Source organism: Lactuca sativa, chromosome 7, assembly GCF_002870075.4.
Source record: "Lactuca sativa cultivar Salinas chromosome 7, Lsat_Salinas_v11, whole genome shotgun sequence".
Taxonomy (NCBI): Eukaryota; Viridiplantae; Streptophyta; class Magnoliopsida; order Asterales; family Asteraceae; genus Lactuca; species Lactuca sativa.
In genome coordinates, this window is record NC_056629.2 from 206025470 (window position 1) to 206097558 (window position 72089).

The window sequence follows — 72089 nt, forward strand, 5'->3', positions numbered from 1 at the left end:
GTAACTTCTATGTTTCTTCGAATGAGTATCTAACTCTTGGACTTCTTGACCGCAGGCGATGCTTAGTCTTGCATCTGCTCTTCGTACTATGTTGGACTTTCAATCACAACCTAAGAGTTACAAAATAAATCCTTATTGAGGACTCCTTCTTCTTCTTAGGATAAGTACTTCCCCTTATCTATTGTAACAGATCGATGGGTCATGCTCTAATGATCTCTCATCGTATGATGCAACGCTTAGACTCAAGTCTCTTAGAGTCAAATTCCAGAATGGAATATACCTTCCTTCATATTCTAATGCGAAATAATCACATTTTTGCATGTAGCATTTCTAGCTACAAGCTTCCTTAACGACGAGCGTGATGCTATCGATCACATTGATTTCAATCTTCTGACTTAGGTCAGATGTTACATCGAACTTGGTTCCATGAACCACGTAACAAACTCCTCATAGCCGGACTCAATTATCCCATTAGTCATTACCAAAACAATGGTAACAACATACTTGAATAAAATGAGACCAATCACTAGCTTCTTGGTAACCTTGCGACTTTTCCTGATCCAAGCGTGAGTCCTATGCTTCCAGTAGTATAGATCTCTACTACTATTCACACCTACTCATACTCGTCCCAAGTATTGTATCGCAGTCCCCAAGTCTTAATATCACAAAACAATTTAACACATACAAATGTGTCCAATTAATCATAAAATTTTCCTAGACTCTACTAGGACTTCTTCCATGCGTATCTTCAATCATCAATTCTACTTCAACTCGGTTGGTGATGGAAATTCCATACGATGGGACAACTTCAAGAATTACACCAATCGTTCCATTATCCTGCCAATCGAAGGTGTACTTCAGACATACCGTACTCCTCTAAACCTTCCGTTATTTTATCATACATATTCTAAAGGCAAGATACCACTCTTACGATATCTTCCGATAGGTGTCATTCACTATCATAAGCCTTTCATTTCATCCATTTACTCAATTCTCTACGAGTCTTCACCATAATGTTCTATACACCAAAGCAGACGTTCGGTGTATCGAGACGAGAATATAGATAGAGGAAGGTTTAGACGTGTAATCCTCTTTATTACTCCAAAAAATTACATGCTAGTAACGAACTCAGACACCTGCCTCCTCTATCTTAGTGGCCCCGGGATGGATCGAGAACCTCGATCTATGCGCCTTCTCCATCAATATGGTACGTGTCCCTCCTGCAAACGGCACCCAAATCCAATCCTGAAAGGTCATAAGCCCTCGGTTGTCGGTAACGAAATCAGACACCTGCCCGATCACCCGTTCCCTCTTGCGGTTCTCTGGTGCCACGACCTGTGCTTGGGCCTCCCGAATGGTGTCCAACACCGGAGTCATCACCGTCAACTGCATACAAGTGTCTCGAATTGGGGCACTCTCTGCCCTACGACTCAGAGCATCAGCTACAACATTAGTTTTGCCCGGGTGGTACAGGATCTCGCAATCGTAATCCTTTACTACATCCAACCATCTCCTCTGACGCATATTCAGGTTGGGCTGATCCATCAAATACTTCAAACTCTTGTGGTCCATGTATATGAACACCAAACCCCATACAGATAGTGACGCCAGATCTTGAGGGCGAAAACCATTGCCCCCAACTCGATATCGTGGGTGGGATACCTCGTCTCACGAGGCTTCAGCTGCCTCGATGCATACGCTATCACATTCCCTCTCTACATAAGCACTGCCCCAACCCCGATATTGATGCGTTGCAGTACACCACAAAATCCTCCATTCCCTCTAGAAGGGATAACACCGGGGCTTCGCACAATCTCTGGCGAAGAGTCTCAAACGAGGTCTACTGCTCCGGACCCCACGAAAAAGCAACGCCCTTCCGGGTCAACCTGGTGAGTCACGACAATATTGGAGAAATCCTTGATAAATCTTTGATAGTAGCCGGCCAACCCCAGAAAAATCCTGATCTCGGTGGGGGATCTCGGCACCTCCCAACTCATCACAGCCTCAATCTTGGCTGGATCGACCAATATCCCATTCTGGTTAACGAGATGCTGTAAGTCCCAAATCTATAGATCCAAATCAGTAGTCAATGAATTACAAGCAATCAATCAGAGTGTAGAAGGAGTAGAATGAGAATGACATCAAGCATGCACACATCTATTACTCATAAATGTCAGGTACACCTTGAAAAACACACATACACATACGTCACTATACTGACACAACCCTTTTATACTACCCACAACAGCACACCAGTGTGCAGCCACACACACGTGTGTAGCTGCACACACGTGTGTAGCTGCACACACATATAAACTTATCCAACATAGACCACTACACCATACTCTATGAACCTACCAAGATCTATACAAAAGAATGCCTTGCCCAAACCACAAAAGTATAGCCTATCAATCTCCCCTTTGGTTTGAGGCTAGCATAGACTTCGTCTTCATTCTCCGGGTTTTTCAAACAGCCTCAGATCAGATTTTCCCATGGATCCCATCAAAAGTTTCCCATTAATGATTGTGGCGACCATTCCAGTAAATTCTTTGGCAGTAGCCTCCATGACATCTTTTCGGAAAATGATTTGGTGACGAGACATGGTACGGATATCTTTTTCTCTGAATCTGAGAAGATCGTTAGCACTGATCAACCTTAGAACTTGTTCTCTATCTTTGAATTTGATGGCAACAGTGACAGTTTCCCATGGATCCCATCCAAAGTTTCCCATTAATGATTGTGGCGACCATTCCAGTAAATTCTTTGGCAGTAGCCTCCATGACATCTTTTCGGCAAATGATTTGGTGATGAGACATGGTACAGATATCTTTTTCTCTGAATCTGAGAAGATCGTTAGCACTGATCAACCATAGAACATGTTCTCTATCTTTGAATTTGATGGCAACAGTGACAGTTTCATCATTATACGCCCAAAATTCCTTATTGTCAAGGTATCCCTCATGAAAATGTTGAGGGATAGGAATTTCCTTTAGTTGTTTCATTGCTGGCCATAGAATAATCTTCATGGGCTTGCCTGATTCAGGATCAATAACATCCTTATCTCTTCTATACAAGGATTTCGCAGTTTTCATCTTTGTGAAGTTTTCCTTGACCTGCCTTTCAAGAAATCTTTTGAAATTTGTCACGCTGGGATCTTCTGAAGGATTATGAAATGGGGCTCTTGAAAGTTCGGTAAGATCAACTTTTGTCCATGAGTTGAAGTCATGAGTACTTTTGTAATACTCAGGGAATCCAGAGTTCCTTTTTACGACCCACATGTTTGACTCGGGATCAAATGCCCACATTCTGATCCCGGATCTATCTCCAAACTCGTCACCAAACTTTCTCTTCTTGAGATCCGTCATAGTCAACATAGGATCTTTAGCTTTGCGATTTTCATTTGAGTTTTTCATGAAAAGTAATCCTTCGCTTTTGCTGGCAGTGACAGTCCTTTTCCCTTGCTTGATCATGATGCGGGATCTGCTATTTTCAGGTTCTTTATCAAAACAATCAGCAATGGTAGTTGTCCTTGGAGGAGGTGGATCAACTGGAAAGTCGCCTTCTGTGGATTGGGTGGGAGCCACAGGAGGATCTACAATTCCGTGAGGCTGCTGAAACAGAGCTTTGACTTTGTCTCCAAAGGCGTCATACAAGATGTTCTTCAATCCGTAGTAGGAAGCAGTTAAAGAACCAAGATTTGTTTGCAGATCTGTGACCTGTTTAGTCTTCAGTTCATCTCTTTCTCGAAGCTCAGTGATATAGGAATCATGTTGTTCAAGAAGAATGTTCTTCTCAATGACTTCTTGCCTTAGGATTCCAATCTCATCTTGAAGCTTAGACACTAAGGTCTCATCATCCCCTGAATTCTCTTCCTTAAAAGATATGCCTTTTCCCCGGGAAGGAGAATCTGAAATGTTCTGAGCCAAATGCTTAGCAAGCCTGATAGAAGCTTCATCAAGCGAGGGCCTTGTGGGGGTATATTTAGGAATGGAAGACGATCCGCCTACTTCATATACTGTGCTTGAACCTTCTTCAGACGGTAGTAGTGGAGTAGAGACTGTAGTGGTGATAACAGTGGATGAGACTGGTGGTGCTTGACTTACATTGGGCACTTCTTGCCTTGGGTCTAATCGTCTTCTTGTTGTAAACCCGGTAAGCAATACGAGCAACGTATCCAACAAAGTAGCAATCATCAGCTTTGACATTAAACTTTGGCTTGGATTCTAAGTGGAGAAGGGTGCAAGGACAACCAAATACTCGGAAATGGCTGACAGATGGCTTGTGTCCATAGAGAATTTCATACGGTGTTTTCATATGGGCTTTGTTAATCAGGACACGATTTTGAACGTAACAAGCCGTGTTGATCGCCTCCGCCCAAAAGAAAACTAGAAGTTTAGAATCACAAAGCATCGTCCTAGCAACGTCTTGTAATGTCCGATTCCTCTGCTCAGCAACACCGTTCTGTTGTGGTGTCCGGATAGAGTTGAATTGACGCATGATCCCTTTCTCAGCGCAAAAATGATCAAGAACAATGTTCTTGAACTCTGTTCCATTGTCTGTACGAAGTGCTTTCACTTGGTTGTTGGTTTGGTTCTCGATCATCACAATGAACTTCTTGATAAGATCAGCGATCCCAACTTTGTTGGACAGAAAGAAGACCCACGTAAAACGAGAGAAATCGTCTCTCACAACGAGACAATACGAATTTTGGTTGATGCTGAGAACGTTGATCGGACCAAATAAGTCCATATACAACAATTGGAGCACCTGATTGATGGAGTTGACCTGCTTTGGCAGATGTGGTTTCCGATGATGTTTGCCTTGAGCACAGGAAACACATTTCTCAAAAGTAATAAAATCTCTGACAGGCAGACCTCGGACCATTTCGTTCTTAGCAAGACGATTCAGATTCTTTGCATTTGCATGGCCAAGTCGATGATGCCACAACATAGCATTTTGTTCAGAGACCTTAGAAAAGAGACAAGTGACTTCATCGGGAACATTACTATTCATGTCGATAATATATGCATTCCCATACCGCTTTGATTTTACAAGAATCCACTCCTCCGGGATGACAATGCCCGACTTTAAGATCAGACATTCTTTATCAGTGAAGTGTGTCGAATAACCTTTGTCACAGATTTGGAAAACACTCAACATGCTATGCTTTAACTCGGGAGCATAGTTAACATTCTCAAAACTTAACACTCCATTGGAAATAGTTCCTTTCTGATTGATCTTTCCTCCTTCTCCGCCCGCGAATGAAACATATCCCCCATTAAATGTTTGAATTTCGTGCAGTTGGGAGATATCTCCAATCATGTGCTGGGAGCAGTCGATGTCGACATACCAGGGTCTGACGACATTCCTCCGCAACTGTCCTTGCACGATGAGCGGAATTATTTAGATTTGGGAACCCATGTCATTATAGTCCTGGGTTGACCCTTATCTTTCACAGATTCATTTTTCAATTTTTCTTTTAGTTTTTCTTTTTCAGCAGATACAGAGGAGGATGATGACTGATCAGATTTTAATTTTGGCATCCATTGATATTTAGGGTTTGAAACAGTTTTCCTTTTAGTTTGCTTTGAGCAGGTGGTTTTTCTACTCGAAGAATTTGAAGATCCAGACCTGCTTTCTGACGAAATCGACTTTGGCTTGGCTTGGGTCGATTTTGTCAAACTGTTTGTGAATTTATTGAAAACCTGTTTATTCTTTTGAAAATTTTCCATTTTCTTGTTTTGATTTGTTTTCCAATCATCATCTCGAAAGCGAGTTCTTGAGGATTTTCTAATTAAAGATCGTCCTCTAGACTCATTCTCTCCCCTCTTTGACATGTGATGTACAAACATCCGATTTAAACAATTTCTAGCAATATGACCAGCAGTACCACAATTGAAACAGATTTGTTTATTATCATTGGATTGCGTACTGTTCTTGTTAGATTTCTGGTTTTTATTATGTTTTCTAACATTTTCACATTTGCAAGAAGAGGTACTAGATTGTGTAGCAAACGTGGAAGATGTAGAAGCATTCGAATCATATTTATCAATTTTATCAGAAACAACACCATCCTTTTCAAAGTTATTAGTGGGAAACAACACACCACCAGAAAAAAATTTTTAGAGTTTGAATTTAACACAGATTCATCACACAGTTCAACACCAAATTTGGTCATAGAATTATTCGACTGAGACTTTTCAGCTTCTTGCTCCCCCTGAACTACTGACTTATCTACACTTGAGGTAGAAATGTTAGTATCCAAGATTTTACCAATAGACCGTGTTGCTTGTTCAGAAATTGACTTCCCATAAACCATGAAAGGTTCTCTGTCAATTTCTTCTTGAGACAAAGGAATAGCAGTGTAATTATGATTAAAGGGAGGGGGACACACTCACATCCTAATCCTACTTTTATTTGATTACCACGAGTAATATCCTTCCATTGCATCTGTCCTTCTATCATTTTTGAAACAACTTCACTTGACCCATTGAATTTGTTAAAAATAAATTCAGCATTTTCAATACGGTTTTTCAATGAGTCAAGTTCAGTGGTTACAACATCAAACTTTCTTTTGAGATGATCATAGTTCTTGCATTTGTTGCTGTAATCCTCTTGCAGTTTCTTAAAGTCCTTTGTTTTATTTTCTAATTGTTTCTTTAAAGGCTTTTGATTTTTCCTAAGTATGTAACCTCATTCTCTCTCTTGATTAATTCAATTTGGTCTCGTAAAAATTTAACGGTTTTAATACAAGATTGAGAGCAACGAAATTCGCTGACCTCGGGTTTGGTAGGCTCTGGAGTGGTTTGCACCATGAATGCAAACTGAATATTCATCATCGCTTCTTCAGGATCCGTCTCTGTTTCTTTTTCCACACCATTTTTGATCTGGGCAAGATGAGCATTTCCAGGTCCTGAAATATTCAGAGCCTGAACTTGGTCTTCCCAATTAAATGATTGAGCCACCATTGCCAAGTTAGCAGTGTGATTGCTTGAAGAAGATCCCTTATTGACATATGTTACCGACACCATGGTTTGTATAGAGCTCTCTCTTCAATCTGGTTTTGGACATTCCCTTGCAAAATGCCTAGGCTCATGACAATTATAACATCTCAGTTTTCCCTTGTTGAATCCAACTTTCTTATCGGAATTCGCACTCCAATTGTTCTTTCCTGTTTTCTTGGAGAACTGCTTTGCCCTGAAGACCGCCATGGCCATCTGCCATGTAATGTCCATCTCTTCCACATCCTCAGGATGGATCTGGTCTAGGTCAACAAATGAGAGTTGCGGAGAGAGTTCTCTTGCCATGAAAGCGTTGTAGCAGTTTACCAAACTAGTGGCGAGGGCCAAATTTTCTTCCTTTTCTTTTAAAGATGAGACTTGAGGACTGAATTCATGAGATTGAACTGGTGCAGCTGTGGATGAACCAACTTGTTGAGCTGAAGTTTGAGATTGAGAAACTTGAATGTGTTGCATTTGAGGTGTAATGTATGAAATGGGCTGATGAGTCACATAGGGTTGAACATGAGCAACATGAACTTGAGGACTTTGAGGAGTAGAAACGCTTGAGAAAGCAATGTTGTTGGTGGTTTCGATCCCAATATTTGCTGTGGAGTATGAATTGACATGGTTAATCTCCCTTTGCTTATCATCGAGATCACAAGCCTTGATGATCGCCATCATTTTAGCCAAACTCAAAAGGTTTAAATCTTTGGTCTTCTTAATCACTGAGACATTCATATCCCATGATTTTGGCAGAGAATTCAAAAGCTTTTTGTTGATTTCCGATCTTGTAACCATTACACCAGCATAACTCATTTTGTGGTGAGTGTGATAAACCTTTGCAACTGAGTCTCAAGTGTTTCTCCCAAGACATAGTTGAACATATTGAACTTTTGTCGCAGCATGTCTTGGTGACTCTGTTTCTTGTCTTCATTTCCCTCATAGACTTCTATCAGTGCTTCCCATAAGGCCTTTGCTAATGTATACTCACGAAAACCTTGAGCGATTTCCGGAGATAATGCCATGGTTAGTGTAGCAAGAGCCTTTTCCTGCTCCTCGACTCTCTCAAAATCATCATCGGTGTAGTTCTCAACTTGCTTATTAGTAATGGTTCCATCTTCCAAAGTAGTTGTAATACAGATCGGTCCTCTAAGAATACTTTGCCATATTTTCAAATCCTTCATTTTGATGTACTTCTCGATCCGATATTTCCATTCTAGAAATCCTTCCGCAGATAACAGTCCTGGAATTCGAGAAGTACTTCCCACAATTGCATCCAATTCATGGTGAGCTGACATGATTTGAGATTCCATGTTTTAGAAATCAACAAAACTTCGTTAATTAGGATGAGTGCAACCGCACACTTTAGCCGCACATGTCAACTGTACACACTTCAACAGCACACACCAACAGTACACTCCAACTGTACACTCAGCTGCACACTCAACCGCACACACTGGCTGCACACTCAACCGCACACCTTCAAACTTTTAGTTGTACTCCTTCAAACTTCAACCGCACACACAAAAATACCGGATTTTGAATGAGTTCTGATTTCAAACTTGTTAAAACCAGTGATTAGCAGCAGTTTCTTGATCAAAGAGTATGAATGCACTTCAAAAACAACAAAATTTCTCAACCACACACTCTAAAATGCTTCAAATTGATACTTAATTGGCTCTGATACCAATTGTAAGTCCCAAATCTTTAGATCCAAATCAGTAGTCAATGAATTGCGAGCAATCAATCAGAGTGTAGAAGGAGTAGAATGAGAATAACATCAAGCAAGCACACATCTATTACTCATAAATGTCAGGTACACCTTGAAAAACACACATACACATACGTCACTATACTGACACACTGACACAACCCTTTTATACTACCCACACCAGCACACCAGTGTGCAGCCGCACACACGTGTGTAGCTGCACACACACAAACTTATCCAACATAGACCACTACACCATACTCTATCAACCTACCAAGATCTATAAAAAAGAATGCCTAGCCCAAACTACAAAAGTATAGCCTATCAGATTCCCCAAGAACTGGACCTCCCTTAACTAGAACTCGCACTTGGAGAATTTGGCATAGAGCCTCTTCGATCTTAAAACTCCGAGAATCTCTCTCAGATGCTCCTCATGCTGCTCTCTATATTGCGAATACACCAGAATATCGTCGATGAAAATAATCACCGACCGATCCAACATCGGTCTGCACACCCTATTCATGAGATCCATGAACGCTGCTGGTAAGTTGGTGAGCTCAAAAGGCATCACCACGAACTTGTAATGCCCATAACGAGTCCTAAACACCGTCATCTGAATATCCTCATCACTCACCCTCATTTGATGATATCCAGACCTCAAATCAATCTTGGAGAACCAAGACGCTCCCTGCAACTGATCGAACAGATCATCGATCCTCGACAGTGGATAACCGTTCTTGACCGTCAACTTGTTCAACTCCCGGTAATCAATGCACATCCGGTGTGAACCATCCTTTTTCTTGACAAAAAGGATCGGCGCTCCCCAAGGTGAGCTACTTAGCCTGATTAATCCTTTCCCCAACAGCTCCTGAAGCTATGAGGATAACTCCTACATCTCTGGTGGCACTTGGCGATAGGGCGCCTTGGCGATAGGCGCCGCTCCCGGAACCAAATCAATGCGAAACTCCACATGCCTCTCGGGAGGCACACCCGACAACTCCTTGGGGAAAACATCTGGGAACTCACTCACTATCGGTACATCACTAACCGAACCCGGCCCCTCTGCGGCCACCCGTGAATCCATCACATAAGCCACAAACCCGCTACAACCCTGCTGTAGGCTCCGCTTCGCTCTAGCAGCCGAACAAAATGCTGACCCAGAACGGGTACCCTCACCGTACACCATAAGTACTCCCCTACTAGGGTCTCGTATTGTCACCAACTGCTGCTCGTAGTCGATAACAGCCCAAAATCGGCTCAACCAATCCATGCCCACTATGACACACACGTCCCCAATCGCAATCAGGACTAGATCTATCGGGAACTCAATGTAACGCCTGTGTTTCTGGGCTTGTCATTAATGTTGATATAATAGTCTAGGTTAACCTTTGTAACCCGTTTTGAAATAATAGAAGTGTATTATTTGAGTATTATGTGTTTTGTGCTTAATTGCTTAATTATGTGATTTGATTAATTAAGAATAAAATGAGCGTCAAAATTTAAGTGTAAAATAAACTTGATATCATTGGATAATGTTGTAGTAGTTGAAACGAGGTTTCCGAATATATATAGAACGCCCAAATCTGACCTCGTATGAGGAAGTTATGATTTTCTGAAGTTTCGACTTAGCGATGTGCAGCCCGAATACTCGATTTGAGATCGAGCGGTTTTTAGCCGGAACAATCTAAACGAGAATCGAAGATCTCGTTGTTAGTAGCGAAACGATGAAAAGTTAGGCGAGAACGGACGTCAAACGAAGAAGTTATGAATTTATAACAAAGTTTTCTGTCCCGACCTTCTAAAAATAAATAATAAAAATAAATTCAAAATTAGCCGATGGAGTCTAAGCGAAAGTTGTAGAGCGTAATCTCACCTACGCATGGATATAAAGAACGTCGAAAACGGAGTTCGTATGAAGAAGATATGAATTTCCGAAGTTTATTAAATATTTAATATTTAAATTTAATTCCAAATCCCGGTATTATCTGAAGGGGAGTCATCGGACTCATACGAAGTACGCCCAACATACTGCTGTACGCCCAACGTACAGTGAAGCATGACGTCCCTCGCACTCGAGTTCTTCGAATACATAAGCAATGATGATTTTGGACGCGTACGCCCCGCGTACTCCGAGGCTCCAGCCTCCTATAAATAGGATGCGAGGGCAGCCGAATTCTTTTGCCATTTTTCTCTTCTCTCTCTCTCTCTCTCCCGTTTTGCATCGTTTTGCATTCCAGAAGTACCCCGAAGCCCCGGTATCATTCCTGAGCTCCGAAGCAAGTCCCGAGGTCCCGAAGATCCCGAGAAGTAAGATTCCCGAGCCGAAGCTCTGCCCGCGAGGAGTCCGGTTTTTGTGAAGATCTTCCAGATCTGCCGAAGAATACTACTTCTACAAGCTGTAGTGCTGTCCGATCATCTTCTGATCAAGTGAGTGTGTAGTTACTTTCTTCTAACGCATAATTATGAAGTATTTTATACGAAATACGTGTTATGTGTATTATTTTGTTGTTATATGTGTGAATGTATATTCATTCTTTTCTATCTCATAGATCTGATTTATTTTCTATGAAATACGTGTTATGTGGGTGTGCCTCATCTGTTATGTGGAATATGCATTGAATGAAAATGCTATACAGGTTTTAAATTATGTATGAAAATGTATATTTTTATCTACTAATATGTTGGGTAGAACATGGGTAGATAGTTGGTGTGTAATAAACAGATGAGAGGCCTCAATGTTGTTGTTGTTGTTGTTGATCTAGTTATTCAGCGGAGTATGGATAAAGACCACAGACTCTTTCTAGACAGTCGAGTGGAACGCTAGCAGGTTCATAACCTGTAGGTGTTGTGAACGATGTGTTCACCAGTGTACTCTATCCCCTCATGGTTGCCTTTAGGATATCTATTGTTGAGGAAACCCCTTAGCAGTAATGTCCGTCTCGATGAAAATCCTAGATTAGGTCCCTTGAGATAGATGTTGTTTTAGGGACATAAAGTGAGGATAACGGGAATGGGTAATCGGGATATTGTTGGTTGGTGAAATTAAATATAATTATTTATTGTGGGTTGAAAACCCTATATGCTCACCAGGCTCCCAAGCTTGACCCACTCAGTTTTATTTGTATTACAGGAAGTGGCGCAAGGGCGTAAGATGGATGAATCATCGAGTTGTTTTGTTTACAAGTCTGTATATGTATATATTTGTTGAATGACTTGTAATGTTATCGTTTATGCTTTATGGTCTGTATCGGAACATGACATACCGAGTTTTGATTATATAATGAAAATGCATCTCTTGATGAAATGCTTTGATAAATACTATTTTATCATGTTTTGTTTTGGGAACAAATTCCGCAACACTTTTAAATCAAAAGGATTTACTCTGAAATTATATTAAAAAGCATAAATGAAATCGGTCTTTTCTGGCCGTGATTTTGGGGATGTCACAGTTGGTATCAGAGCATTAGTTTAAGCGAACTAGGAATTTGTAGGATTTCTAGACTTAAACTTAGAATGCTAAGTGGAATTTTGAGATGTGTGTCTGTTGGATTTTAGACACAAGCACTAGTTTATTTTTAGGAAAGTTGCCTAAAATGCTTTTATATGCTAAATGTTATATGTTGCCATATATGATATTATTCGTTCGGATCTACGGTTTGTTGTCAACCGGATCTGAAGGTTTATGTGTTTAGGATTATAAGCGTATGTATACGATATTAGAACTAGCATGTAATCGTTTTGGAGTGATAAGGATGATTTGAAATTTATCGTGAATGAAGATCTAAATTTCACCTTATTCGGTGTGTAGATCAAAAATGGTGAGAACAAGGAGTGGCGTTGGAAACACAGATGAAAACAGGAATCAACCGCCGGTGATTGAGCAAATACCTGTTGTAGCAGCAACACCAGAACCAATAACAATGGCTGGGGTGCAAGCCATGATTCGGGCTATGTTAACCGAACAAAGGGATGAGATGCGACAGATGTTGCATGATAATAGGGACGAACCTATCATACCTATTGAGGAACCCGAATTGATTCCCGAGCAATCGGAGGAAGGGAACAATAGTCGCATTATAAGTCAAGTTGGGACTCAAGGAGAATGAAGGAACGATCCGGAAAGGAGAAACAACAAGGATGGGCGAATGTACAAGAACTTCTTGGGCGCCAAGCTGCCAAGTCTTTCTGGGAGCCCAAAGCCTGTTGAGATAATGGATTGGATCTCCGAAATGGTGATGGTATTTGAAAGTTGCGACTGTAGCAGCAAATAGAAGACTGTCTTTGCAGTTAGACAACTGAAGACTGGAGTATTGAGTTGGTGGAAGTTGTTGGCAGATACTATGCCACGAGGGGAAGCCCTGAAAATGTCATGGGAGGAGTTCTTGGAACAACTAAGGGTGCAATATTGATCAGAGATAGATATGATTGATCTGAACAATGAGTTCCAAAACTTGAAGAAGGGGAGGATGAGCATAGATGACTATGCTACTGCATTCACTGAGAAAACGAAGTTATTTCCGTACCTAGTGCCAACGGAACTCTCCAAGATTGAGAGGTTTGCTAATGGACTGCCTGCCGACTTTGGTCCGACAGTCAAGATGGCAACTACTCTGAAAACGGCTGTTCGTGCATCTAAGAATGTGGAGGCCCAGCAGAAGGAAAAGGGTCTGGAAAGGATAGAAGTTCGTGAAAAGAGGAAGTTCGATGGAACTTCAAGGTCTAATAAGAAAAACAATTTCTCGAAGTCTGGTTCGAGGGGAAGTGGAGGCGAAGCGAAATGGTGCAACAAATGTAAGAAGAAGCATCATGGAAAATGTGAGGTAGCGGCCACATGCTACAAATGTGGAAAGCCAGGGCACTATGCAAATGAATGCACCCTCTCTAAGAAGGTTTTCTATGGTTGTGGTGAGGAGGGACACATGTCGAGGGACTGCCCGAAGAAGAAGGAGGCAGCTAGACCCAACATTCCACCAAAGCCAAAGGCGAGAGCATTCCAGATGACACTGGAAGCTACTAAAGATGAAGCTGATGTCGCTTCAGGTACCTTTCTCGTAAACACATTGCCTGCCCAAATTTTATTTGATTCTGGAGGCAACTACTCCTTTATATCGCATGAATTTGGTAGAAAGCTAGTTTTGCCTATTGATAGACTAGATAGTGCTTTATTAGTCGAAATTGCTAGTGGCAAGTTTGTACCTATTAGCCATCGTATGAAAAACATCTTAATTGATCTGAATGGGAATAAGTTCCACGAGGAATTATTGCCTATCGAACTTAATGGTTTCACATCGTGCTTGGAATGGATTGGCTTAGCGCCAATGATGCCAAAATTTTATGCAAGAAGAAAATAGTGAAAGTGAACCCGCCTGGGAAGGAATCGTTTATGGTGTATGGAGATAAACGCAGAGTAAATTCTGGAATCATTTCATTGATGAAATCCAGAAAGTTTTTGGCTAAAGGATGTACGTCGTATCTAGCATTCGTGATCGATGCTAAAAAGGAGAAAAAGGTGATGTAGAGCATTCCTGTCATGTGTGATTATCCGGAAGTATTTCCAGAAGATCTTCCCGGATTACCGCCTGATAGACAAGTGGAGTTTAGAATAGACTTGTTGCCAGGGACGACGCCAATAGCAAAAGCACCTTACCGATTAGCACCAACGGAGATGAAGGAGCTAATGATGAAACTTCAGGAGTTATTGGACAAATGTTTCATTAGACATAGTTCATCAACCTGGGGAGCTCCGGTGTTATTTGTGAAGAAGAAAGATGGAAGTATGAGAATGTGCATTGATTACCGAGAGCTGAATAAGACAACAATAAAGAATAGATATCCGTTTCCAAGGATTGATGACCTGTTTGATCAATTGCAAGGTTCGAGCTATTTCTCGAAGATCGATCTAAGGTCAGCATATCATCAGCTGAAAGTAAGAGAGCAAGATATAGAGAAGACTGCATTCAGAACCCGATATGGACACTACGAGTTTTTGGTTATGTCGTTTGGACTAACCAATGCTCCAACAGCATTCATGGATTTAATGAACAGAGTTTGTAATCCGTTCCTAGATAAATCTGTGATAGTGTTCATAGATGACATTCTGATTTATTCGAAAAGCCAAGAGGAGCACGGCAGACACTTGCGAGAAGTGTTAGAAGTCTTGAAGAAGGAGAAGCTGTATGCGAAGTTCTCCAAATGTGATTTTTGGATTCGAGAAGTCCAATTCTTGGGTCACGTGGTCAACCAAGAAGGGATAATGGTTGATCCAGCGAAGATCGAAGCTGTGATGAAATGGGAACAACCAAAAAGTCCCACGGAGATCCGAAGCTTTTTGGGATTAGCCGAATATTACCGAAGGTTTATCCAAGGCTTTTCTTCGATCGCTACTCTGTTGACAGCTTTGACCCACAAAGGAGCTACTTATGCATGGAATGATAAGCATAAAGAAGCATTCGAGAAGCTAAAGAAGAAACTACGCGAGGCACCGATACTTTCTCTACCCGATGGAGTTGAAGACTTCGCTGTTTATAGCGATGCTTCTGGGGTTGGATTGGGTTGTGTTTTGACCCAAGGAGAAAAGGTGATAGCATATGCATCTCGACAGCTGGAAGTGCATGAAAAGAACTATCCGACTCATGATTTGGAGTTGGCAGCGGTAGTTTTCGCTCTGAAGATATGGAGGCATTACCTCTATGGCACAAAGTGAAAACTTTTCATTGATCATAAGAGTCTCCAATATCTCTTTGGTCAGAAGGAATTGAATATGAGGCAACGACGTTGGCTAGAATTATTTAAAGACTACGACTGCGAGATACTTTACCACCCCGGTAAGGCTAATGTTGTTGCTGATGCTCTCAGTCGGAAAGTCAATCTTGAAAGGAAAAGGCCAAGAGCATTAAGAATTGAAGTTGTCTCGACCATTGTGGAAAGTATAAAGAAATCTCAAGAGGAAGCTTCTGAAAAGAATGACCGAAAAGAGGAACGTTTGGGCAAAACGTTGGTGTTCGGTGTAAACAGTCATGGACTGAAGGTATTCCAAGATCGGATTTGGATACCTAAGACAGGAGGAGTCAGAGATCTTCTGATGGAAGAAGCTCACAAAACCATGTACTCGATTCATCTCGGTAGCACTAAAATGTGTAGGGACCTAAAACCCTACTGCTGGTGGCCGACGATGAAGCTTGATGTTGCAAAGTATGTGGCTGAGTGTGTGACTTGTGCGAGAGTAAAGACACAACATCAGAATCCGTATGGGAGTTTAGAACCATTGCCTGTGCCTATGGGTAAGTGGGAAGACATTGCTATGGATTTTGTCACTAAACTGCCCAGAACAAAGAATGGTCACGACATGATTTGGGTGGTCGTTGATCGATTCACTAAGAGTGCGCATTTCATAGCAGCCAAGGAGAAATGGTCTATGGAGAAGCTTGCAAATTCTTACGTGAAGGAAATTGTGAGGCTTCATGGTGTTCCGTTAACGATTGTGTCAGATCTTGATAGCCGTTTCACCTCGAGGTTTTGGAAAAGTCTACAAGAAGAATTGGGTACCAAGTTGTGTTTAAGTACAACTTACCATCCACAAACTAATGGTCAGAGCGAACGGATGATACTAACACTTGAAGATATGTTGAGAGCATGTACCCTGGAATTCCTAGGTAATTGGGATGAACATTTACCTTTGGTAGAATTTTCCTACAATAATAGTTTCCACTCGAGCATTAAGATGGCACCATACCAAACTTTGTATGGACAGAAGTGTCGTACGCCATCTTGTTGGATTGAGGTTGGGGAAAAGCAGTTTATGGGACTGGAGATAGTCCATCAAATTGATGAAAAGTTGAAAATAATTAGGGAAAGAATGTTAGCAGCTCAGGATCGTCAAAATAGCTATGCTGACAACAAGCGAAGACCGATGACTTTTGAGGTTGGAGATTCGGGTTTGCTTAAAGTCTCGCCGTGGAAGGGACTTATAAGATTTGGTAAAAGGAGAAAATTAAGTCCAAGGTTTATTGGACCGTTTAAAGTTCTTCAGAGGATTGGGAACCACGCTTACAAGCTCGAACTACCAGAAGAACTGAATGGAATTCATAACACTTTTCATGTGTGTTATTTGAGGAAGTTCACGGGAGAAGTTCCCGACATGATTCCACTTTCGGAGTTGAGAATCGATGAGAAAAAAAGGTTGATTGAAGAACCAGAGGCAATTGTTGACCGAAAGACTAAGAAGTTGCGACACAATATGGTCGAGTTAGTGCTTGTCCGATGGAAACACACGAATGGGCCGAATCTCACCTGGGAGACGGAGAGTGACATGATGGGTCGCTATCCGCATTTGTTTGTTGATGTGTGATTCCAGGGACGGAATCATTGTAAGGCGGAGAGAATTGTAACGCCTGTGTTTCTGGGCTTGTCATTAATGTTGATATAATAGTCTAGGTTAACCTTTGTAACCCGTTTTGAAATAATAGAAGTGTATTATTTGAGTATTATGTGTTTTGTGCTTAATTGCTTAATTATGTGATTTGATTAATTAAGAATAAAATGAGCATCAAAATTTAAGTGTAAAATAGACTTGATATCTTTGGATAATGTTGTAGTAGTTGAAACGAGGTTTCCGAATATATATAGAACGCCCAAATCTGACTTCGTATGAGAAAGTTATGATTTTCTGAAGTTTCGATTTAGCGATGTGCAGCCCGAATACTCGATTTGAGATAGAGCGGTTTTTAGCCGGAACAATCTAAATGAGAATCGAAGATCTCGTTGTTAGTAGCGAAACGATGAAAAGTTACGCGAGAACGGACGTCAAACGAAGAAGTTATGAATTTATAACGAAGTTTTCTGTCCCGACCTTCTAAAAATAAATAATAAAAATAAATTCAAAATTCGCCGACGGAGTCTAAACGAAAGTTGTAGAGCGTAGTCTCACCTACGCGTGGATATAAAGAATGTCGAAAACGGAGTTCGTATGAAGAAGATATGAATTTCCGAAGTTTATTAAATATTTAATATTTAAATTTAATTCCAAATCCCGGTATTATCCGAAGGGGAGTCATCGGACTCATACGAAGTACGCCCAACGTACTGCTGTACGCCCAACGTACAACGAAGCTTGACGTCCCTCGCACTCGAGTTCTTCGGATACGTAAGCAATGACGATTTCGGATGTGTACGCCCCGCGTACTACTGTACGCCCAGCGTACTCCGAGGCTCCAGCCTCCTATAAATAGGATGCGAGGGCAGCCGAGTTCTTTTGCCATTTTTCTCTTCTCTCTCTCCCGTTTTGCATCGTTTTGCGTGCCAGAAGTACCTTGAAGCCCCGGTATCATTCCCGAGGCCCGAAGCAAGTCCCGAGGTCCCGAAGATCCCGAGAAGTAAGATTCCCGAGCCGAAGCTCTGCCCGCGAGGAGTCCGGTTTTTGTGAAGATCTTCCAGATCTGCCGAAGAATACTACTTCTACAAGCTGTAGTGCTGTCCGATCATCTTCTGATCAAGTGAGTGTGTAGTTACTTTCTTCTAACGCATAATTATGAAGTATTTTATACGAAATACGTGTAATGTGTATTATTTTGTTGTTATATGTGTGAATGTATATTCATTCTCTTCTATCTCATAAATCTGATTTATTTTCTATGAAATATATGTTATGTGGGTGTGCCTCATCTGTTATGTGGAATATGTTTTGAATGAAAATGATATACAGGTTTTAAATTATGTATGAAAATATATTTTTTTTATCTACTAATATGTTGGGTAGAACATGGGTAGATAGTTGGTGTGTAATAAGCAGATGAGAGGCCTCGATGTTGTTGTTGTTGTTGATCTAGTTATTCAGCAGAGTATGGATAACGACCACAGGCTCTTTCTAGACAGTCTAGTGGAACACTAGCAGGTTCATAACCTGTAGGTGTTGTGAACGATGTGTTCACCAGTGTACTCTATCCCCCTCATGGTTGCCTTTAGGATATCTATTGTTGAGGAAACCCCTTAGCAGTAATGTCCGTCTCGATGAAAATCCTAGATTAGGTCCCTTGAGATAGATGCTGTTTTAGGGACGTAAAGTGAGGATAACGGGAATGGGTAATCGGGATATTGTTGGTTGGTGAAATTAAATATAATTATTTATTGTGGGTTGAAAACCCTATATGCTCACCAGGCTCTCAAGCCTGACCCACTCAGTTTTATTTGTATTACAGGAAGTGGCGCAAGGGCGTAAGATGGATGAATCATCGAGTTGTTTTGTTTACAAGTCTGTATCTGTATATATTTGTTGAATGACTTGTAATGTTATCGTTTATGCTTTATGGTCTGTATATCGGAACATGACATCCCGAGTTTTGATTATATAATGAAAATGCATCTCTTGATGAAATGCTTTGATAAATACTATTTTATCATGTTTTGTTTTGGGAACAAATTCCGCAACACTTTTAAATCAAAAGGATTTACTCTGAAATTATTTTAAAAAGCATAAATGAAATCGGTCTTTTCTGGCCGTGATTTTGGTGATGTCACACTCAACACCGAAGATCTCGAGTACACATCCTTGAATCACGTCCGTAGCATACACCGCTCGCTCGTCAGCTATGGAAACTTGTAGAGGTCGACTCAACGCCTCCTGCTGGATACTGATGTGCTGACTAAATGCTAATGACACAAATGACCGACTCGCACTCGAGTCAAATAACATCAAAGCAGGTACATAACTCACAAGAAAAGTACCTACGCATATCATAATATAAGCACAATATCTCAAACACAACATAAATAAATGAAAGAATACATACCAGCCATGACATCGAGCGCTGCACGGACCTCCTCCACTGTTAACTGGAAGGCTCTGTTGCGAGCCTTCGGTGCCTCGTCCTTCACTGACTGAACCTCAGTAGCTCGCATGGCACCAGGGGCAGATCCTTGTGGTGCTCCCTATGCTGACCCCTGCAGCTGCAGACACCCGACCTTCCGGTGTCCGGTTAGGTTGCACTGAAAGCAAACCGTGAACCCCTTGGGGAAATCCTTGGCTATGTGCCCCTCCTTGCCACATTTGTAGGAAGCACCTGATTGACAAACTCCATCATGTCCCTTGCTGCACTTCCCACAAGTGCAGCCCTTCTGGCCTCCAGATCTCGAATCGGCGGGCTTTGCCCGCTTGGCTGCCGGCTGAGACTGTGCCGACCGCCGATCCTTGCCCTGAGACTTGGCCTCCTCCCGGGCCTGAGTCTCTAGCTCAATCTCCTTCTTCCGGGCATTTTCCTGGAGCTCAAAAAATGTCCAGTATGACGAGTTCGCCACGAACTCCCTGATATCCCTCCTCAAAATTCTCAAGTACCGACTCATGCGTGCCTGATCATACGACACGTGCTCAGGGCAAAACAACACCCTCTCATGGAACATCCGTGTGATCACAGTCACTAACTCAGTCCCCTGCTTTAGGGACAAAAACTCTTGTTCCAACCGTTCCCTCTCCACTGGGGGAACGTACTCATCTCCAAACATCGTGGTGAACCTCTCCTAGGTCACCGCGGTAAGCTCTGCTGTAGTGAAGTCGTCACAAACTTCCACCAGTCCTTCGCTCCCAAGCGAAGCTGGTTCAGTGCAAACCGAACTCTCAAATACTCCGGACACGAGAAAGTATAGAAATATCCCTCAATATCAAAAATCCATCTCATCGCAGTGATCGGATCCGGCGTCCCATCAAAATCTGATGGCTTCGTGTTGCTGAACTCTCGGAAGAGCAACGAGTCACCCCCTGCGGCCTGGCAGTAGCCACGACTGAGGTGGCCGCAGCAACAACAACATCAGTAAGAGCAGCATACCGCTCATCAAAAGTCTCGATCAGAGTGGTCTTGATAGACCCAAACATCTCTGTATCTCAGCTCGGATGGCCGCAACCACCTCCTCATGAATCAACCTGCAGATCTCCTCATCACTAACACCGCTGCTCTCAGGTGTGTGGCGTGTCCCAACCATGATGTCTCTGAAATGCAACATAAAATATCAGAGACTCGCTCGAGCATACTTACACTCGATAACTCAACCCTACTTGTTCCCTAGTACCCTAAGGATTCTTACTTGGACTGCGTACTGATCCAGTGTCTTCAGTAGTACGGGCCCTATACTACCATCCACACCACATCAGTATTCACCCCAAGTCCTCCTCCTAGGATCCCAAATCACAAGAACTCTGCATCTCGCTAGCATAGGCTACCCTTCGGTAGACCTCTCATAAACTCCTCACTGCTACCTACTTACTCTCAAGCATCTCATAGCAGCATAAATCTTCCTAGGCCAAGGCATCACAAATCAGGCCACTCTAGTCCTAATATGAATACCTAGCCTACTCTAGCATGCATAACATATCATAACATATCTCATAACACATAATGTAAGGGTATTTTGGGAAATCACCGTTCGGGCGCTGGCAGATCGTACACACTGCTTCCTTCCGCTTTTCACAAATCCTTTTACTTTTTAGAAAAATTGTTTAGTTTATGAAATTTTTTCTCAAATACTCAGTTTGAGTTCAAATACACCCGAAGGTGCATCCGAATCCCTAAAACCAAGGCTCTGATACCAACTTGTAACAACGAAAATTTCCAAAACAATTTTTCATTTTTAAAACATACTTTTATTCACAAGATAATATCAAAACATAATGTATCCAATGTTATCATAACAAAACATATCCCTGAATCTCAAGACATAAAACTCCACAAGTGTGTATGGATCATGCCGGCGCCTTCCCGCGATCCTCGCTAGTACCTGAAACACGTAACACAATATCTGTAAGCATAAATGCTTAGTGAGTTCCCCAAAATACCACATACAACACATACGCCACTCAAGGTCATAGCTCTGTGGAACCTTCCGGTCCAAGTGTCTCAGGGGACTTCCGTCCCGAAATCCTGGTAGACCTTCCAGTCCTACCCGTATCGACCTTCCGATCCGTAACCTCCTGACCTTCCGGTCCATATCATCTTGACCTTCTGGTCTTTATCATTCATAGCGTACATATCATATAACAGCATTCAGCACATACATCTCATAGCATATAAGACCTTCCGGTCCTCACCTCGTACGATATCGGATAATCTCCCGTGTTCGGATACCCGATCTAGCCTCCTCCTATCTACAAAATAACATTCCTAATCAATACTCTCTCATAATCTCATCTCTAATGATGGGTAGAAGACCATTCTACCCCTCCCAGAACTCTCTTGAATCAGCTTGACCAAAACCCTAAGGTCAACTGAAGTCAACGGTCAAAATTTGACCCAACTCGTCGAGTTCACATGGGTGACTCGGTGAGTCCATGCGGGTCCTCTGAATCCTTCTAGCCTCACTTGGCACGTCGATTCATCCCTTCACTCGATGAGATACTCCTATCCCGAATCGCGGGGCAACCCTGACTCGACTCGTCGAGTCCACTTATGAACTAGGCGAGTTACATCCATGGCAACACTCAAATGGCCTTCTGAGGTCAGATCCGCTTCTCTAACCTATAGATCTGACCTTCCCATAACCACTAATCACGTAAAGGTGAAACCTTTACACTCATGCAGCACATATATGGTTCCTTTTGAAGAAATAGCCCCAAAAATGGCAACCTAAGTTCATTCCTTCCATAACACTCCATAAAGCAAGATGGATAATGCTCTTTAGACCTCTATGGGTCCAGATCTGAAGTCTAACACATGTAGGGACCATAAACTCATCAATTCAAGCCATAAAAAAGGTATAGATAACCCTAGATTCATAGATCTTAACCAAAATAGAAGGAGAGTTCGATTTGCTACCTCAATACTGCAGATCCAAGCTTGGAAACCACGGATTAGCAACCCTCTTGACCTCCTCTAGCTGGAAACACCTTCTTCTTTGCAAAATAACACCAAAAAGTATTAAAAAGGCTTGCTCTCACACACAACTCGTGCAAGCTCTCTGGGGTTTCTCTCTCTGGACTGGTAGCCGCAAATGAGGGCTATAAGGTCTTTTGAATAGGGCTCAGGCCCGCAGATTTAGGGTTTCTGACCTCATCGCGGCTCATCGAGTCATCCTGTCGACTCGTCGAGTCCATTCATTAATCCAGTCATCAAATCGCGATCCTACTCGACGAGTCTAGGCGTCGAAAAGTCCTAAAGTTTTACCATAATTTACAAAAAAGTTCCAAACTAAAATTTGTTTACGAAAAAGCATGAATTACCAATAAAAATGGCGATTTGACCCTTTTTTCCTGGTTTACTGGTTTCATTACTTACCTGTTTCATTAAAGTCCCATTATTTACCCTAATTTACAAATAAGTCACAAACTAAAATTTAGTGATGATTTAACCCTTTTGTCCAACAAACATACATTTTATCGGTTTCATTGCTGATTTAGACACATAATCATTAAATTAGTTGATAAGATGGATACAATGGGTTATATAATACTTTATTTACTGTAAAATTTGATATCCATCTCATCGGATCATTTATGACTATGTATCTAGGTCAGGAATGAAATCAATAAAATTTGTGTTTCTAGGAAAAAATGGCAGGAAATGAGCTGATGTCTTATGTGATGGATATATTGGGTTACATAAGATTAGAAAGACAATTTAAAATTTCTTATAAATGTAAAAAATGACGAAGTTGTTGCTAGTTTATGTAATTATTGCAGTCTTCGCCAGATGCATTTTATATTCCAAAAAAATATACAATATATCAAGATATCAAGTTTTATGGTAAACATAGCTTTATATAACCTAACATATCCATCTCATCAGGTCATTCAATGATTAGGCGTCCAGGTCAGCAATGAAACCCGTAAAATGTATGTTACATGGAGAAAAGGGCCAAATCATCACTAAATTTTAGTTTGAGACTTATTCGTAAATTAGTATAAAATAATGAGATTTTAAAGAAACATTCAAGTAAAGAAACTAGTAAACTGGGAAAATATGGTCAAATCGCCATGTTTACCGGTAATGCATGCTTTTTCATAAACAAATTTTAGTTTGAGACTTTTTTTTAAATTAAGGTAAAATTTTAGGAATTTTCTGGAGATTTCCCATATATATATATATATATATATATATATATATATATATATATATATATATATATATATATATATATATATATATATATATATATATTAACCTTCTTTTTTGGAACGGCGAAATATTATTAGCTAGCAAGACGCTAGAAAAAGAATTACTTCAACTTAGTAGCAGTAAAAGGACTATGAAGCCAAGAGGACCAACTAATGTTGGCTTTACTACACCTACTAGAAATCCAAACATAAGATTTATGAACAACATCATCAAAAATCAAAGATTTCTTAGGCGTTTTTGCTCTGAAAATCACATTGTTCCTGAAATTCCAAATGCACCAAAACGTAGTCAAGATAACTGCATCGAAAGCTTTATGTTGACAAATTTTCCATGTAGTAGAATCAGCCCAATTGAAAAGAGAATCCACAGTCAACTGAGAAGGACAATTAACACCCCACCAGATTGCAATACGGGACAAAAGAGCAATCAAATCCGAGCAATTAGCAAAAATATGTTCCACAGTCTCCACTATAGACGAGCAGACAGGACAAAGGATGGAATCCACCATAATACCCCTAAAAGAAAGTCTCTCTCTAGTAGGGATACTAGATAATCTAATCCTCCAGATAAGAATATTAATCTTAATTGGAGCTCAATTATTCCAATGAGTAGAAATACCTCTGTTACTAAGCGTAAAACCATCCAATAATTTCCGAGCTGATGAAATGGAAAAAGTATCTGACACATCATTAACCCAACCCAGTCTATCTGGGACTGGTCTGAGTTGGAAATCCTGCAAAAGGCAAATAAAATTATTCCATTTCTGCTGTTCCACTCCACCTCTAGGGCCCCATCTAAGAGTATTAACCCCCAATCCCATGGACATCCTGTCTGTGATAGAAACATGTTTATGCAAATCCAGCGCATAAATTCTAGGGAAAGAAGCAAAAAAGAGGCATACCATCCCTCCAAACATCATGCCAAAAAGAAGTGCGAGTACCATCTCCAACTCTTATAGGACAAAGAGATTGAAGATCAATATCCTTCTGGCGTAATTAGGAGAGCATAGGAATAACCCCACCCCAAGGACTTTGACCAGAATTGGTATATCTCAAATTCATACAAGCACCATCCAAACCATAAATAGATTTTTATCACTCTAACCCATGGAAGGTTAGGGCAATGATAAAACCTCCACCACCACCGAAACACCATAGCCCTATTGAAAGAGAAAAAGCTGCCAATCCCCAATCCACCTTCATCCCTAGAGGTTAACACTCTATCCCATCTAACCCAATGCATACGCCGATCATCCCTGTCTGCACCCCAAAAAAATCTCGCCCTCATTTCTTCAAGCTTCTTCAAAACCAATAGAGGAGTAAGGAAAATAGACATCCAATAACTCCCTAACGATCCCAAGATAGAATTTACCAACATTAGGTGACCTCCAAACGAAAGACACTTAGCCTTCCAAGTAGATAACTTAGAACGAAATCTATCAATCAAAGAAACCCAAGAGGACTTTCACGACATAATCTGACTTACCGAGATACCTATATGAAAAAGGGAAGCATGGAAGCAGCACAACCAATCCTGTTAGCCACCACAAGAACTTGGGAATAGGAAATTCCCACACCAATCAACTTACTTTTAAGTAAATTGATTTTAAGCCCTGAAGCCAAGTAAAAACATCTAAGGATACGAAGAAGACAATTTGCATTCTCAGGATCCCATGGAGTGACCAACATAACATCATCCACATACAGGATATGAGAAATCCCAGTCCAGAAATAGAAACCCCTCTAAAAGCATTCCCAGCTCGAGCCCACATCAAAGCAATATGGAGACCCTCCATAGCCAGAATAAAAAGAAAATGCGAAAGCGGATCACCCTTTCTCAATTCACGATGAATTTGAAATTCATCAGTTGGGGAACCATTAATCAACACAGAAGCCCTAGCTGTCGACAAAAGCTCCTTAATCCACTGACACCACTTAGACCCAAATCCCATAATGGACATGATTTCCAATAAGTACTCCCAAGATAAGGAGTCATAAGCCTTCTCAAAATCAACCTTAAGCAACATGAGAGGATTTTTGGAAGACTTGCTCCAAGCAACCAATTCATTAAGAAGAAAAGGACCATCCAGGATCTTTCTACCTTTAATAAAAGCAGATTGCTCAAGGCTAACAACACTATGAATAACCTCCACAAGACGATTAGCCAGAAGTTTGGCAATAATTTTATACTAGCAACCAATGAGGCTAATGGGTCTAAAATCTTTTGAAGTCTTCGGATCTCTGACTTTAGAGATAATGGTGAAAACAAGGAATTACATCCCTTAGGGATAACTAAGTGATGGAAAAATGATGAACAAACACCTCAACATCAGTAGCAATAAGATCCCAATATCTCTTTAAAAATCCGAAAGTAAAACCATCAGGGCCAGGGGCTTTATTAGACCCACAGTCCCAAACAACCCTTTTAATCTCTTCATAGGAAAAAGGAGATTGCAAGTAATCAACCTACACTTGGGATAATGTACTAAAAATGCACCATCTGTAACTGGCCTCCATGAGAAACTCTTCTGAAATAAAGATTGAAAATAATCATGAAACCCCTTTTTGATCGTGACCGAATTATCCACCCACATGCCATCAATCGTCAAGCCACGAATAGCTATTTGTCTCCTTTTACGATTAAGCATACCATGGAAAAATTTAGAATTTTCACCCCCTTCGATGCCCCACTGAATTTTAGCTTTTTGAGCAAGATCAACTTGAGCTAAATGGTCAAGATCTGAAATCTCCTTTAATATAGAAACTCTTTTCTCTCTCAAGTTAGCAGAACCTTCATCCTCCATGAGCCTAATATCAATAGACTCTACTAAATCTTGCAAATTCTTCCTTTTACTAGCCGCCATGTCCCGGTTTTTAGAGTTCCACTCCCTGAGTTTAGATTTAAGAAACTGTAATTTTTTCTTAAAAATAACCCAAGGGTTAGTCAACTCCAACTCCACCACCGATGTGGCCCAAGCTTACCGAACTATATCATCAAACCCCTCCATATCAAACCAAGAATGAAATATTCGAAAAGGTGTCAGACCATAATCCACCGATGCTCCAATAGAAGAATCAGGAATATTCTTGTCCAAGACCATAGCTGACAGGTGAGGAAAAGAATCCAAAAAACCCTCCGTAACCAAAAATCTATCAAGCTTGCTAAATTTGGAACCCCATTTATCGCTCCAAGTAAATCTAGGACCACCCAAAGGAACATCCACCTGGTTGAGAGGGTTAATAAAATCATTAAAAACTCTTGCAGTAGATGCATAGAATTTAGACCGTATTCTCTCGGATTCATCCCTAACTTCATTGAAATCACCCATAATGATGCATTCCCCCAACGAATTAGATATAAAATTATAAATATCAATCCAAAGAAGTCTTTTTTTACTTAACCCTTGCGGAGCATAAACAACAATAAGGTTCCCTTGGAGACCCGAACGAACCCAAACCGCTTCAATAACAACAAAGCCTTCATGAACGGAAAAATGATTATGAGAAATCAAATCCACATCCCAAATAGCTAGAATACCCCTAGAAGCTCCACGAGAAGGAGAGAAAGCATGCATAAAAGAAGAATTACCCCAAAAAGATCTAGCCATAACTAAGTCAACACTCTACAACTTAGTCTCTTGAATAGCTACAAAATTAATTTTATGACGAGTACACAATTTCCTTATCCAGCTCCTCTTAGCAGAGGAAGCCGCCCCTTGGATATTAATTGATAAGCAATTCATTTTTGAACTTGAATTTGAACGTGACCTTGTAAAATCTCTGTAACACGATCCATGCATCCATCCATATTATACCCCAACGATTCTCCTATAGCAATGGTTTTTTGTAATTCATTTAGAAATGAATTATTTTTATCAATACCACCTGAACTGCTTTGTTTATTTTCCAAAAACGAAAAACACTGATTTGAAAAACCCGGGGGATGCGAAAGATCTTCTTCAGAGCTGTTAATTCCTGAGACTCGACCATAACCTCCAAAAAAGCCCGTCGGATTAATGTAATCCCTATCCTTAGATGAATAATTTCCGAGAACACCCTCATTCTCACCCCATGTATTCTGATTATCTTCATAAATTTTACGAAGATTAGATGATAAAAGGGGTTGATGCTATCGAAATCGAATCCGAAACATCATCAGGTCTTGCTGTCGCATTTTTGACACCAACCTTGGCTGTTGTCGCAGTTTTGGCAGCATCAGGGGCAGCTTGAGCTAGGGGTGTTTGTTTGGATGGATCAGTTTGATCCGATCCAATCAAGTGAATCCAAATTGATTTCGGTTTTCAAAACATGGATCCGAATAGTCCAAACTAAATTCAAATCCGATCCGATCCAATCCAATTACAATTCGGTTGTATCGGTTTTTATAATTCGGTTTTCAAAAACCAAAACATTTTAAAACGACAAATAATTATAATATTATCAACTTTACACAAGAAACAAAAACAAATTATTTACTTGTGATTTGAAATTTATAAAGAATTACTACGAAGATATATTATAGTTAAATATTTTATAAATAGAAAACTTTTGAGAGAAAATGCATATTAATGTTTTTTAATCGGGTGAAACATTTTGAACCTATTTCAAAAAATAAAGTACAAAATTAATAAATAACTATAGATATATATGTTATAAATAAATAAATAATAAATGTTTATTCGGTTTTTTTGGACTATTCGCTTCTTATTTTATAAACCAAAACCAATCCGAAATCCAAAATTATAATTCGGTTTTGTTGAAAACCAATCCAACAATCCGAATATCCGAACCAAATAGTCCAATTGGACAATTCGGTTTTATCAAAATAGTGAACAGTTCTAGCTTGAGCTGCTGTCGGCCTAACTTCATTCTGTGAGCATAATGATTATTGATCGTGATTATTGGAGTTCTGGTGACTGACACGAATTGTACCAGGACAGGCAACAAGGGAAGGTTCATGGAAAACTGAATCTTCATTAATTGGGACAGAATTCCGATATTGTGTAACACCGTAAATTTTCAAAATAATTTTTCGTTTTCAAAATCACATAATGTATCACATCACAATTTCAAATCCATAATCAATATTGTTTTCAAAACAAATCCCAAGATCTCTACACATAATAAGCTCCATCGGTGTGTGTACGTGTCAAGTCGTCGCCTTCCCACGGTCCTCGCTGGTACCTGAGACATCAAACACAACAACTGTAAGCATAAATGCTTAGTGAGTTCCCAAAATACCACATACCACAAATACGCCACTCAAGGCTAAATCCGACCCTCTGGTCTAGATGTCGCAGCGGGACCCTCCAGTCCCGCAACTCGTCGGACCCTCCGGTCCAGTCACAGCTCATTGGGCCCTCTGGTCCGGTTAGAATCGTTGGGCCCTCCGGCCCGGTCTATATAACCATACAACATACAAATAACACATAGCACGGAATCTCTAAGACAACACATAATATCATACTTAGCACATAAGACCCTCTTGTCAACTCGAAATACCACTCAAGGTAATGTATAGTGAGAAGACTCACCTCACGTGTCTCGGTAACTCGTAAATATCTTAACCACTAGTGCTCGATCTCCCGAGCAATCGTCCTCCTACAACACAAGCATATTTCTACTTAATACTACCTTGACTCTGGCTGACTAATACAAGGAAGTCAAACCAGTCAACGGTCAACGGTCGACCCGACTCGCTGAGTCTGGCGTGGACTCGACGAGTTCCTACAGGAACCCGATCCCTCTGAATCTATTCCGACTCACTGAGTCACTCACCCGACTCGGTTACTCAACCCCTGGTTCGTAATCGTTGAACAACCCGCACCAACTCGCCGAGTCTGGGAATGGACTCGACGAGTGCATTCCATGCACAACCCCAAACGACCTTCTGAGGTCAGATCCGCTTCACTAACTCATAGATCCAGTCTCCTTAAGCTTATTGACCACGTAAAGTCCAAGTCTTGGTGCTCATCAAGCATCGAATAGCGGATGAATGGTGTTTTAGCCTCAAATACATTGATCCCAAGCCAAAACCTCCATGGATGGATATAAAGCTTTGGTAAAGAGGTGCTATGGACCTCTATGGGTCCAGATCCAGGACCTTAACTCGCTAAGGGACCATGAGTACACTAGATCTAGCCACAAATGGGTTCAAAAGCCCTAAATCTACATGAACATCACAATAACAGAGAATGATTCGGAATTGTACCTCAGTTGTGATGTCCTGGACCTCAGTTCTTCAGGAATCCACCCCTCTCTTGCTTCCTCTTGGCTAGATCTCCTCTTTCCTTGCTAGGCAATAACTCCGAGATCAATAATGGCTCCTTCCCTCACTTGAATCGCTCAAATGCTCTAGGGTTTCACTCTGGGGACTGATGAGCGCAAATGACGGCCATAAGGCCTTTTAAATATGCCTTAAACCCGAGAAATTAGGGTTTCATTAAACAGCATGGACTCGTCGAGTCCACTCTTGGACTCGCCGAGTCCAGACGCGAACCCGCGTCTAAATCCGCAATCATACTCGGCGAGTGTAGGCTACAACTCGCCGAGTCTCCTCACAAATTACCAAAATAAATAAATGAATAATACCTGGGAATCCGGCCTGTTACAATTCTCCCCCACTAGAACTAGACTTCGCCCTCGAAGTCTCGCTCTAGAAATAACTTCGGATGCTGCTCACGCATCTCACGCTCCGATTCCCAAGTCATCTCGGACCCCCTCCGATGTTGCCACTGAACCAAAACCAAGGGTACCTCCTTGTTCCGCAGAACCTTGATCTTTCGATCCACAATCGCAACTGGTCTCTTCGCGTAGTTCAGGCTCGCATCCACCTGAATGTCCTCTAACGGCACTACCGCCGACTCGTCGGCTATACACTTCCTCAACTGAGACACATGGAAGTTATTATGAATCCGCTCCAATTTCGCGGGTAGCTCCAAGCGATATGCTACCCTGCCCACCCTTGCGATCACTCGAAACGACCCTATATACTGGGGCCCTAGCTTGCCCCTCTTCCTGAATCAGATCAATCATTTCCAAGGAGATACCTTCAGGAGAACATAATCACCGACCTGGAACTCGAGCTTGGTTCGACGTCTATCTGCATAACTCTTCTGGCGACTCTGAGCGGTCAACAACCTCTGCCTGACCTGCTGGATCTGCTATGTCGTCTGAAGCACTATCTCCGTACTACCCATCACGCATTGCCCCACCTCACCCCAACAAATAGGGGTACGACACCTCCTCCCATACAACAACTCAAAGGGTGGCATACCGATGCTCGAATGATGGCTGTTGTTGTAGGAAAACTCCGCCAAGGGCAAATACGCGTCCCAGCTCCCGCCGAAATCCAACACACATGCTCGGAGCATGTCCTCGAGCGTCTGAATCGTCCGCTCACTCTGCCCGTCAGTCTGTGGGTGGTATGCGGTACTAAAATGCAACCTCGTACCCAACTCCTCGTGAAATTTCTTCCAGAATCTGGAAGTGAAACGCACATCTCGGTCTGACACGATCGAGATGGGTACGCCATGCCGCGATACCACATCCCTCACGTACAGCTCTGCCAACCTCTCCGCAGAAGAACTCTCACTAATAGCGAGAAAGTGGGCGCTCTTCGTCAATCGTTCCACTATCACCCAAATCCCATCAACACCCCTTGCCGTTATTGGCAATTTGGTGATGAAATCCATGGATATCTGCTCCCACTTCCACTCCGGAATCTCAAGTGGTTGCAACTTACCATGCGGTTTCTGGTGCTCGGCCTTAACCCTAAGACATGTTAGGCATCTCTCAACGAACCACGCCACATCCCGCTTCATGCAGGGCCACCAATACTCCCTCTTCAGATCCAGATACATCTTAGTGGCCCCAGGATGGATCGAAAACTTTGATCTATGCGCCTCTTCCATCAAGATAGTACGCGTCCCGCCCACAAACGGTACCCAAATCCGTCCTTGGAAGGTCATAAGCCCGCGGCTATCGGTAACAAACCGTGACACCTGCCCGATAACTCGCTCTCTCTTACAGTTCTCCGGTCTCACCGCCTCGGCTTGGGCCCCTCTGATGGTATCCAATACTGGAGTCATCATCGTCAACCTCATACAGATATCTCGCATCGGGGCACCCTCTGCCCTACGACTCAGGGCGTCGGCTACCACATTAGCCTTGCCCGGGTGGTATAGGATCTCACAATCATAATCCTTTACCACATCCATCCATCTCCTCTGCCGCATGTTCAGGTTGGGCTGATCCATCAAGTACTTCAAGTTCTTGTGGTTCGTGTATATCGTACACCGAACCCCATACAGATAGTGACGCCAGATCTTGAGGGCGAACACCACAGCCCCCAACTCCATATCGTGGGTGGGATATCTCATCTCATGAGGCTTTAACTGCCTCGATGCATACGCGATCACATGCCCTCTCTGCATCAACACCGCTCCCAACCCTGATATCGATGCATCACAGTACACCATGAAATCTTCCATCCCTTTCGGTAGTGCGAGCACAGGAGCTTCGCACAATCTCTGGCGAAGGGTCTCAAATGAGGTCTGCTGCTCTGGACCCCATGAGAAAGTAACACCCTTCCGGGTCAACTTGGTAAGTGGCACGGCGATCTTGGAGAAATCTCTGATAAATCTCCGATAGTAGCCTGCCAGCCCTAAGAAGCTCCTGATCTCTGTAGGTGACCTCGGCACCTCCCAACTCATCACAGCCTCGATCTTGGCCGGGTCAACCAAAATCCCATTCTGGTTAACGAGATGCCCTAAGAACTGGACCTCTCATAACCAAAAATCGCACTTAGAGAATTTGGCGAAAAGCCTCTCTGCTCTCAGAACTCCGAGGAGCTCCCTCAAATGTTCCTCATGCTGCTCTCTGCTCCTCGAATACACCAGGATGTCATCAATGAATACAATTACCGAACGATCCAACATCGGCCTACACACCCTGTTCATGAGATCCATGAATGCCGCTGGTGCATTGGTGAGCCCGAATGGCATCACCACGAACTCGTAATGCCCGTAACGAGTCCTAAACGCCGTCTTCGGGATATCCTCATCTCGAACTCTCATCTGATGATATCCCGACCTCAGGTCTATCTTGGAGAACCAAGACGCCCCCTGCAACTGATCGAATAGATAGTCGATCCTCGGTAATGGATAACGGTTCTTGACCGTCAACTTGTTCAACTCCCGGTAATCAATGCACATCCGGTGTGAACCATCCTTTTTCTTGACAAAAAGGATCGACGCTCCCCAAGGAGAGCTACTGGGACGGATGAACCCTTTCCCCAACAGCTCTTGCAGCTGTGAGGATAACTCCTGCATCTCTAGCGGCGCTAGGCGATATGGCGCCTTAGCGATAGGCGCAGCCCCGGGAATCAAATCGATACGAAACTCCACCTGCCTCTCGGGAGGCACACCCGACAACTCCTCGGGGAACACGTCCGGGAACTCACGCACTATCGGCACATCATCCACTGAACTTGGCCTCCCAACGGCCTCTTGCATATCCGTCACATAGGCTACGAACCCCTTGCAGCCCTGCTGCAAACTCCGCCTCGCTCTAGCAGCCGAACAGAATACTGAACCACCACGAGTCCCCTCGCCATAAACTGTCAGCACTCCCCCACTAGGATCTCAGATCGTCACTAATTGACGCTCGCAATCTATGACAGCCCTGAAACGGCTCAACCAATCCATGCCTACTATAACACAAACATCCCTCATGGCAATCGGTACCAAATCAATCGGGAACTCCACCCCGAAGATCTCCAGTACGCATCCACGTATCACCTCGGTAGCACACACCTCACGCTCATCGGCTATGGAAACCTGCAGAGGTCGACTCAACGCCTCCCTCGGAATACTAATGTGCCGACTAAAAGTCATAGATACGAACGACCGACTCGCACCTGAGTCGAACAACACTAATGCAGGTACAGAACTCACAAGAAAAGTACCTACGCATAACATATAGCAATTACTATAACATAAACTCAACATAAAGTAGATAAAGAATACATACCCGCCACGACGTCAGGCGCTGCGCGGACCTCCTCCGTAGTCAACTGGAAGGCTCTTCCCCTAGCCTTCGGTGCTTCGGCCTTCGCTGGCCGGGTCTCAGTAGCTTGAATCGCAGGTGCAGATCCCTGCGATGACCTCTGAAGCTGGGGGCACTCGGCCTTCCGATGGCCGGTCTGGTTGCAATGAAAGCAAACCGAGAACCCCTTTGGACAATCCCTCGCGAAATGTCCTTCCTTCCCACACTTGCAGCATACCCCAGTCTTGCATGACCCATCATGGCTCTTGCCGCACATCCCACAAGTACGGCCCCTCGAACTACTCGTCCTCGAATCAGCGGGCTTTGCCCGCTTGGCGGCAGGCTGCGACTGCGCCGGTCGCCGATCACCCCTCTGAGACTCGGTCTCCTCCTTCGCCTGTGTCTCAAGCTCAATCTCCCTCTTCCGAGCATTTTCCTGGAGCTCGGAAAATGTCTGGTAAGTCGAGTTCGCCATGAAATCACGGATGTCCCTCCTTAGTATACGCAGATAACGGCTAATGCGAGCCTGCTCAGTGGACACCAGTTCCGGGCAAAACAACGCCCGCTCATGAAACATCCTCGTAATCACTGTCACCGACTCGGTCCCCTGCTTGAGGGTCAGAAACTCCTGGGCTAAACGTTCCCTCTCCACCTGGGGAACATACTCGTCACGAAACATCGCAGTAAACCTCTCCCAGGTTACTGCAGTCAGCTCAGCTGTCGAATAGCTCGCGGTTACAAACTTCCACCAGTCCTTCGCCTCGAAGCGAAGCTGGTTGAGTGCAAACCGCACGCTCAAGTGCTCCGAACACGAGCACGTATAGAAACACCCCTCTATGTCTGAGATCCACCTCATAGCAGCGATTGGATCCTGTGTACCATAGAACTCTGGTGGTTTTGTGTTGCTGAACTCACGGTACAACAACGAATCACCACCCTTGGGTCTTGCAGCAGCAACAGCCGCTGTGGCTGCAACAATAGCAGCATCAGTCAAAGCAGCGTAACGCTCGTCAAACGTCTTGATCAGTGTGGTCTTAATAGACCCAAACATCTCTGGAATCTCGGCTCTGATGGCAGCAGCCACCTCCTCATGGATGATCCGACGGATCTCCTCATCACTCACCCCGCTGCTCCCGGTGGTATGGCGTGTCCCGACCATGATCAACCTCTGAAATACAACATAAGGAATATTAGGGAAACTCTCGATTATACTCACACTCGATGACTCAATCATACTCAACTTCTGGTACCCCAAGGATTCTTACTTGGACTGCGCACCGATTCGGTGTCTTCAATAGTACGGGCCTAATACTATCGTCCACACCGAATCGATATACAACCCAAGTCCTCCTCCTAGGATCCCCAAATCGCAAATACTCTACTCTCGCTATGCACTGGCTACCCTCAATAGCCCTCTCCTGAGCTCCTCACTGCTACCTACTCACTCTCAAAGTATCTCATAGAAGCAGCGATCTCCTAAGCTAAGGCATCACAAATCAGGCCCACGCTAGTCCTAATAGGAATACCTAGCTTCTCTAACATGCACAACATAATATCTCATAACTCATAACATATAATGTAAGGGTATTTTGGGGATTCACCGTTCGGGCGCTGGCTGACCGTACACACCTTCCACTCTGCTTGTTTCCAAAACCTCTTTTTCTTTTTAGAAAATTTTAGTTTTATTTGAAAATTTTCTCAAATCCTCGGTTTGAGTTCAAATATGCCCGAAGGTGCATCCGAATCCCTCAAACCAAGGCTCTGATACCAACTTGTAACACCGTAAATTTTCAAAATAATTTTTCGTTTTCAAAATCACATAATGTATCACATCACAATTTCAAATCCGTAATCAATATTGTTTTCAAAACAAATCCCAAGATCTCTACACATAATAAACTCCATCGGTGTGTGTACGTGTCAAGCCGTCACCTTCCCACAGTCCTCGCTGGTACCTGAGACATCAAACACAACAACTGTAAGCATAAATGCTTAGTGAGTTCCCAAAATACCACATACCACAAATACGCCACGCAAGGCTAAATCTGACCCTCTGGTCTAGATGTCTCAGCGGGACCCTCCAGTCCCGCAGCACGTCGGACCCTCCGGTCCAGTCACAGCTCATTGGGCCCTTTGGCCCGGTTAGAATCGTTGGGCCCTCCGGCCCGGTCTATATAACCATACAGCATACAAATAACACATAGCACAAAATCTCTAAGACAACACATAATCTCATACTTAGCACATAAGACCCTCTGGTCAACTCGAAATACCACTCACGGTAATGTATAGTGAGAAGACTCACCTCGCATGTCTCGGTAACTCGTAAATCTGTTAACCACTAGTGCTCGATCTCCCGAGCAATCGTCCTCCTACAACACAAGCATATTTCTACTTAATACTACCTTGACTCTGGCTGACTAATACCACGAAGTCGAACCAGTCAACACTGGTCAACGGTCAACGGTCAATGGTCAACGGTCGAACCGACTCGCCGAGTCTGGCGTGGACTCGCCGAGTTCCTACGGGAACCCGATCCCTCTGAATCTCTTCTGACTCACCGAGTGACTCACCCAACTCGGTTACTCAACCCCTGGTTCGTAATCGTTGAACAACCCGCACCAACTCGCCGAGTCTAGGAATGGACTCGGCGAGTGCATTCCATACACAACCCCAAACGACCTTCTGAGGTCAGATCCGCTTCACTAACTCATAGATCCAGTCTCCTTAAGCTTATTAACCACGTAAAGTCCAAGTCTTGGTGCTCATCAAGCATCGAATAGCTCATGAATGGTGTTTTAGCCTCAAATACATTGATCCCAATCCAAAACCTCCATGGATGGATATAAAGCTTTGGTAAAGAGGTGCTCTGGACCTCTATGGGTCCAGATCCAGGACCTTAACTCGCTAAGGGACCATGAGGACACTAGATCTAGCCACAAATGGGTTCAAAAGCCCTAAATCTACATGAACATCACAATAACAAAGAATGATTCGGAATTATACCTCAGTTGTGATGTCCTGGACCTCAGTTCTTCAGGAATCCACCCCTCTCTTGCTTCCTCTTGGCTAGATCTCCTCTTTCCTTGCTAGGCAATAACTCCAAGATCAATAATGGCTCCTTCCCTCACTTGAATCGCTCAAATGCTCTAGGGTTTCACTCTGGGGACTGATGAGCGCAAATGACGGCCATAAGGCCCTTTAAATATGCCTCAAACCCGAGAAATTAGGGTTTCATTAAACAGCGTGGACTCGCCGAGTCCGGACGCGAACTCGCGTCCAAATCCGCGATCATACTCGGCGAGTCTCTTCACAAATTACCAAAATAAATAAATGAATAATACCTGGGAATCCGGGCTGTTACATATTTCCCCTGAGATGAAACCTTATGCAACTTGGTTGGTTTTTTAAGTTCCTCTTCATTATCCAATTTTTTTATAACATCATAAATACCAAAAGGATTAAGTGATACATCTTCCTTATCGCTTAAAGAAATATTACTTCCCTCGTGATCTTGTTCAAATCTATGAAATTCATCAACACTATCATTGTCAGTATTTTTGTTGAACTCGCATACAAATATGGGATTCCACCCGACGGCTTCTTTGATACGAATGGGGAAAATTTCACCGTCAATACTAACTTTACTCACTTCAGAAATTATTATGAGAAAGGAGGTGAGGATAGAAACACGTGATTTGTATACATCTTCTCCAATGTTATCATCAAGATGGGCAATTGATCCCCATTTGGCCAAGATATGTCTAAAATAATTTTTACTCCAAGTGCGTAGGGGAGACCTTCTACATCAACCCATACAATACGATCAGATTACACAAAGTTTTTGTCCCACTTTCTTTTTTCAATGATCCAATGACAAACTGCATCATTATTCAAAAAATTTCTGCATGCTTCTTTAGATTTAAATTCAAACATCACCCACAAGCCATCCACATAACGGATAATAAATTCATCAAAACCCTCATCATGACACAACATTCCTAGATTAGGAAGAGTACTGAAATCACGGGCCTTAGCTAAACATTCTAATTTTTTCTTCAATAACAAAGTTCCCAAATTCAAGAACTATGGCTGATTCTTGATTGTCGGCTGGAGGTTTCTCAAATTTACCACATGTTACTGCATTTGCATATGAAACAGGAAGATTCTCCCATTTCTTCTCCACCTTAGTTGGTTCCTTATAGGAGTTAGACTCTTTCCTCTGATTGCGAGGGACAAAAGCAAACAACTTATGATACCCAAACCACACTTCACAAAGGTTCTTGATCATATGATCAATGTTAACATTGCCTGAAAATCTGACAAAACCAAACCGTTTCCCCATACATGACAACTTTTTAGAGATATAAACATCACAAACTTTTCCAAACCGAGAACATGCTCGCCATATATCAGAATGGATAATGTAATATGGGAAGTTTGTAATGTAAAACGAATGTGACACAGACCTAATTGTTGCATGGAGTCTTTCATTGGAGGTCTTCTGGATGTGATTGTTATTCTTTTTCCGCCCCACCAATCAAAGAACGAGACTGACCAGATGCCATTGGATGAAACAGTATTTCAATCAGATTCTCCAAAAAAACATATATCGTCCCAGAATCGAAACATGGATGATCTCCCTAAAAAACAATGATTCGATCAGGATAAAGAGAGATGAGAGAGATGATGAGGCCCAAACCCTACCGACGTTTGACCCCGCCGAAGAAGAAGGGCTGAATCGGATGATGACACGCCGATGACAGGAAGAGATCCAAAATCACCCGGTCAAATCGACTTTAGTTCATATATATTAACCTTTTAATGTTGCATATAATATAAGGGTGTATTTTTAAACTTTTCAAAAATACTAAGGTCATATTTTAAAATTTCAAAATCAGTATTCAATTAATTAAATTTAAAATAAAACCAATCATGAATTCTAGAAAAGGATATCCAATTACATTCTTTAAAATATTCACTTTAATCCAATTAAAACAATATTATGGTAATTATCCTAATAAATCCATGAGATATTTGGAAAAATTGAACTTTTAGGATCTAACAGGTCAACACGTCGTGGTGATCAATCACCACACCATGTTGGGTCGATTTGTTGGGTTTTGAGAATACTAACACTCCTATGGTGTACATGCAACCCTAGAAACCTTGGATCTATGTTTTCTCTAAAATACATGCAAATTTGATTTCCAAGGTTTACAACCTAACTAGCATGTTATGGGGTACTTGTAATATAAAACTTTAAGTAGAATAACATACCTTTCTTTTGTGGTTGATTGCTTGGAGTTTTAGAGCCTAGCACCAATAGTGTGGATGCCTCAAGTGGTGTCACAAATCACCAAAACAAATTGGAAGCTCTTGAGAGAATAAGAAGACTACAGAAATCGGCTCACCCTTATGCTCACACACACTAGTGCCAATTCTTGAACTAAACACTCCTTTATATAGTGTGGAGGATTAGGGTTAAACCCTAATACCCATGACTCTTCATTTACCTAGGATCCATGGGTTAATAGCTCCATGGACTATCCATGGACCTCATATACTCTTAGCCCATCCTAAATAAATCTTAGCCGAATCCATATACATAAATAAGAGTCCATATTTAATTAGCTCCATTTTGATCACTAAATTAATTCTAAATTAATTCTTGATCAATACTAATTAAATAATTACGACTTCATATTAATATATTATAATTAATAATATATTAATATATCATAAACATCTTATTCTCGAAAGTATATCCATACAAGTTGTTAGGTGAAGTGCAACCCAAATGGACCATGCCAGGTCGGGTCAAGTTGATACTGATGTGCACGAAAGTACTCACTAATTTTAATATTTATAATCTAACAAACTTAACTAACTATGCACTTATAGGCAGTGTACCTAGTCAGATTACAATATAGCTTGGGTAAGTCGGGTGTCGATCACAGGGAACGGTGTTCTAATTAATTTACTTGCTTATTAAATTGACCTAATTTATTAACAAGTTTAATAAGGGGTTTTATCTGGTTTTACAAGATCAGATGAACTTAAATCAAATTCAATAATAAAAACACACTCTTGTTTAGTTTTGAATCCACTTCTCCCTTACGGCTAGCTAATGATTACAGATTATTACGTTGGTTTTTAGTTGTATTAGTAATTTAGTTCTAAATAACTAACTAATTCATGTCAAACCATGTATGTTCACACATAATTAAACACAGAACTAATTATGAATGTAAATATGCTATGTAAGATTTGTTGTATAAACGCAATTATGATCACAATTCACGTTCTCTAGCACAACAAAACTTTATTTATTCTAATTACTAACTAAGATTGGTCAATCCTAGCTCTAACAATTCAATGTTCAGTAAATTATTAGGTAAACAGGTTCATGCAGTTTAATGGTCACTATGCTACACAAAACATGCAATTAAGTAATTAGGTAAGCAAATAATAACATGCTAGGTTACACAAATCAAACACAAGCAAATTTTCACCAACTAAGTTTGATCCATAATCATATAACTATTCATAGGTTTAAAGCTTCATCTAGCTAAACAAGAGTAGCTAGATTCAGCTGCTCATCATAGTAATTACACTAACACAGCTAAAATTAATGAAAGACATGTTCTTATTTAACTAAATTATAAACCTTTACTTCTTTTGGTGTTGAAAACCCTCTTCCAGAACCTTTCTCTCGCTCTGAATCGTCTCCTGGAATCCTTTTTCTTTTGCCAAAAGCTTCTCTTCTCGTAATAATCAGGAGGACTTATATAATCCTCAAAAACCCGCGCCATGTCGTGGCCAGATGCGCTACGTCGTGGGCTTCAAGTAATCTGTATCCTTCAAGGAAATCCTCCGCGTCGCGATGTTTATCTTCTGGAACACCCGTGCCACGTCGTGGGCTTCATCGCCACGTCGTGAATTGATCTCTTTTCGTGAATTTATTATTTTCTTATCTTCCAAGCCTCCCATGTTCCCCATTTTGTCACCTTTGGTCCCTCTCTTCGAAAATCCTTTGTATTGACTGAAAATAACAATTTAAACTCATAAGTATCATTATTCTAAACATATTATCAATTTATTAATAAAAATGTACTTAAATACTGCCTAAAAATAAGTATAAATATGGCAATATCAAAATACCCCACACTTAGGCTTTGCTTGCCCTCAAGCAAATTTAAACTTAATTCTTAATTACTAACACTACACAGAACAATCCGACTCTAGTTCAGCCATTATGCCAAAACCTCAACGCTTGTATTTGTGTCTAAAATTCTCCTAAAGTACCCCCCCATACTTTAAATACTAACAATCTTCATAAACACTCGCCCCCTTTTTCCGAACAATGCTCATTTTATGCAACCCTCCGAATCCATCCGTAGAAAACCTCCCAACCTCAAGGTATTTTTAGTTAAGCAACCTAATCATACATAAACTAGAATTACAATTTTTTCGATACCACTATGGAGCTCTTTTGGAATTCTTCACTTTCTTGATAATTTGATCTTTTATTTCTTTGAATTCACCACCTTATTTGATTTGATTTATGGTATCTTCAACTTTTTGGATTTCTTTAGAATTTTGATCTTTTGATCTTCTCTTTATTTGCTCCAAAATTCTTCCAACTTTACTCGTAATTCTCTCTCTCTTTTTTTTTAATATTACATGTACCTCACTTTTTTTTTTCACTCAAATCCTACATGCTTAAGCAGAGGCGCTCAACCTCAACCTTTATTGGCTAATGATAACAATTTTCCTGGATACATTTCAGGTTTAGGCTGCTAAACATATTGCATCCCAAGCGGGGTTAAGTTTTTGTTCCATGATTTCACTAAAATAAGGGAGACCACAAATGCACTATAACGTATATTGGCTCAACTAAACATTTGAACTTTCATCGGATCATCCCGCATAATACTAGCAATTATAGCTCAAATTATTATTACTAGATTCAATTAATAAAAATTTGAATTTTCAAAATTTTCTAGCAATTTACTTTTTCTACCCCTACCCCACACTTATTTCATACAATGCCCTCATTGTATGTATAAAAACAAATCAAAATTAAAGAAAAGGGAGAAAAAGGAACAGACTCCCCTGGGATAGCGTCGTGAGCATCTCCAAAAGTGTGGAAAATGTGCAACTGGACTTCCAAAAATAGAAACTTGGTGTAGAACTGGTTGAATACGTAAATAAACCACGAACAGGACTCGAAACTTCAATTCGTCAAAGTGGGTATTTGTAAGGAAAAATGTGGCAATGATAAACTGGATCACGTCGTGGCATATATCTGGACACGTCGTGATATGGGTTGAAACCGCGAACACCAAAATGCTGAATTACTACAAACTACAAGAGTGCCACGACGTGGCATAAGGAGTCCACGTCGTGGAAACTGGGCATCAGTAGAAAATGACTTGTTTGCTTTATTTACTCTAGCAGCTTTGACCAATGGCTAACTAGTTTCCGACGCTTCTATGCAAATATATTTCCCAACTATAACCTCTCTCCTAATATACCCCACACTTATCTTGAATTGTGGGTTCCGACTCACGACTCTAAGCTTCCTTGACTAGACAAACACGACTCGAAAGTTAACCTTCTATGCTCCTTAGAATTCCAATGCTAATCTGAAAAATTAGAACAACCCAAAAGAAACAAAAAGTAACATCATAGTCTTAATAAGGTTTTACATCACACACCAAAGTCAATAACAAAAAAAACTACTCAAAAACAAAACAAAAGAAATAAAATCAATCATCATCTTGATCTTGTGCTCCACTTGGCCCTGCCCCATCATTTTGCGGACGCCATAGCTCCTCCCATGTCGGAAAATAGGGATACTGTGGTGGCATAGAAGGTGGTCGGGTCACACCCAAATGTGAGTAAATACCCTCAGTAAGCTGGGTATGGTAAATGGCATGACCCCGTAGATTATCCAAATATGTTCCCACCCGACTCTGAAAAGGGTCGGTGGGCACTCCCTGCACATACTGCGAAGCAGCATGCTCTCGCTCGACCTCACCTCTAGCCCGCACATTCCGACGCCTCGGCCTGGCTGGTGGTTGCTGTCCTGACTGCACCTCCTCCTGCTCATCATCTATCGGCGGTATAACAAAACGACCCCCGATATTCACCACTGCTCGCATCACACCCAAGACTTGAATGGTCAAGTCTGTGTCCGGGAATCGAGTAAGATTCCTCACAAAGTCATGGGTCAAAATATGATATGACCTAGCCAGGCGAGTAACCAAATGCCCCCCAGTAATCGGACTCCCAGGCCTAGAATTGGCCGCTTTCTTCCCCATAAACCTTGCCAACATATAAGGCAAATCACAGCAAACCCCCGGGGTAATAAGAGTCCATAAATAAAATAAATTCTGGATGGGGACCTTGTTACCATGATGCTTGTGATTGATTGAAAACGTGATAAGGCGGTGCAAAAATCGGAAAACAGGATTCCGAATTTGTGACTCACTCGAGTCACGAGTGTTGTACTCATGGTTAGAAATGCCCCGCCAAAACTGCACATCCAAAGTACCCGGAGCAAAATCCCGCACACAACCAAGCAAGAAAGGGATAAAAAACGGAGATTGCGTCTCCACTTCCGTATAGATCCCCATACGCCAAGCAAATTCCCGAAGGCTACAATCACGATATACACCACCCAAATGAAACACAAGTGCCCTATTGTAGGTGACATCAAGGGTGCGTTCTTAGAAACATACGGTAGAGAAAAATTCTACCGACAATTCCCGGTACACGGGTTCTTGAATGGCGAATAAATTCCTCCACCCGTGACAAGTGAACGAAAATTGCTCTCCAACATAAGTCTTCGACCAATAACGATCCAGCTCCGCTACCATTCCCACTCTACCAAGCCATCCCCAATCAATAATTCGGGCTATTGCAAACTCCCTATTGTATAACCATCCAAGCTGATTCTCGTAGGTTGTTAGCAACGGTCGGGGAATGTTTTGAGGAAACTGGTATAAAGGATGTATGCTTGCTACATCTATCGGGTTTTCCTCCTGCTAAACAGCTCGTCGTGGTCCCATTTCTGCAAACAAAAGCAAACCAAAACAGCAAACAACCAACACATTAAACAGTTTAAACATGTTCACAGAAGTCACGACGTGGCTAGGCTGCGCCATGTCGTGGGTCGCGTCGTGCACAGATTCTAAATCGGTCTATATGCATGTAGTATCTACTAAAATCAATGGTTGGGGTTTGTTCCTATGACCATTAAAGGGATATTTAATCTAAAATCAACCACTAGATTCAACCAATTTCGTGAATCATACAAACCCTACCCATGAAAACTTGAAATTGGAAGAATTACTACAAAATAATGAGTAAAACACGTACCAAATAGATTAATTGGCAAGATCTTGCAAGGAAATTGGAAGTAGAATAAGAAATTGGCTGTGGGGTTATGATGTTCCCGTGAGTGCGGCAGTCTCCAAGTGGGGAATGAAATTTCTCGGTCAAAGGGTTTTAAGCAATTGCCCCCCCCCCCCCCCCTGATTTTTAAAGGCCACGACGTGGCTGGCTATGTCCACGTCGTAGACCTTAAGTCTTTTTTTTTTTTAAGATCGCGTATTCCATTTTAACCCACGACGTGGCTGGGCTATGCCCACGTCGTGGAAACTGCCAGGTGCAAAATTTTTTAATAATGTTTATCATATTAACTAAGTTCTTTGCATATCATTCATTATTTAAAGTTCCCTACAGCTAATTCTCTACTTATTACTGGTTTTTTAGATGATGAATCGATGTCTTTCCTAATTAAAAAGAAAAGAAAGAAAGAAAAATTTTAAAAAAATGCAAACCAAACTCGGGTTGCCTCCCGAGAAGCGCTTCTTTTTCTTGGAGTCTTGAGCTGGACTCCGTGCCTTCTACGTTGAATCTTCGGAAGAGTCTACCACCAGGATCTTTTGTTCCTTGAATCGCCGTTTATAAGCTTGAACTCTCCTTTTATACGCCTTCTTTGAGTTTTCCTTTTTAGCTTTTCCATCTTCTTCAAGCTTTTGTTTCGTGCCCTTTGTTTGTTCCTTGCATTCCATAACATTCTCCTCTTCTTTCACTACCGGCCTTGTTACTTTTGAAGTGACTTCCTCTTCATCACTTGTCATTTCCTCGTCCTCTTTGCTCACCCAAGAAGGCGGGCTCTTGTAAGCTATGGCTTCAATCAAATATGGAACAGATGCCCTTGGTTTTGTCCCTTTGACTTGATTAACTGCCTTTATCTCTTCTTCCATAAGCTTTCCAGTTCTTCTAGTTCATTCTCTTCATTAATTGTGAACACCTCTTCTTTATCTTCTTGAAAGTCATCCTTTATCCCAAAGACTTCTTGTTTATCTCCAACCCTCAAAGTTAGCTTAGACTCGCAGATATCAACAAGGGCACCAGCAGTGTTAAGCAATGGCGACCAAGGATTATCGGAACATCCGGATCTTCTTTCATGTCTAAGACTACAAAGTCTATTGGAAAAACAAATTTTCCAATTTTCACCAAAATATCCTCCACTATGCCTCGGGGTTGTGTCACCGAACGGTTCGCCATGTGAATCTTCATTTTTGTAGCCTTTATCTTCTGAATCTCCAACTTTTGATAAAATGAAAAAGGCATTAGATTAATGCTAGCCCTGGAATCGGCTAAAGCATTAACCTTCATTTTATTCCCAAACTCGCATGGAAGAGTGAGGCGTCCAGGATCCCCCATCTTTTCTGGTGTTTCTCCTAACACAGCTTTTGAAGTTTGTTCACCTAGAATCACTGTAAACTGCTTCTTTAATTGCCTTCGCGTATCTATCAAGTCTTGCAGTAATTTCTGGTTCTCGGGAGCTTTGGATAAGGACTCAACAAAGGGATTATTAATTGGAATCCCTTTCACATGCTTCACCAACTCTAAATGTTCCTTCTCCAGTTGACTAAGTGCTGCGCGGGTGGGAAATGGCATAGGTGGATGATAAGCTGGAATAGGCTCAAAAGATTTTTGCTCAAACTTGCGCCACGTCGTGGCCAGAGTAGTGCCACGTCGTGGCGAGCCTGGTTTAGCACTTTCTCCATTTTCGATCCTTAATTTCTTGGGCTGCTGCGGTTCTTCTTTCAACGCCTCCAGGAACTCAGATATTGTATCTTCTTCAGTATCGATGGCCATTACGTGAGATTGGGCTTTTATTTCGGGATTCTTCGGGGATAATTTTTCATGAACTAAAGTGGCTAGTTGACCAAATTGTACTTCAAGGTTATGGATGGAGGCTTGCTGGTTCTTTATCAATGTTTGTTGTTCCATGATAGCGGAATCCGTGGCATCGTGTCTTTTTTCCGAAGCCTGCATAAACTTCATCAAAATGGTCTCTAGGTCGGGTTTCTTCTCGGTTGGTGGTTGCTCCTTTTGATAAAGGCCTCGACCTGTCTGCCTATACTTCTCTTCTTTTTGCTTCTTATACTCTTCATATGGCGGCCACTCCTTCTTCGGTTTCCTCCAGTCCTCCTCAAACTTATCCCCACTAGAGTAGCACACTTGAGCTTTTCCGTTCCCAAACTCATCCACGTTGCAGTCCTTGGTCAAGTGTGGACCACTCCATCGCTCGCACCCCACTCTTATGGCATGTATCGACTGGTCCATTTGTGTTATCCTGCGATCCATGTTATTCAGCATGGCCATGACAGCTGCAATTTCTTCAGTTTGGGCCCCTCCACCGCCTTTGCTTCCATCTTGCCTCGGGTTATGGTATTCGTGGGAGTGTTTCGCGAATTCTTCAATTAGCTCCTTGACCTCCCTTGGATTTTTCTTTGTCAACGGTCCTTGAGAATCAAGGAGTTGTCTTGGCATCACATTGACCCCATCATAAAAGATTGACATCTCTTGCTGCACATTTAGGTCATGTTGCGGGCAATTTCTGAGTAAGCCCTTGTACCGCTCCCATGCTTCGTATAGTGACTCCCCCGGCTGTTGCTCAAAGTTGGCTATTGCCTTCTTGAGTTTTGCTATCTTGGATGGTGGGAAAAACTGGTCCAGGAATTGCTCACGCATTTGAGCCCAAGTGGTGATTGTACCCGGTGGGAGTGCTTTTAACCACTCCTTAGCAGCTCCTTTGAAAGTGATGGGAAGCATCCTAAGCAAGACTGTGTTCTTGTTGACATTTGGGACATTGAAGTAATCTGCAATGTCGTTGACTTCATCTAGATGCTTAAAAGCATCCTCATGGTCTTTCCCGAAAAATGGGATGTCCTTCAGCGCAGTCAATATGTGTCCCTTCAGCTCGAACGTGGCAGTGGCAGGTATTGTGGGTTGGACTAAACCGGGACCCATATCTTCTCGGATCCGCTTCTTGTATGCTCCCATGGTCATTTCTTCAATTGCTGCCATCTCGTTCCTTGGCTCGTTCTCGGGTTCACTTGTGTGTTCTTCAAATTCTGGCTCGGTATCGTATTCGGACTCGGTTTGCACGAGTGTACGATCCAAATGCTCAAGATTGCTCTCGTGCTTCGCTGATGAACTTGACTCTCCTGTCTTCTTTCCCGACTTCCTAGAAAAGGCTGACTTTAATTCTTGCAAGGGCATCTTTTTCTTGTGAAGTGCAGACTCGGGGTCTTCCAGTGGTGGCACCAAGTGTGTGTTTGAGCTTCTGGTCATGAACTCCTGCAACATGCTAAACTAAAAACGTGAAACTGAACTAAAATAAGAAAAACTAAACTCAAACTGAAAATCTAATTTTTTAACTGTCCACGTCGTGGCCAGAGGAGTGCCACGTCGTGGACTCTGTGAATGACAGAAAAAAAAATGATTTTGCTGAAAAATTAACTTTTTGTGGGTTTTTACTCCACAAGAAGGATCGATCAAATTAATGCAAATAAATAAGCTAAAAACTAAGCCGTTCCCCGGCAACGGCGCCAAAAACTTGATGTGCACGAAAGTACTCACTAATTTTAATATTTATAACCTAACAAACTTAACTAACTATGCACTTATAGGCAGTGTACCCAGTCAGATTACAGTATAGCTTGGGTAAGTCGGGTGTCGATCACAGGGAACGGTGTTCTAATTAATTTACTTGCTTATTAAATTGACCTAATTTATTAACAAGTTTAATAAGGGGTTTTATCTGGTTTTACAAGATCAGATGAACTTAAATCAAATTCAATAATAAAAACACACTCTTGTTTAGTTTTGAATCCACTTCTCCCTTATGGCTAGCTAATGATTACGGATTATTAAGTTGGTTTTTAGTTGTATTAGTAATTTAGTTCTAAATAACTAACTAATTCATGTCAAACCATGTATGTTCACACATAATTAAACACATAACTAATTATGAATGTAAATATGCTATGTAAGATTTGTTGTATAAACGCAATTATGATCACAATTCACGTTCTCTAGCACAGCTAAACTTTATTTATTCTAATTACTAACTAAGATTGGTCAATCCTAGCTCTAACAATTCAATGTTCACTAAATTATTAGGTAAACAGGTTCATGCAGTTTAATGGTCACTATGCTACACAAAACATGCAATTAAGTAATTAGGTAAACAAATAATAACATGCTAGGTTACACAAATCAAACACAAGCAAATTTTCACCAACTAAGTTCGATCCATAATCATATAACTATTCATAGGTTTAAAGCTTCATCTAGCTAAACAAGAGTAGCTAGATTCAGCTGCTCATCATAGTAATTACACTAACACAGCTAAAATTAATGAAAGACATGTTCTTATTTAACTAAATTATAAACCTTTACTTCTTTTGGTGTTGAAAACCCTCTTCCAAAACCTTTCTCTCACTCTGAGTCGTCTCCTGGAATCCTTTTTCTTCTGCCAAAAGCTTTTCTTCTCATAATAATCAGGAGGACTTATATAATCCTCAAAAACCCGTGCCACGTCGTGGCCAGATACGCCACGTCGTGGGCTTCAAGTAATCCGTATCCTTCAAGGAAATCCTGCGCGTCGCGATGTTTATCTTCTGGAACACCCGTGCCACGTCGTGGGCTTCATCGCCACGTCGTGAATTGAGCTCTTTTCGTGAATTTATTATTTTCTTGTCTTCCAAGCCTCCCATGTTCCCCATTTTGTCATCTTTGGTCCCTCTCTTCGAAAATCCTTTGTATTGACTGAAAATAACAATTTAAACTCATAAGTATCATTATTCTAAACATATTATCAATTTATTAATAAAAATGTACTTAAATACTGCCTAAAAATAAGTATAAATATGGCAATATCAATACCAAATATAGTTACAGACTTAGACACCTTATCCAACAGTCTCCCACTTGGATAAGACTGATAACTATAGTTGTAAGTATAACATTAGGAACCAACCAGCAATCGTAGCTCTTTAAAACTCTGTTGAACTATGAAGCGCCATTTTAGATAAATGATCATATACTCCTCTGTTCTCAAGATATCAACAGGACAAACACATGGAATATGGTACTTATTGTCCAACATTTGGTTCTCGATCTCTGATTTATTTGACATAGAACTAAATTGAACACATCAACTAGGTTCTGACCGGGCCCGACACATAAGTCAAAACTAAATCATCGAGGGGCCCAAATATCGCTTCTATGGCTAGAAGGAACATATAAACTTCGAATCATATGCTTATACTAACTACTTGTTGAATTACGCACAAAAGCACGTTTTATAACATCAAGTTACTGATGCGTTTTCGTACAATCAATGGATAACCAACTCATAGCCAACAACTCATATCTCTAGGCTTGAAGATATATATGATATTACCATCTCGCGATCACTCGAGATAAATTCCATGAAGTGATACAAGCGAGCGTGGGTTTAATCCAATACTCAGACCTTATGAGCACTCATGAATGTTGTAACAACCATTGCAATGTCTAATGCACCTTAGAGAAATCTTACAAGCCAAATTCATGATAGTCTTGATTCATATCTACTTCCGACATATGACCGACTATGGAGAGTTTTGAATAAAATAATTATTCTGGAAGTCAAAACATGAAAAATTGAAACAATAGTAAACGATCAACATAGGATAGTAACACTTTACTCATAAATAAATAAAAACTTTTATTTAATCATCAAATGTCAATTACATTTTACAAGTTTCAGAAATCTAATTATTAAAACTAATATCGTCCCTCAGCCGGATGCTTATTGTATGCTGCAAATGCCTAACCCTAGTCAGTCCCTTCGTGAGGGGATCTGCAGGGTTCTCTTATGACGATACCCTCTTTTCCATGAGGAGTCCTTATTCTATCTTGTGTTTTATGAAGTGGTATTTTCTTTCAATGTGTCTGGATCTACCGTGATCGCTTGGTTCCTTGACTAAGGCAACATCACTATTGTTGTCATAGAAAATCTCCATAGGCTCCTGTATAGCTGGCACAACTCTAAGATCTCTAATGAAGTTCTTCAGCCATATCGCCTCCTTCGCCGCTTCACTCGCTGCTATGTACTCTGATTCACAAGTAGAATCAGCTACTGTCTCCTGCTTGGAACTTTTCCAAGTAATTGCTCCTCCATTTAGGGTAAAGACCCAGCCTGACTGAGAGTGGAAATTATCCCTGTCAGTCTGAAAGCTAGCATCACTATATCCAATCATTCTCAAGTCATTACTCCCACCAAGGGTAAGGACCCAGTCCTTAGTCCTTCGTAAGTACTTGAGAATATTCTTTACCACAGTCCAGTGTGCCATGCCAAGATTTCCCTGAAATCTGCTAATCATGCTCAAAGCAAAGGCCACATCAGGGCGAGTTCAAGTCATAACATACATGATCAAGCCAACAGTGGAAGCATATGGAAATCGACTCATCTCAGCTATCTCAGCCTTTGTACTCGGACTCTAAGTCTTACTCAGTTTGGCATTGTGCTGGATTTGTAAGTCCCCTTTCTTGGAATTCTGCATGTTGAATCTTTTCAACACCTTATCCAAGTAGGTACTTTGACTAAGTCCAATTAGTCTCTTACTCCTGTCTCTCAATATCCTTATCCCTAGGATATAGGCAGCTTCTCGAAGGTCCTTAATACCGAAACACTTCCCAAGCCAGGACTTAACCTCCTGCAAAGTTGGGCTGTCATTTCCTATGAGTAGTATGTCATCGACATACAACACCAAAAAGCTAACTATACTCCCATTAGCCCTAACATACACACATGACACATATTCTCTCCTCGAAAATGCAAACTCTTTGACTTTCTCATTGAAGCAAAGATTCCGTCTGCGAGATGCTTGTTTTAATCCATAAATGGATTTCTCAAGCTTACACACCCTATTAGGGTACTTTGCATCGACAAAGCCCTCTGGCTGAGTCATGTAAACATCCTCAGCCAACTTCCCATTAAGGAAAATTGTTTTGACATCCATTTTCCATATTTCATAATCATGAAATGCAGCTATGGCCAACAAAACTCTAATAGACTTAATCTTTGCTACTGGTGAGAAGGTCTCATCATAGTCAACTACCGGAGTTTGAGTAAAGCCCTTTGTCATCGGTCTTGCTTTGTAGGTGTGTACCTTCCCATCCATGTCAGTCTTCTTTTTGAAGATCCATTTGCACCCAACTGACTTACGACCTGGTACATTGTCAACCAAGTTCTAAACTTGATTGTCATACATGGACTGAATCTCGCTGTCCATAGCATCCTTCCATTTAGTAGACTTAGGGCCTGCCATGGCTTCCCTGTAATTATTAGGTTGATCCAAATCTATTAGTGTACTATCAATAATAAATGTATCACCTTCAGTGGTGATGTGATAACCATAATAAAAATCAGGTGTGTTCCTAACTCTAGTGGAACACCTCGGAGGTACGGCCTCATCCATCGGCTCAACAGGAGTTTCCTCATCAGGTTGGTTGATAGTGTTTGAGGTTCCTTCACCACTTGACTCTTGAAGCTCTTTAAGATCAATTTGCCTCCCACTGTTTCCTTGGCTTATGAATTATCTCTCACAAAAGACTCCCCTTCTTGCTACAATGACCACATTTTCACTAGGCCTATAGAAGAGGTAACCAAAGGATCTTTGTGGATAGCCGATGAAAATACAACTCTCACTTCGAGGTTCAAGCTTGTCATGAGAATCGCGCCTCATTAAAGCCTCGCAACCCCAAATCTTGATGTGGTCTAGATTGGGAACTTTCCCAGTCCACATATCGTTAGGTGTTTTGGCAACCTTCTTAGTAGGGACTAGATTGAGGATATGGGCGGCAGTCTCTAAGGCATACCCCCAGAATGAGATTGGTAACTAAGCTCGAGTCATCATGGAATGAAACATGTCCAACAAGGTCCGATTGCGCCTCTCGGCAACACCATTCAACTATGGTGTCCTCGAAGGTGCCAATTGTGAGACTATCCCACATTCCTTAAGATAGTCAAGAAACTCAATACTAAGATACTCTCCTCCCCGATCGGATCGGAGCATCTTGATATTCTTACCCAACTGATTCTCGACTTCCTGCTTAAACTCTTTGAACTTTTCAAAGGTTTCTAACTTATGCTTGATTAAGTAGATATATCCATATCTGCTATAATCATCAGTAAAAATCACATTGTACCGATTAGCATCCCTTGTGGCTGATTTGAAGGGTCCACACACATTTGTGTGTATGAGATCCAACAAAACCTCACCCCTCTCATAAGTACCAGTGAAGGGTGACTTTGTCGTTTTTCCAAGTAAAAAAGACTAGCAACTATCATCCAACTTTAGTTCAAATGATTCCGAAACTCCAGCCTTCTGGAGTTGGCCTATGCGCTTCTTGTTAACATGTCCAAGACGAAAATAACACAAGGATGCTTTATCTAAGCTCATCGAAGAATTGATATGATATACATTATTTCCTAGGTTGTCTATAATCGACACAGTTTCATATACACCATCACAAGGTAATGCTTTAAAATAAAACACATCATTATAAAAAGCATCAATAGCACCAATTCTATTATCAAATGAAAATGTGAAACCTTGTTTGTACAAACTATGAAGGGAAATAATATTTCTCACCATTAGGTTTATCTTCCTGTGCTCCACTTCTTCACTACTTCTTCGGCCCTGCAAATCAGTACAAATGTGAATACCACAACCTGTATCAAGCACCCAAGATTTAGTATGCAATGAGTTACCGGACAATATCGTATAAATAGTTGCATGGGTGGGTTTAACTTTCCCATCCTCAGTGCCCCTTTTCGTAGCAGTAGAAGCATTGTGCTTCCTTTAGGTTTGAAGAAGGAGGAATGAGACCTTTCTTGGCCCCACTTGAAGAGGAGCCATCAAGGGAATTTTCCCTTGGTACCCTTCGAAGGGGTCTTCCTCTTCTTCCCCTTTCCCTGCCCAATTGCTAGAATAGGGGCCGCTGTAGGAGTAGGAGTAGAAGTAACAACCGACTTACCTTTAAGGCCACTTTCATCGGTCCTTAAAAGTCCTTGAAGTTTGCTAAGTGTAACTTCCTCCATGTTCATATGATAAGTCATACGAAACTGATCATAACTTGGAGGTAAGGAATGGAGAATGATATCAATCGCCATGTGCTCAGGGAAGTCCACATTAAGCTTCAGCAACCGGTCCATGAACCTTTGCATTTTCTGCAAGTGACCGGTGATGGGTTCACCATCCTTCATCCTGGCAGTTATCATGGAGGAGATGATTTCATACCTCTCCTGAAGTGCGCTCTGATGGTACCTTTCCATCAGATCCAAATGCATCTCATAGGGGTAGAAATCTTCATAGGATTTCTAGAGTGCGGGAGTCATGGTAGCCAACATGATGCAGGACACTTTGGTAGCATCCCTCTCATGTGTAGTGTACTCCGCAACCTCCTCAGGAGTAGCAGTGGACTCATTGATAACCTTAAGCTCCTTATCAAGGACATATTCCTTGTCCTCATAGAGGGTAATCATCCTGATGTTTTCTAATCCATTCATTGAAGTTAGACCCATCAAAAGTGACTTTCCCACACAAGTTCACGAGGGAAAAAGAGCCTGTAGGGTTTGAGCCAGTAGTAGTGTTGGAAGACATCTGAAAGAAAGAAGGAAAAGTTTAATTATATGAAGAAGTCCTTCATAAGTCACCCAAATGAAATATTAAGGCTAGGATCCTGCAAAGTATTTCACAACTTGGAAGAGGGATGCTGTAATCCAAGGTATAAAATATTTGAATGTAGGTAAATGACGATTTACCAATTTCCACCACTATAAACAAAATAAATTATTAAATTTTAATTGGATTTGAAACTCTTAGATCTTTTGAGATACATTGAAATTTTCAATGGCATGTTTTAATCTCGATTGTGCCCTCTCAAGTTTGTGACAAGGATGCCGAGGATCAAAAACAAGGTGTGAATAACCATGCAAATTGACTTGGTACCCTTAATTTTATCACCTAATCGATGTGCCATTTAACCACACGCGCTCCGCCGATCTATGATAAAACTTAAGTCACCCTTCGCCACTCTTACTAGTCCTAGTTAGTGTGCCGGTTAACCACACACGCTCCACTAACGACTTGGTAAGGTACAAAGTGTAATTTCATGGGTTAACAACTATTTCACATTTTCCTAAAGTAAATAAGATTGGGAATTAATAAAGGTTTAGTTACTTTATAGTTTCATTAAGCTTTTAATGAGGATTTAGGTCCTATCCTACCCATTCGGCTAACGACCCTCCACCAGCAAAGGAAGAGGTGGGTGAGAGTGGACACCCATTAAACTGCCATTTTGTAGGCAACAACCTTATACCCCCTTATAGACCAGCTTCATAAATGAGGCCTACTAACGGTAAGACTGACTTATTCTTATACATATATATAATAATTAAACTTTTAACGTTATAGAAGTATAAGGGTTGAATTTTAAACTTTTAAAATTATAAGGTTCAATTTGGAATTAAAGTATTTAATGTGTGAGACTTTTCAAATTCCAAACTTGAGGGCAAGTTTTGAAACTATTCAAGACTTTTCATTTCATAACTTATGAGTTTAAATGGTCCATTAAAATGAAGACTCTTCATTTACGGTAAACTCTTATTCTTTAATGACACTTTTAAAGAAGTGACTTTTGGTTATCCATAACTTGAGAATAAGTTATGGACTCCATCATTAGCCATTAAGATCAAGAATTGTACTACAAGCAAATTACACATAATGTGACATCCCCAATATCACGGCCCGAAAAGACCGATTTTGTTTATGCTTTGTTTAAAAATCAGAGTAACATTTTAAATAAAAGTGTTGCGGAATTTGTCCCAAAACAAAATATGATAAAGATTTATCAAAAGCATTTACATAGAAATGTATTTCATTAAAAGACTTGGGATGTCATGTTCGTACAGATCAAAAGCATAAACAGTACAATATAAGCCTTACTACATTATTTCATATCAACAGGCCTATATCCGTAATCCCTCGTCCAAACATCATATCTATGCTCAAGCGCCACTACCCGTAATACATAAAACTGAGTGGGTCAGGCTTGGGAGCCTGGTGAGCACATAGGGTTTTCAACCCACAATAAATAAGTTTATTAATTTCATCAATCAACAATAACACGATTACCCATTCCCGTTATCCTCACTTTACGTCCCTAAACACCTATCATAAGGGACCTAGCCTAAGGATCATTATCGGGACGGACACTACTGCTAAGGGGATTCCTCAGCAATAAATGTCCTAAAGGCAACCAAGTGGGGGATGGAGTACACCGGTGAACACATCGTTCACAAACACCTACAGGTTGCGAGCCTGCTAGTGTTCCAATGGACTGTCTAGAAGAGTCCGTGGTCGTCATCCATACTCCGCTGGATGACAAAATCAACAAAACCAACATCGAGGCCTCTCATCATTTTATCACACATCACCTATTACATCTACCCATGTTTTACCCCAACATTTTCGTAGATATAAAATACATATACAGTTTAAATCATTGAAAACATGTATGACAATGTTCATCCGACAAAGATAGCAAGTATTCAGATAATATGCACACATAGCACGTAATTTATATAAAATACTTCATATCTATGTGTAAGCCGAAAGTAACTATGCACTCACTTGTTAAAGTGATGATTCCAAAATCGGGCAGCGCTTGCTTCTAACGATTCTATTTTCCTTCGACGAAACCTAGCATTATTATCGCTAAATTTTAGTCTAATATTTACCGTGACAAACTATTAGTCTTATTATTATTATTATTATTATTATTATTATTATTATTATTATTATTATTATTATTATTATTATTATTATTATTATTATATAAGCGTTAAACAATATTTTCCAACCACTATGTATAGACAGGGGCCAGACATAAAACACCGGAGGGCAGGACCATTTTGGCATATAGCACTTCTGAAATCCAACAACCCTATGCGGCCCTTTAAACCAGATTCCCCGTACCGCGAGTAGTTAAAAAAAATATTATAACGACACTTATATAAGTTATAATAATAGCTCAAATATTTATTATAAGTTCATAATAACAATACTAATTTTAAATATAAGCTATATTAAAATAAGGTAAGCATAACTTACTTAAAAGGGGGTTTTAGCTAGGAGTCGGGCTCTGCAGGGGCAGAACTTCGTCGCTGAATCTTTCTAAGAAAGATTCGTGCAACGCTTCAGCGCTCACCTTACTATACAAAACTACAAAAAGAGAAGTCGAATCACGAAGGACCGAAATGCTCGGGGGATAAGGAGAGAAAGACTCTTGAATCAAGAGAATGGTGCAAGAAATATGAGAGCCCAAGGCTCTTATTTATACTAATTGAATTTTCAAAAACTACCCTCCATAATTACTTAATGACCTTTTAGTTATATAAACAACTAAACACCCCTCTATAATACTATTTTAAATGGATTTAATGATATTTGTACTAAACTAATGTTGAAAGAACTCAACATTAGTCTTATAATGACCGCATCATCGATACCTTTCTAATGGTATATATACATATGTATATATATGTGTACGTATACATGATTTATACTTTATTTTAATACGTAAATATGCTATTATAATTTGTAACTCGTTCATACGAACTCCGTTTTTGACGTTCTTTATATCCACGCGTACGTGGAGACGTACTCTACAACTTTCGTTTAGACTCCATCGGCTAATTTTGACTTTATTTTTAAAGTTATATTTTTAACAGGCCAGGACAAGATTGGTCTGTTTAAAATCTCATAACTTCTTCATACGAAGTCAGATTTGGGCGTTCTTTTTATGGACACTCTCAGTTTAACATATTCTACGACTTTCATTTAGATTTCTAAGGTTAAAAGTCTCTCTATCGTAAGTTCACTATTTACACTTCCCGGTGTCGCGCCGGTTCCGTCCTGAAACTTCGACGAGTCATAACTTCTTCGTTATAACTCGGATTTCGGCATTCCTTATATCCCCAGAATCCTTGTTTCAACCACTACAACTTTATGTAAAGATATCGGGCTTATCTCACACTTTAGTTTTGACACTTATTTTTATTCTTTATTAATTATACATTTATAATTAAACAATAAACACATAAACACACATAATTCACATAATACTCAAATATTTCATCTTTATTACTTCAAAAAGAGTTACAATAGTTGACCTAGACTATTACATTGACAAATATGCTTAGCCCTGAAACCCGGGCGTTACAATTGAAAGTGGGTTAGATCTGATCCCACATCGGCTGGGAAGGAGAACTAAGCATTCCTTATAAGGGGTGTGGATACATTCCCTATCACAACGCGTTTTAAAGCCGTGAGGGCAGCAGATCCCATAAGAACTCTGCAGTTAAGCGTGCTCGGGCGGGAGTAGTACCAGGATGGGTGACCCCCTAGGAAGTCCTTGTGCCGAGTGGCCCAAAGCGGACAATATTGTGATACGTGCGAGAGGGGGATGTTACACATAATTCCTATGATCTTCTAAAATTCGTAAGTACATAAACATTCATATAAAAATTTAAAGAATCATATTAACACATATAAAACATGGAATTTTGATATTAGCCATTGTAAATGGATTAACATAAACATTACACCATCTAAAACAAGTTTTAAAACACCAAAATAGTTTAGGGTAATGTTTCTAGTCCATTTCCAGATGCAAAACTAGAAAAACTGCATTCTGGGGCTCCTACTCGTCGAGTGCAAGAACCTACTTAACGAGTAGGATGAATTTACACATGGACTCGTCGAGTCCCCCCATGGACTCGGCAAGTTCATGCTGTAGAGTGCAAATTTTTGAACTTTTTCAACAAGTTTGCATCATGTATCAAGAAAACAAGCCTAGTCTCTGATACCACTGTTGGGTTTTGAGCATACTAACACTCCTATGCTGTACATGCAACCCTAGAAACCTTGGATCTATGTCTTCTCTAAAATACATGCAAATTTGATTTCCAAGGTTTACAACCTAACTAGCATGTTATCGGTACTCGTAATATAAAACTTTAAGTAGAATAACATACCTTTCTTTAGTGGTTGATTTCTTGGAGTTTTAGAGCCTAGCACCAATAGTGTGGATGCCTCAAGTGGTGTCACAAATCACCTAAACAAATTAGAAGCTCTTGAGAGAATAAGAACACTATAGAAATCGGCTCACCCTTATGCTCACACACACTAATGCCAATTCTTGAACCAAAGACTCCTTTATATAATATAGAGGATTAGGCTTAAACCCTAATACCCATGACTCTTCATTTACCTAGGATCCATGGGTTAAAAGCTCCATGGACTATCCATGGACCTCATATACTCTTAGCCCATCCTAAATAAATCTTAGCCCAATCCATATATATAAATAAGATTCCATATTTAATTAGCTCCATTTTGATCACTAAATTAACTCTAAATTAATTCTTGATCAATACTAATTAAATAATTACGACTTCATATTAATATATTATGACTAATAATATATTAATATATCATAAACATCTTATTCTCGAAAGTATATCCATACAAGTTGTTAGGTGAAGTGCAACCCAAATGGACCATGCCGGGTCGGGTCAAGTTGATACCAAATATAATTACGGACTTAGACACCTTATCCAACATGATTTGCCAACACGCCGTGTTGGAAGAACTCCACGACGTGTTGAATGAACATAATGGTGATTATGTTTATCTTTTACATGTTCAAGTTCATACTAGTATCAATTCAATAGAAAACTAAACCTAATCTCTGATAGCACTAATGGGTTTAAAGCAAAACATACAATCCTATGTGTGCATGCAACCCTAATAAGATCTATGTCTTATCTAATTGAACATACAATATGAACAACAATTGATAAACCCTAGATCTAAGATAAATAATCGAAAATCACATACTAAGGGTTATGATACATACATTTGATTGTTATGTAGTAATAACAATCCAAAACCTTGAATATGTTGAAGCTTGAGAGCAAGTATCACAAGTGTAATACCTTTAATAAATCACAAACACAATTAGCAAGAAGATGAGATATGATAGGGGAAGAGGAAGCGTCAATTTTCAGCTATTACTCTCTAGGGTTTCATGTGGCCGAAAATAGGGTTAGGCTCCTTATATAGTGAGGCGACTTAGAGCCAAAGTTAGGCTTTGAAGTTGGAAACGCCAACTCCTTTGCTTAAGGACCAAGCAAACCTTAAACCTTCCATCCAATAACCCTTGGATGAAAATTCTAGGGCCTTCCTAGAAGATTTCTTCCAAGCCACTTTTGGGAGGTTCTAGAGCTTCTTTCCTTAACTATCAATAAATTACCAAACAGCCCCTGCACTTTTAATTAATTCAATTATTACCAAAATTAATTCCAATTAATTTATGATTAACTATTAACTAAATAATATGATTTACAATTACTATATTATTTCCATAGTAAATTAATAAATCATTCATTTCAATTTATTAATCAAATAATAAATTCTTCCTCTTTCCCAATAGGTCATCCTGTCTAGTTGCTAGTATGAAGACAAACCCAAAAGGACCGTGCTACTATCAATTCAAGTATATACCAATTGTATTTATGGTATTAGACACCTAATCCAACAAATACTTCATATCTATATGTAAGATGAAAGGAACTATGCACGCACTTGTTAGGAGTGGAGGAATTGTGATTTCGGTAGAGCTTCGCTTAACACCTTAGCTTTTCCTTTTGACGTGACCTAAATATGATTTATACTGAGTCTTAGTCCAATGTTCCTGGCGACTAATGATAGTCCAAATTCTTCACTAAATATATACATGAAGATCTATCAAGTAAGGAACAACTACGTATGATCATATTAGAGGTAGGGTCCTTTTGGTATAAAGAGTATACTGTTTGAAAATCTCACTTTAAACACCTCACTAAATCCAGCCTAGACATAATTCACATAAATAAATCAATTAGTATAATGAACTGGAATCACTGAAAAATCTTATTTATAGGTTCATAATAACGACTACGACTATAAATATAAGTTACACTTGAATTAAGATGAATGAAGCTTAACTTACAAAGATTTTAACGAAAAATTTGGAAATTGCGTGGACAGAACTCCGACCCGAAAGATTCAAATTCTCCAGATCTTTAATGTCGTAGGGGCTCACTAAAGTAGTCGAGAAACTAAGGAGTAAAGGGCTAAAGGGTTGGAAAGAATTCTAGAGAGATTGGATGGAAATAGGTGGAGAAATGAGTTGAAAACGCACAAATATATAGGATGGAAGGGGAGGCGCATTGTACCTCTTTTCTGGGTGTGTCGTGTCCTTTTTGGGAAGAAGACAACATGGCCTGCTTTGGGTGGCGATACGTGGAAAAAATCTGGTGGGTCGCATTTACATGTCTGTGCGCGCCGCGCCCTTTGTCTACGCGCGAAAATCTAATTTTCTTTGAAAATTCATATCTTCTTCATACAATCTTCATTTTCAATATTCTTTTATATCCATGTGTAGCTATCCACAAGTACTAAAACTTTTGTTTAGACTCCGTCGACTAATTCTCACTTTATATTTAAAGTTATATTTTTAACAGGCTTAGACTGTTAAAGTCTATGTAAAATCATAAGTTTCTCATATGATATCCGTTCTCGAATGTCTTTATATCAACGTATAGGTATTGACGAGACCTTCAAATCTCATTTAGATTGTTTTGCCTAACAATCGAGCAAATTCAATTTCGGTTTCTGAGTCGCACACTGCTACGCTGAAACTTCGAAAAATCATAACTTCCTTTCACAAAGTCATATTTAGGCGTTCTTTATATGCACGAGTTCGATTTTACAATTACTATGACTTTTGTTTAGACCATTTAGGATAATAATAAATCTATAAAAAAAATTACTTTTTACGATATGCATAGCTGTGTCGCTGTAATCGCAAAACTCCGAAGAAGTATAACTTCTTCATACGACGTCGGATTTTAGAGTTCTTTATATGTACGAAATCATTGTCACATATACTATAAATTTGGTAAATATTATTTATCCTAAATAATGTTCTATAATAATGTCATTTTATTGCTTTAATTGTCTACCCTGAATCCGCGTGCTTTACAATTATCTCCCCTTAGGATGACTACATCACAGAATCATCAACAAAAAAAGGCTTGTATAATGATCCCACACATCACCTTTCCATCATTGGTAGTAACCATAACTCTTATGTCTTTTCAAATGAGCTTCTAACTTTTGGACTTCTTGACTGCTTGCGTTGCTCAAACTTGCACTCGTCCTTACTTTTTGTTGGACCTTCGGTCATAACCTTCAATTACTATTTGATCTTCATCGGAGACTCCCGATGCTTATCAAACGGACTCGATCTATGGTAAGTTCTTTACTGCGACTAATGTAACAGATCGAATGGTCATGATCTAATGACCTTAGATCACATGATGCAATGACTAGACTCAGATCCCTTTGAGTCAGACTCTAGCATGGAAGAAAACTTCCTTCATGCTCTAATGTGGTACAACCATATTGTTGTAGGTAGCATTTCTAGCTACTGGATGCTTAGCCTTAACGACGACCGCGATAGTGCTATAATTATCTTTTCCTTCAATATTTTAACTAAAGTCGGACACTACATCGATCATGGCTCTCTAGACCAATTAAATTACTTTGCAGACTTGTTCTCAAGTCATACTCGATTTGCTATGACCACTAGGTTCGGAATAACATTCATATTCTTAGTCATACTGAAACGATGGTAACGATGGAAATGAACAAAACAAATTTAACTATTAGCGCCTTAGTAACCTTGTGTCTCTTCGTGATCCAAGTTGATAGCTTCATTTTATTTACTTCTTTTTATAGTTTATTTTATGACTATTTCAGATACTTTCTAGTTTCGTGAGGATAATTGCAAATTTTAAGGAGACTAGCGGATCGGGATCTTTGGGAAGCAATTGGACTTGGAGGACAACAAGGATTTTGGGCTCGATAGCTAGTGGATATGATGCATGGAGTGGGATTGTTGATTATTTGAAGACATGGAGGAAAGGAACTTTAAATTTGCAAGAAATGGTGGAATATTCGAGCGTGCATAGATTCTTGATTGGGAAATTACGTGAGCTAATCATTTGGAGAAGCTGTAATTGGGCTTAAAATGAAGATAACTTGAAGAAAAATGGGCTAGAAGTTGATCGGACTCGAACTGGGCTAGTGGACTAAGCTGTGGAGGCCTAAAAATCAAAGAGGCCCACAATCAGATACCACCCGCGCAAGGCTGCGCGGGCAACACACGATAATGCAGGGGTATTTTTGGAATTTCATTTGGAAGGCTATTTGGGGAAGGTTGGTGTGCATCTTTTGCACACTTTTGCACAACAAAAAAATTCATCACCTCTCTGGAGATTTTGGAGCATAAGGAAGGCCAAGAACTCCTCAAGAACATCATCTTTTTACTCTTGATTCTTGCTAAATGTTTGGTACAATATACCTTTACTTTATTTTCTTGTATTTAGCCATGTTAGGCTAGACTAAACTTGGCTGAATTTGTTGAAATGATTTGAATGTTTAAGACTCCATGAACTTGTTCTTGAATCTTTATGAGTATGTTTTTATTCATGAGTTTAAATGTAAGTGTAGTGATTAGTTGGCTAATTTCTTGATTTAGTAAAGGATCCTCAAATTAGCAAGCAACAAGTGGTTCTTGTGTTGGTTTTACTTCACACAATCATAAAAACATTTTCTCCAACATGGAAGTGAAAGCATTTGACTCCTCTTAGATTTGGTGATTTTTTGGTTCTTAATGCTAGTTGAATTTCACTAATTACATGCTAAATGGAAATTGTGACCTTGACTAAGGAGATTGTTATGAGCGTTTTTTAGCTATTTTAACAACTAAGAAAAGTCTAGGTAATCTCAAGCTTCTTGGATTACTATTGTAACGCCTGCAGATTCGAGCTAGTCAATTTAGAGATGATAAGCATCAAAAATGACTTTTTTGATAGAGGATTATATAGAATAAATAATCTTAACTAAGTTGTAGTATATGTCACAAGGTTTCCGTACATATAAAGAACACTGAAATCCGAGTTATAACGAAGAAGTTATGACCTGTCGAAGTTTCGAGACAAAACCAACACGACATTGGGAATCGTAAAAAGTGAGTTTATGATAAAGTACTTTTTTGTGACAACTAGTTTATAGAACAAAAAAGGTCTAAACTTTAACTATGTATAAGTAAAACCACATCTTAGACTTGTTGCAATGGATCATCTATAGCCAAAAGGCATCATTTGTATAAGTAAATATATACCTTGAAAACCATGTGGTAATAAAACTTGAAAGCCAAGAGGGCATGTTTATATATATATATATATATATATATATATATATATATATATATATATATATATATATATATATATATATATATATATATATATATATATGTAAAAAACCATGACGTAACAAACTTTCCAAACTCAACAAGTCAACAATGAATTAAATGGGTCAAAGGTCAAAAGAATCAAACCACAAAGAACATGTGATTTTGGTTGGCACTAGGACAAAATCACATGCGATTTCAGTTTGATCCAAGACCGAAATCACACGTAATTTCGGTTTGTGCCAAGACCGAAATCACAAAGTGATTTTGGTGGGTGTGGACCGAAATCTCATTTGATTTTGGTATTACTTTGGACGAAATCTCAATAGATAATTGGATAATTCTTGATTTGATTGGCTGATTTCATTTATCAAGATGATTAATTACATAAACCAATGCAAAATCTCACATCACCTTATCCCCTCCTTCATATATATACATGATTTTGAGATCCTTTCCAAACCCATTTCATAGTAAACAAATTTCCTCCCATATTCTCTCCCAAAATTCTCTCAAGTTCAAGACTCCATTCCAAATCACTTTCCAAGCTAACTCAAAGAAGATTTGGTAAGTTCCCTCAATATCTAGTGTCTTTTTTTATAAACACTCTCATGATATTTTATATATTCACACATTATTATGTGTTTGAAACTATTAGGATACGACTAGCTTACCGTATTCTAACTCGAAGATCACCGTTTTTACCTCATTATCAAACCGCGATCACAGTCGAGGTGAGTTCATACCCCTACATTTTCCACATCTTTTCTATATTTTTTTCGGGGGGGGGGGGGGGGGGGGGGATACAAGCGAAACACAAGGAAACTTATGTTAAAATACAAACCGTTACTTATGTTTTTCTTACATTTTATATACAAACATTTTACGTGAAAATGTTAAATACATAAAATAACGTTACTACCAAAGTTACAAACTTTTACATACAAAGTCGTTAATACACAAAGGTTTTCATTTAAACGAAACTTACATTTTCAAACTATAATAGGTTTAGTTTGTGGAATATTCACGCTATTTTTACACTATGAAAGGGTAATACATACATTCACAAGAAAAAGGGATTTTCATACGTAAACCTATTAATACAAATTTTTTGAGACATTTGGCTTCACAATACTTTTAAGTACATAACTTAAGTCTTGTATTATAAACCAGAATCTCTTGTAGCGAGAGTGTGATACTTTTGTATAGATCTATACGGGACTGGCAATCCCGCACCTAAACTGTTAGCTTGTAGCACCTGGTTCTTGGTATTTATTCTTATTTAAGTGTTTTGCATTTTTGGCTTGGGACTCGGCGAGTTGAAGGACCAACTCGTCGAGTAGAAGCGGGATGGGACGTGGGATTTAAGTATTGGACTCGTCGAGTCCGGTCCCGGACTCGACGAGTAGGCTATGACTGGACAAAAACCCTAATATGAGGGTTTGCACCCTATTTATTCATCTCTTTCAGCCACCACTCGTCCCTATTGCTCCCACAAACCCTCCATAGCAAACCCTAAGTGTTTTGGTGCAAGATCTAAGGCTTTTGAATGATTTTTGTGGGTTTTGAACACAAGGAAGAAGGAAGAGCATAGAAGGATCAAGAGGAGACTGAAGGATTCGAGTTTGGTGCATCATTTGCAGTCTTTGAAAGGTATAAAGTCTATTCCTTGCTTGGTCAATTGTTAGATCCTGTTTTTGGGAAATTTAGGGCTTTTAAGCCATATGAGGTACCCAACCATCATTGTAAACATGGTTGGGGTTCAAGACTTCGGATCTAAGTCTTGCGAGGAGTCACAAGGCAGATTTGGGTTGCTTTTGCACTTAAGGAAGGTCTCATGCAACATAAGAGCCATTTTAGAGCCTTTTAGGCTCAAAATTCCCATGCATGCACGTAAAGTTTGTAACTTTACGTGCTAGATCGGGCTTAGGGGCTTGGATCTATCATTTGGTCAAAGGTTGTACATCAGAAATTGAGGAATTAGGACGTGGACGTTATCGACTCGACGAGTCCAAGGCATTAAGTCCCATATCTGTTGAGGGTCAAAAGAACTCAGTTGGGTGTTAGAAGGGTTGTAGAAGGTCCGAAGGAGTGACCCAACGTATTGGACTTAGCCTTAGACCTAGAGTTCATGCGACTCGACGAGTGCTAGAACAGACTCAGCAAGTCCAAGGCAATCTCCCAAAACATGAAGACGAACTCGACAAGTTGTTCATACTGTTGGATTAATGTCTAAGTCCATAACTATAATTGGTAAGACTTGACTCGACCCGGCATGGTCCATTTGGGTTGAATGGCATCATGCATTTAGATAGACCACTTAATGTTTATTAATAAATTATAAGTTCTAATATATTAATAAGATTATTTAATTAGTATTGATCAATAATTAATTAAGTGATCAAAAGAAGACTAATTAAATATATGTGTTGATTATCATCCATACTTATATAGTGGGCTAATGCTCCATGGATTATCAAGTTGGGATAAAACCCATAGGATGATCCATGGTGTATTTGAACCCACGGATCCAAGGAAATGGAGCCATGACAATTAGGGTTTACCCTAATTGTGACTAACTATATAATGATCTTATGATTGAATAAATCGGCCACTAGTGAAATATGTGAAAGGGCTAGCCGATTTTCATGAAGTGTGTATATTCTATCAAATTGTTCCAAGTGTATTTGGTGTTGTGTGAACCATTTGAGGTGTCACACTTGGGGCACTAGGCACTCAAGCTTCATGAAGACATTCTACATCAAAGAGATATGTAATTCTAACTTGATATATTCATATGCATCAATGTTATTATGCTAGTTAGGATGAATACCTTGGAAAGTTCATATTTGCATGTATAATAGAGAAAACATAGATCCAAGGTATTTAGGGTTGCATGTACACTTAGGAGTGTTAGAAGGCTCAAAACCCAATAGTGGTATCAGAGCCTAGGGCTGTTTTCGATTATACTTGATGCAAACTGATTTTTCGAAGCCAAGAATCTGTTAGGACCTGAAACTCGACAAGTTCTGGAGGAAAACTCGGTGAGCTCATGTATTAGAGCATGAACTCGACGAGCTCCATGAAGAACTCGACGAGTTTGTCTCCTAGAATGCATATTTTCGACTTTTAAGGCTGGAATTGGACTAGAATCATTACCCTAAGCTGTTTTTGAACCTATAAACCTGTTTTTGATGTGGTAATGTTCATTCTAATCAAATTTCAAAGATAATTGTCAAAATTTTCATGTTTTGTATGAGTTTAATGTTTAGGCTAATTACATGAAAATTGTTTGGTTTGAATTGTCTTATTCATATGAGTTTAATCAAGATTATGAATATTGCTAGATATGTTTGTGATAGTTGTTTTTGATCCAAATTGATCTAAAATTTATTCATAAAATGTGTTTTTGTAACTTGTCCTCAAGTTACATGAAAAGTCTCATTAATGAATTTTATTAAAAAGCATAGGTTATGAACTTGAAAAGTCTTGTCTCCGTAAATTGTTTTATGACCTCCATAAGTTGTCCTCAAGTTATGGATTTTCAAGAGTCTCTTCATTAAAAGTTTTAAAAAACCTATATTAAACTCATATGTTATGAAATTGAAGAGTTTTGAAAAGTTTCAAAACTTGCCCTCAAGTTTTGGAATTTGTAAAGTCACCCCCCATGTACACTTTAATTCCAAACCCTAGAATTTTAAAAGTTAAAATTCAAACTTTATGGACTTCATTAAATTAATTAAAGTGTTTAATTAAAGAGTTAATAATTCCATTAATACATGGTTTAAGTTTAATTAAATTAAGAGTATAGTTTAATTAATAGATTAAACCACCAAGTATTTTAAATGTTTAAAATACAACATTATAATATTATTATAATTTTAATTATTTAGATATGTATAAGATAAAGTCAATCTTACCGTTAGTAGACCTCATTCACGAAGCCAGTATATAAGGGGGGGGGGGTATAAGGTTACTGCCTATAAAATGACAGTTTAATGGGTGTCCACTCTCACCCACCGCTTCCTTGACTGGTTGAGGGTCGTTAGTCGAACGGGTAGGAAAGGACTGTAATTCTCCCTTCATTAAAATTATAATGATAAATACTAAGTAACTAAACACTTATAAATTCCCAATCTTAGTTACTTAGGAAAATGTGAAATGGTGCTAACCCATGAAATTACACTTTGCACCTTTGTTAAGTCGTTAGTAGAGCGTGTGTGGTTAACCGGCACACTAACATGGGACTGACTATGTATGGCATAGGGTGACTTAAGTTTTATCATAGATCGGTGGAGCGTGTGTGGTTAACCGGCACATCGATTAGGTGATAAAATTAAGGGTACCAAGTCAATTTGCATGGTTATTCATGGGTTAGCACCATTTCACATTTTCCTAAGTAACTAAGATTGGGAATTTATAAGTGTTTAGTTACTTGGTACCCTTAATTTTATCACCTAATCCATGAAATTACACTTTGCACCTTTGTTAAGTCGTTAGTAGAGCGTGTGTGGTTAACCGGCACACTAACATGGGACTGATTATGTATGGTAAAGGGTGACTTAAGTTTTATCATAGATCGGTGGAGCGTGTGTGGTTAACCGACACATCGATTAGGTGATAAAATTAAGGGTACCAAGTCAATTTGCATGGTTATTCACACCTTGTTTGTGATTCTTGGCATCCCAGTCACAAACTTGAGAGGGCACAATCGAGATTCAAACATGCCATTGAAAGTTCAATGTATCTCAAAAGATCCAGGAGCTTCAAATCCAATTAAAACTTAATGAATAATTTCGTTTTTCATGGTGGAATTTGGTAAATCGTCATTTACCTACCTTCAAATATTCTATAGCTTGGATTACGACATCCCTCTTCCAAGTTATAAAATAGTTTGTTGGGTCCTAGCCTTAATATTTCATATTGGGTGTTATGTTAAGGACTTTAAATCAACTAAAATTGACTTTCTCCCATTATATGTATCTAGTTAATACATCTATGGTCTTCCCAAATCCTTAGGAACAAGCTTTCTTAATGAAGATGATATCCCAAATGGCAATCAAGGTGAAAGATCAATCCCTTTGTTGTGCATTAGTGGAACTAGAAATCATACTTCACTACCTCCACCTCCTTCAATAATTCTCCTATCCCACAAATTTCAATACTTGATAAGTTCTAAGTCACTTACTCCCTATTGACAAGCCGGGAGAGTCGGGTGTCGAAGTCTTGAGGTAGCTGGCTGTTGACTTGGTTCTTCGGTCACTCCCTGATGACAGATCGCGACATGACCCTTAATGATCTTAGATGTTTGCTTGATGCCGAATCAACAATGATTTGGAGCATTGGTAAAGCAAATTAGATTGGAAGATCTACTTTCCAAACCTATTTGGACATTGACATTGGTGACATTGGAAGTCCGGAAACACTTTCTCTTTCCAATTGAAAGGGATCGGCCATGGTCAAGTCGTTTGACCTAATGGTAAAGAGAAACGCTAAGTCTGTGATAGTCCCGTATACCATTTCCAAAGAGTCAATATGTTTACTTTTGCCAATAGGAGGGGTATTGGTTGCGAAGCTGCCAAATTTACCTGAAACCTCATAAGGATGGTAAAGACAAAAGTTTGACTCTACTTCACGTAAAGTCCGTTATCTAACTCTATTAAGTCTCTTTTGGAGATTCTTAGTACATGATGTCATGTAATTACATTTTGATGTTTTTGAAGAATCAAAGGAAGCTTAAAGAAAAGGTGTGCTGATTCTGATTGCATGGTTCGTTGATCAGAATTTTGAGCTGCTGCATAAGAGTTATGATATATATTGCTTAGGAATAGACAGCACAATGTTTTTCATATGTATTTGCATTGTATGGATAATTTTTTTTCCGCAAGTTTTAAAATAAAAGAAAAAAAATTTGTTTTATTTATTTTAAGTAACCTTACAATGACATTTGTGAAAAATTGTTGCTTCCATTGATAAGCAATATTTTGAAATGGATTTGATTTTTCATTTGTGGTAGTGTCATAATTTACCAAATAATGAAAGATTCTCATCACCCAAGTTTTAGTTGGATGGAAACCTGGAATCATGCAAGTTGTATTGTGTGATGAATGAGAATTTTCATCTTTGGGAAATTAAGACTAAGTCCTTGTTCACATGTACGTGTGAGTTAAGTGAATGACTAAAGTATGAGGTACACTTGGTTGTGCGCTGGTCAGGTCCATCACAAATACTAATAAGATTATTACTTATGATTTACTAAAGTTTAGTAAATATGATTATGCTCACAAGTTTAAGTGTAATTCTGAAGCATTGGAAAAGTTTCAATGTATGGCAGAATGAATAAGAAGAATCAAATAAGGCAGAAAGATAAAAGTTTCTCCAATCTGAAGAGATGGGAGAGGACTTGTATATCTTGTTTTATGATTATCTTAGTGATTATGAAACCATATCACAATTGATCCTCTAAGGACACATTAGTTCATTTGTTTGGCTAAGGAAAGGAATCATGAATTGTTGAAATGGTTAAATCAAAAAGATAAATCATACTTCGTTCCAAAATCAAATCTTAGAGTCATACTCCAAGATTAAGCCTTGAGTGACTTAATATTTAGAAAGTTTTTAACACTTGTCAAATGTAGAGTAAGATGTTTCCTATTCTTGTACATTTGAGATTGGTAAGTTGTGATGTTTTGGATAAAACAAAGACCAACTAAGACCAATTGTGAAAAGTGTTTAACTTGATAAGAATCCGCACTAACTCTTGAATATTTTTTTTTGTCAAGGAATGGTTCTTGACAAAGAGAATCTTATATATCAAGAGGACAGTGGGAGCATTGAGTTGGTTTCAAGAACTAATCAAGAGTTTTGTTAATCACTAGCCCACGACTTGAGGTTTGTAACCTATCGTGCTGACATATTCTTATTTCTATGTCTATTACAGAAAGGTTGACTATGCTTGTGAGTTCTATGAGTTCTCAATTGTTTACATAACAACCTGGAAGCAATGGTAGGCCCTTGAACTGCCGGGTGGCAAGAAATTAAGATTGAACAAGTTCATTCCATATGTGTTTGGATTTGTCACTGACCGTGTCTTGTGATTATGGTTATGACAAATTCACATCGATAGGAACACATACACCATACAAATCTAAGTGGCATAAGGTTTCTCTTCGATTCATGAACATGACGGTGAGGAAACGATTTCACTAAGAAGATTTTAAGTAGATAGAAATTGTAATCTTTGCATTCTCAAAGTCGTTAGTGGAGCGCGTGTGGTTAACTGGCACATTAACATAGCCTTGTGAGAAATGTCAAAGGTGTAAACAATTGAGACTATGATTACGACATCCCTTTTCATAGTTCTAAAATTCTTTAGACACACATGTGAGCTAGTAAGGAATGGTGTATGATTTTGATAAAGTTTTATCAAAGCAGTCTCGTATAAGAAATCTGAACTTTGGTAAGAAAGTCAAATTAGTGTTGATTTCAAGAAGTCCAACTGATTTCTGGATACATGTCAGAGCTAGTGGGAGCATAAGTGTTATGCTAATAATCATCATGTTAGTGGGAGCATGATCATTATGTTAAGTGTTGCAAGTTGGCAATGTTAATTATAGAAAACAAAAGTTTCAATTCGGGTTTGAAAAGTTGTTTTGCTATAATTAAGGGATAGGATTTTATACCTCATTCCAATTCTGCAAGATTAGATTGAGATTTTAATCAACTTTATTCAAGGATATGTATGAATGTTATGTTGGAATGGTTCAACATAAGGAAATTATATATATGTTGCATTCTCAAAATTCGATTATGATTACGGCATACCTCTTCATAGTTCGAATTGTGAGAACATGGAAAATAAAAGTTTTATAGCATTAATCATGTCCCATATGCTTTGGGTATAGGTTTGATTACATGGGCTATTATATTTATACATTCAAAATTTTCCAAATGCCTAGGACATTAGGAGGGAAAAAGGAATAGAACTGGATATGACTAAAATGATTAAGCAATTGTCGAGGACAATCTGTGGTTTACCAAAGATTGGTCACTCATGGACAATTGGAAGTATAGAGTAAGGACCATATTGATATTTTTGAAAAGAGTCAACTCTTGTTCAAAAGTGATGGTAAAAATGGGAATATGGAATTGTTTCCGTAGGTGGAAGTTATTCTTTGAATCTGTGAAAGATTAAAGAACTTAATGCAAAGAAGGATGTTCAAAAAAATGTGCTTTGAATTTGAGACCTCATTTCCATGGAATTGCTTTCCATTGGAATACTCTGTAATGTCTGTTGCCAAATCTTTGTGACTTTGTGCACAGTCATTACAAGGGGTTCATTGCATATAAGTTTAGAATCTAACAGATTACAGTAAATGGCAAGAGTTTGGTATTCTTACATTTACAAAATGGATTGGGATTGTGAAATGAGCATCATTGGAGT

The 72089-nt window shown here is 39.9% G+C and overlaps 2 protein-coding genes and 1 non-coding gene across 3 annotated transcripts; 1 reads left to right on the forward strand and 2 right to left on the reverse strand.

Moving 5' to 3' along the window:
- Positions 1 to 23904: 23904 nt before the first annotated feature.
- On the reverse strand, positions 23905 to 24312 carry LOC111876074 (uncharacterized). The gene has a single exon (XM_023872606.1). It carries the CDS (start codon positions 24310 to 24312, stop codon positions 23905 to 23907), a length of 408 nt encoding a protein of 135 aa, XP_023728374.1.
- Positions 24313 to 24396: 84 nt separating this feature from the next.
- Positions 24397 to 27411, reverse strand: LOC111876075 (uncharacterized). Its single transcript, XM_023872607.1, has 5 exons — positions 26786 to 27411; positions 26380 to 26692; positions 26126 to 26269; positions 25509 to 25992; positions 24397 to 24635 (listed from the first exon to the last, which is right to left on the reverse strand). Exons 1-5 carry the CDS (start codon positions 27409 to 27411, stop codon positions 24397 to 24399), a joined length of 1806 nt encoding a protein of 601 aa, XP_023728375.1.
- Positions 27412 to 46757: 19346 nt separating this feature from the next.
- Positions 46758 to 46864, forward strand: LOC111876077 (small nucleolar RNA R71). Its single transcript, XR_002844897.2, has one exon. It is a non-coding gene; the product is annotated as a small nucleolar RNA R71 (small nucleolar RNA).
- The last annotated feature ends 25225 nt before the right edge of the window (positions 46865 to 72089 follow it).

What these genes read in the sequence shown, in the direction of transcription:
- LOC111876074 (XM_023872606.1), bottom strand. Translation starts at nt 24,312, where the DNA reads ATGGTGGATTCCATCCTTTGTCCTGTCTGCTCGTCTATAGTGGAGACT.
- LOC111876075 (XM_023872607.1), bottom strand. Translation starts at nt 27,411, where the DNA reads ATGGCTAGATCTTTTTGGGGTAATTCTTCTTTTATGCATGCTTTCTCT. An exon ending in GGGTTTGATGATATAGTTCG is followed by an intron (nt 26,693 to 26,785) that starts GTAAGCTTGGGC and finishes ATCTAAACTCAG; the next exon opens with GGAGTGGAACTCTAAAAACC. An exon ending in ACTGGGATTTCTCATATCCT is followed by an intron (nt 24,636 to 25,508) that starts GTATGTGGATGA and finishes TTTCTATCACAG; the next exon opens with ACAGGATGTCCATGGGATTG.